The 72,089-nt window shown below is 28.0% G+C and overlaps 4 protein-coding genes and 1 non-coding gene across 13 annotated transcripts; 1 reads left to right on the top strand and 4 right to left on the bottom strand.

Annotated features, from left to right (window-relative positions):
• Positions 1-13,202: 13,202 nt before the first annotated feature.
• On the bottom strand, positions 13,203-26,632 carry LOC132920437 (acetylcholine receptor subunit beta-like 2). The gene is given in 12 exon segments (XM_060982839.1): positions 13,203-14,373; positions 18,505-18,608; positions 18,835-18,941; positions 19,088-19,240; positions 19,325-19,500; positions 20,385-20,512; positions 23,617-23,773; positions 23,870-24,050; positions 24,870-25,024; positions 25,105-25,250; positions 26,393-26,536; positions 26,539-26,632. Coding segments are annotated over 12 exon segments (1,758 nt in total). The 5' UTR covers positions 26,618-26,632; the 3' UTR covers positions 13,203-14,145.
• An 11,577-nt stretch (positions 26,633-38,209) lies between these two features.
• Positions 38,210-41,480, bottom strand: LOC132917302 (eukaryotic translation initiation factor 3 subunit I-like). Its single transcript, XM_060977986.1, has 6 exons — positions 41,325-41,480; positions 40,987-41,233; positions 40,773-40,922; positions 40,261-40,388; positions 38,598-38,798; positions 38,210-38,526 (listed from the first exon to the last, which is right to left on the bottom strand). The coding sequence occupies exons 1-6, from the start codon at positions 41,325-41,327 to the stop codon at positions 38,278-38,280; spliced, it is 978 nt and encodes a 325-aa protein (XP_060833969.1). The 5' UTR covers positions 41,328-41,480; the 3' UTR covers positions 38,210-38,277.
• Positions 41,481-47,024: 5,544 nt separating this feature from the next.
• LOC132918758 (5S ribosomal RNA) lies at positions 47,025-47,143 on the bottom strand. The gene has a single exon (XR_009660555.1). It is a non-coding gene; the product is annotated as a 5S ribosomal RNA (ribosomal RNA).
• Positions 47,144-51,051: 3,908 nt separating this feature from the next.
• On the top strand, positions 51,052-54,825 carry LOC132924470 (transmembrane protein 138). Its single transcript, XM_060988813.1, has 5 exons — positions 51,052-51,575; positions 51,664-51,736; positions 51,903-52,077; positions 53,042-53,180; positions 54,502-54,825. Exons 1-4 carry the CDS (start codon positions 51,445-51,447, stop codon positions 53,167-53,169), a joined length of 507 nt encoding a protein of 168 aa, XP_060844796.1. The 5' UTR covers positions 51,052-51,444; the 3' UTR covers positions 53,170-53,180; positions 54,502-54,825.
• Positions 53,381-71,033, bottom strand: LOC132924423 (nocturnin). Of its 9 annotated transcripts, none has more exons than XM_060988769.1 (9): positions 69,651-69,837; positions 66,015-66,238; positions 65,742-65,890; positions 65,481-65,675; positions 56,037-56,209; positions 55,401-55,460; positions 55,181-55,302; positions 54,910-55,116; positions 53,381-54,847 (listed from the first exon to the last, which is right to left on the bottom strand). In XM_060988769.1, exons 4-9 carry the CDS (start codon positions 65,669-65,671, stop codon positions 54,350-54,352), a joined length of 1,251 nt encoding a protein of 416 aa, XP_060844752.1. In that variant the 5' UTR covers positions 65,672-65,675; positions 65,742-65,890; positions 66,015-66,238; positions 69,651-69,837; the 3' UTR covers positions 53,381-54,349. The 9 variants fall into 9 exon arrangements, with proteins under 9 accessions (XP_060844752.1, XP_060844744.1, XP_060844734.1 ...); XM_060988761.1 differs by having other exon boundaries at positions 66,024-66,238; XM_060988751.1 differs by lacking the exon at positions 69,651-69,837 and adding an exon at positions 70,916-71,033 and having other exon boundaries at positions 65,742-66,238.
• Between the last annotated feature and the right edge of the window lie 1,056 nt (positions 71,034-72,089).

Here is a 72,089-nt window from a genome sequence, read left to right as displayed (position 1 = left end):
CATCATCACTTCGACTCGCTACACGGATTGTCATATAGCATTGAAGAATTCACGTCTAAGAGACTCTCGTAATGACGTATACAGTCTACTTTTTACTATATGTTTTTGACTTAAACAACGTCAATATCGTACGACATAAGCTTTGACTCGAGGGCTGCAGGGGGGTCTGTCGTCGCACCAACACAACAAAATGTTATTAGTGTTATTACCTAATTTTTATTACTCCGTGTGGTATTGTGTTATAATTTTATTAAGTTTTTCAATGATTTTTAATCTGTTTCAAATTAATTATTTGTAATAAATTATGTTCATTGAATATATTATGTTCAAATAAATAAAAAAAATTCATAAAAATATCAGCGAGTGCCCTCCCTACCCCGTGAAAACAAGAGGCTCGAATTCGCTAATATGTCTTACGGTCGTGTTGTCAACGTCCAAACATATATGACTGCGAGTATGCGCATATTGTACAAAGACAAACGCCTATAATAGATGACAAATGCGCGATCGAACATTATTATCTGTAATAATAATGAATTAATATTGAGTATGCGCATGCCACGACCGCGATGGACCGGTTTCGAGACGGATCTGCGTCCGAGTGAAAGTGAAACGACGACAACGGTGGAACCCGCCCGAAAAAAACCCATCTGACTCACCGGCGGTTTCCGTTTAACCGCGGTTGTACGCACGCACGCGTTCTGTTTGAAGTCGGTCGGTTTTTTCCCGTTCTTTTTCATTCGGGTTTTTTCAACAACGCTTGCGAAAACCTCGTCGGGCCAATACGGCGATATTTACCAGGGTAAAATTATAATATTGTGATCATGTATTCATGTCACACTATACATAATATACGCGGCTCGTATTGTGTTTACGTCGCAGACTCGATTGGCGGGGGAGTGCCATGTGCCACGGCGATATTATTATCGTTATTATGTCAAACGCCGCCGCCGCCGCCGCCGACGACTACACGTCATGCGAGTACCGAGTTGATATGTATTCAGAATAGTTGTCGCATCGCGGTATTCAGTTTTTGAGCACCCACATCTCAATCTTCCTATCTCCTTAAATTTTTGACGATAAAAATTAATTTTATACATTATGCGTCAATAAAATATAACTGAGAAAACAAAATCAGTTAAAAAAAACACACACACATTTTATTACACAAGGAACATAATAATATGATTACGTACAAATTACGTATTATTACGTTAACATTCTACAGACCTCAAGGCATAGTACTTGAACATTTTTTGGTCAAATTTTTAAACATGCTTACATTTTTTAAATTCTGAAAACATCCAAACATTCATAGCCATTAGAAAATTAAACATCCGAAACTTATATAGGTACCGATAAACCTAAATGATTTTTTTCCACAACACCCGAATTAACCAAAATTGGAATAAAATATTCTGGTGAATGCGAAAATCAAATATTTTTTTCTTATTTTACAAATTTTATAATAATTTGAAATTAATAATAATTATTCAGAATAATAATTTTAATAAATAGATATTAATTATTAAATGTAATATCATTGACATAAATATACTCAACAATTTTTTTTAATTGAGGGGTACTTTTGTTGATATCCATAAAATGTCTTTGTAGTGCGTGATACCTACCTATATAATATCAACATCGTGTATCTAATAAATCTTTTATTTTTTCTAGATTTTTAACCTAACCACTAAATATCCATTAAACCCATATTAACTCGATAAATAACAGTTATTACCCCCCAAATGTTTTGTTAAATGTTTTATTTTAGTGTTTAAATAGTTTAAACACCCAAACACATCGGCCGCAATACTCAAAACCCAAATAAATGTTTCCAATACCTGAATTTGAAGTGTTATATTGTGGATAGTAGATTATTATTGCCCTAGTTTGTTATTATTTAAGCTTGTAAAATCCAAATTAAGCTTTAGTGAAATAGTAGCATAATATGCGTTCTCCATCGATTTTAAATAAGACTATAAAATATAATTTAATTAAAATTAATAAGTATAATTTAAGAATAAATAATTACATTTTTTCTTCAAAAATCACTGCATGTATTGAAAAAATAATCATCATTATAACCTTGGTAGGTTAAAAAACACATATTTACTTCCAGTAACCGCAATTTTCATAAAAAAAACCCTATAAATAATTCCCAATGCCAATGTTCAACATAATCTTATATAAGTATAAAATCACTGCTAAAATACTAAGTACATATTCTAAGCTATTGCCATCTATCCTAATTAAATAATGTTGATTTTTAACACAGGGTCCCGGGATTATTATCCCGGTTTCCGTGATAATTGAAATTATAAATTTCAATGGATTATGTGTATTACATTGTTTATATTTGTATAATAAGCTACCTCAATTCTCTACTTTATAATGGCTTTTATAATACATGGAAAATATATTAAGTCTATTTAATCTCTCTGATTCTTATGAATAATTAAGTGTATTTAAAACGACTAGTACTTACAATAATATACATATAACATCGTCGAGGTGTAAAATTGTGAACAATTAATTTATGAATATATAGAAATATAGCATTGCAGTTATAAGATCTGCCCACAAAAATGAAAAACAATATTAAAATTCAAAATGAAAACAAATTATTAAGCAAACAGACCGAAAAAAAAATATTAATAATCATATAGTTACATATATTTTACATAATATACATAGTTATATACGCAATATTCAAATTTCCTACAGCCCTATATTATACTATGTATAAACATTGTACATAGATATTATTTAATTTACGAATAAAACAAACACTTTCCTATAATATTGCTTTATTATGTACATTATATTGTATTTATAGTATATACGGATACAAGGGGTAGACTATGTGGGCGAATGGCTGAATTATGAATACAGATTGACTAACACTAATATTACGCAGACGGAAAATATATGCAAATTATATATTATTATTTATTCATATGTTATATGATTTTTAATTCCTGAAAAACTGGCCAAAAGTGCACAATATATATAATCTATATTAAATGTTATAACTTAAAAATATATTTTTTTAATCAAGTTATTGCATAAAGTACATTTATTTCACGTTTTTCCAGTTGTACAATACGTGTTGATATATTTTCAACGTAATTGCATTATTTAGGTTGCTAAGATATTAATTCATGAATCATGATTACAAGAACAAGATTGTCCTCAGTTAATTTTTTTCAATCAAGTTTTAACACCTTTTTTAATGAACGCTTTTGTATTTAAAATATTACTCGACAATATGGATATCCGTACGATTTGTTTCTATAATATAAAATAAGATTCAAAACTTGTGTTAAAAGTTAAAACAAACAATAAGGATACAGTTTCAAGTTTGGTGAATAAATTATTTTGCTCTATCCCTAGTTTTTTATACAGTTTTGTCTCTGTCTGGGTGAAAAATATTTTTATTATCATTCATTTAATGGTTTTAATTTCCAATTTATTCTTCTCTTCAGTGAGAAAATGTTCCCAACATTTACATCTGGTCATTAAAAACTTTAAGAATTCGACTATTATATAAAAATTTATGAAATTTACATCATTGTCAATGTTTCTCACATTTTAAACAAAAAAAATGTACCCATGTATCTGATCAAGTCTTAAACATTTTAGCTAATAATCAAAAATGAAACATAGATATCGATGGTGAGTTTCTATAAACAATTGATTTAAATCCGATTATACGTTTGTTTACAATAATTGTTTCGCCGGAATGTCGTCGAAATACTCAACACTTCAAATGTTAAGTATTTGCGAATGTCGAGTGTTGACGTGCTAACGGTTTAATTGAAAATCATATTATGGTGGCGAGACGAAGGTAGAGAATTTTTGTTGCTAGTTACATTTTTCTAATATATTATAACTTATAATTAACCAACGGAAAATATCGCGGTTACCCGTTCCGAGAAACATAAACTATATGGAGACGACCGTGGTACAAATCGTATCTCTCCTCCACTGTTTCCATCCGTCCGTCGTGGTTGATTCTCGATCAAACATTTTTCGCGTGGTCGTCCACTATTAAGTATTGTGCACTTTGTAGTCGTCGTGTGACAAAATTCAAACCGAACGAGCTGTGTACATTACTTCCCAAGGGCGGCACATCAAAGTAAGACAAAACCGTGTCACCAATATTATTCATGTCATGTTTCTTATAGGGGTCGACACGTTTGATATTTTTTATACGCTCCGCCGATCATTATTGACGTTATTTTAGAAATTACCCTAGAAATAATAAATATATTCACTGATGTATTTTATTATATTACTATGTATTTTATATTTACCTAGCTAAATATGTAAAATTAAACTTAGACCTTGGTGATATATAATCAGTAGTCAGTATAGTCACGTTATGTAGAATTGCAATTTGGAGTATGAGTATCAAAAAATGTTATAATAAAGTTATTCTTTTAAAATTAGTATTCGTTTACTATAAATAGAATAAATATTGAAAATTACTAAACAGGTGATATGATTTGTTAATATACTTGAATGTTTTAAAAACATGAAAGTTTTTAACCATAATATATTAAAAATATAAACTGGGCTCAAAATTGTGTTTTGAATGTAATTTATACACATGTGACATGGTCATCGCAGTTATATAGTTATGTCTTGTTGTTCATATATTTTTTTTAATTTTCATCGACTATATCTCATATTTATATATATATAATATATATTATGAATTATAATTACAAATAAACAAAAATATTGTATGGCAGGTATTCTGCGACTATATACTAAACACCAATCTTATATACTTATACTCGTATGAGTTATATTATAGGTCGAATTATAAAATGTATGGCATATACCTAACACTATTGAAATAATTACCAATTTATTATGGAAACTTATAATATTAATACATTTTTATAATTGAAAAAATATTTCCACTAGTTACATATTGCCAGTGAGTTTCGGTACATTATTAATTGAAACTTGAAGTGTGCATTATCAATGTGCCATTGAGTTATTTATTTTAGAAACTATACAGATACGTAGATAGTTAATATCCAAATATAAAATAATAGTATATAATATAAGGATTGATAAATTAATTAATCAGAACAAATAAATAGTTTTAAGTTATTTACATTTAAAATGTATTTTCGTGGAAAAAATTGGACATGTACAGGAAACTGACAAAATGTCATTGTACTATTGTCTATTGTTATATATATATATAACCAAATAACCCAAAATGTAATCTGTGGCAGTCGTGTCTAGTTGTACACTAGGTAAGTATATCTATTAAGGCAATATATTTTTAATGCCTAATCTCTACTACACATGGCCGCTTTTTTAGAATTTAATAGTTTCTAAGAAATCAGACATGTTTTTGTTTACTTTTTTATGTACAGCGTCAAAAAAGATTAGATTACAGTGGTTTATCAACTTCTTAAACACGTCTAAAACGTTATCGGCGTAAATGCCGCCGCTGCAGTATCGCTGCCATACACTGAATTCACGTTTACCTTTACCGCTCAGCGTAGCCACTTAGGTATATACATTAATTTAATAATTACTTATAATATACAGTTTTTACTCACTTTTGGATTTCTGTGGTTTGAAAATTTTATTAAAATCGTTCACTGTCTGAAATATTAACTAAATATTATATTATTGATGTTTGTGGGTACTGGGTAATCTAAAATGCGTGAACTAAAAAACTACGAAAAATAAATATAAAATAATTTTTTTTTCCCAGAGCCCGACGAATAATGGATAATATTATTCGTTTATAATAATTTATTTTAAAGTTGCTTATAGTTAAATATCATTTATATTATTATGTTTAATATTTGTATATTTATCTCGTCTCTCCAGTTCGCACACGACGTCATGCCGACATTAGTCGGAAACATTTTGTAAATCGTCTGTACGCGCGATTACTACTTATGATAACTATTTACGACAGCGTACAATTTGTATACGACCGGTGATTAGGTGATTTAATGAATCGTGAACGCGTCCATATAGGCACTATTATAGGTTCTTAAAATATATTTTTAGGTTGAAATTATTGCTTTTGAATCCTACCTGTCATACTTGAAAACTGAACCCCGATTCAAATCTTTCCATAGGAACTGCGGCCGTGGACCCCCCTTCCCCCCAATGCACTTGGTACCATAGTCTAGTTATTGGTTCGATATTGAATCGTCAAACTGCATATTTCATGTAAATATGTACACATAAATATATCATATATACGCACAAGATTGATTTCCATTTTCGCGAATAAATGGTAAATGACAAATGTGTATTATAAATAATTCATTGGAAATCGCGTTCGTTTTTATACGTTATTATGTATATGTAACAATATATTATATAGTGGCATTAACCTCACGAAATGGCGGGTGCAGGCACATTAAATAAGTCTTGGGGAGGGTCGTGTATACTAACGTTCCATTGATTTTATGAGGGTGGAAATAAATAGAATATTTACCCTACATGTCGATATCTCAAACAAGTTATTATAAAAAAAGGGAATTTATAATTTTATACATTTGTATGTTAATTAATATATTCATAAAATTAATTTCACGAACATTTGCGATAAATTTGTATTTTCGACATGTGCAGTAGTTAAACTTGTATACATTACTATATAGTGCTATAGTTGAATTGCTTCTGAAATGCTTCGGAATTAATGAACAATTATTCACGGGCGTCCTATTATTTAACGGTAAATTATAATATAAATGTATTAATATATAATATTAAATATTATATATAATTATCAATTATAGATATTGATAATTTTGTCATGCTAAAATCTAAAAAGGAATATGTTTTTAAAAATACATACAGTAATAATGTAATATACCTATAATCTATACTTAACTCTATATAACCGATTTAAAAAGAATGTATATAAACTTACTTTTAATTATTATAAATGTTTTTATTTTGCCTAGCCCTAAGTCCACGGAGATAATTTGTATTTAATTTTATAAAATGTGTTCAAGTAGGTACGTTCTGTAAAATAATAATGTACAATAGATTAGGCTATATAATGTTTATGAATTTAAAAAATAATGTATAGTAAAAATAATTTTCAATCACAAGTTTTTGCAAAAACGAATAGGATTTTAGATTAATAATAATTCTATTTAGCAAACACTCTCAACTCTCAAGAACAAGATGTTTAATGGCGTTTAGAGATGAATTTATGCTGTGAAACTCATTGTTAATGCGTATATTTGATCCACATGGGCGCGTATATTAATGTATTAATTATTATACTGCGCCTGCACAGACGTCTATAAAAAATGTCTCATTAGCTGTTTAACATTTGATACGGTTCAAAAAACCATGCACATGTGTTGTTTAACACATTCAGTACATCACATGTTATTTTTGTGCAAAGAAAAAAAATGATTTGACATCAACTAATACGTATATATATTAATTTAAACCGTGTATAGTATATACGAAGACAATTTTTTAAGAACTGTACGTGTATCGTGTGTGTGTGTGTGTTGTATAGTATCATTTAATCCAATTTATACTTAATCCCATTTTTCTTGCATCGTAGTTTTTACAATAATGATATATAAAAATGAATTTCTCCTATTGCCACACTCGTCTCTTTAATTGTTATGACCCTTCGGAGATAAACTTGCGTGTGGCTAGAGGGTCATTTGTTTAGATACTGTACCAGCTTGTATATCACCACCATTAGTCATACTGTTGGACTATACAATGATGCACATGAAATATATTATTGTCGTAACATTAAAATTAAATTAAATTAAATTAAATTTCGTAATAATTATCTGCTACAGTGGTATAGTAAGTACGTATACCTGTGTATATTATTTATTCTACTAAAAACCATTTTTTTTTAACGGAATATTGCCTCAAATAAAAAAATATTTGTTTTTAAATACTTACGAGGATATACATTTATTCCATAGTTATGATATTTATTATATTGAGGTTGCAGATTGCGTTTGATTTAAAATGCGTATATTATTATTATCGATTAAATTGAATATTAAAAGAAAAAAAACTATTGTTCTACCTACAATAATAGAATAATATAATATAACATATATAGTATACATTATAGTACCTACATAGTATATATTATATATAAACATATTGCATTTTAACTATTAGAACTCTTATCAAACAGTAAATTCGCTAAACGATCACGTTCGCGTACAATATAATATTAAAATATTATTATATTTTTCATAAACCACGATACAATTTTCCCGACACCCATACGGCGAACGTATTATTTTTTAATCGGAAGTGTTTGTTATTCTTTATTCTATAATAATTGTAGAATAATAACAATGCTAATGCAAATATGTTTTATTTTATTTTATTTTTCTCTACAAACAAACGTACTCAGATAACGAAAGAAATGCGTTTCTGCCTAGGCGATAAAACGCCATATCGTTCACGGTTTATCTGCTTGCATCCATTATAAGTAAGTCAATGAATAATACACAAATCGACATTATTACCTGTAGCCTGTAGAGTGTAGATTAATTAATATAATTTAATAATTTTAAATATTAGTTACTGTAATAGTGGTATAATTTACAGCTATAAAGATGGTTCGCCAAACACGCTCGCCCTCTTTTTCTTCTTCTATATCAGTGGTGCGCAACCTTTTTTGATCCACGACCCCCAAAATTATTTATTTTGATAATACAACTCTCCCCCTTCCTACCAACAACATTATGTAAGTGTATAATATACATTTATTTAATAGTCATAGTATGCATAGAATATATTTTTTTCAATTGGTGTAAAATTATTGGCGACCCCCTAATAACATTTCGAGTCTCGAGACCCCTAGGGGTCGCCACACCCAGGTTGCGCACCACTGTTCTATATAATGCATTTGATCAAAATCTGAGTTTTGGAATTTTTCGTACCATTTAAAGAGTGCTCTGGACTCTGGAGAGTAATATGTCTGTGGAGGAAACCTCTATTTTTCAGGACATACACGTGGATTCTCTTTTTCTAGTGTATATAATTAAGCTAATATTTTTTTCTGTAAAATAAAAATATAAATGTAGTTTTTGAAATATTTAACTTTGTATTCTAAGCATAAAAGGTCCATGATAATTTACTAACTATGAGTATAGAAGATGTAAAAGGCTACGGTGATTTAAAGTTGTTTGTAATTAGTATTAAATTATTAATCTATCAACAGATAAAATTTGTAAAAAATATTCCAAGCATAATTATTAACACTATAGCTTTATTAATATTATATTTAATTAAAATTTTTGTGAAACCATTTTTAACGACTATTATAATTTTATTATATATATTTTAATAACTGATAATTAACTGACTATTCGTTTAAATTTTAAATTAAGTTCATCAACATTTCGAGAAAAAAAATAATCTGTTTAATAATTTACAGTAGAAAAGGTTCCTACGATAGTAATTTATAATATATTGGTTGGTCAGTAAATTATGCGATGAGTTCTACATTACAGATATTTGAAGCACTTTAATCGCATACACTCATTCATCATATAATACAATTATTTCTCATCTGCTTATATATGTAGAGTTTATTAAAATATATTTACATAATACATTGATATTATAACATACAATATAATTAACTATAGTTTTTAATTTTACTACAACACTTAAGCAAACCTTACAAACTATACATTATAATTTTATAAGTATACAATAATAAAGTTAAAGTAAATTTTGTAATAATAACAATAATAATTAAGGTATTTAGTAAAACATCTTTCAAAAATAATTTAAAAGACATTTGTATACAAAAAAGGAATTAGCAGGTTAAATGCCTAATTTATATTATTTTGTACTCTGCAGAGCGCAGACAACTTAATGTGATTTTATAAATTCATTGAAAATGTTAAAATAATATAATATGCTTGAAATTCTTAAACGAGTGTAATTATAATAATATACTTATAATATTATATAGGAAATATATTATATATTATTATTCCGTATTTATCGTTATTATTAAATTTCACAAATAAAATACTACAACATCAATTTTGAAACTATATAGAATATATACCTACTATTTTAATACCGGTCCACACTTGCATGCAAATTTATAAGAAATTCAATTTATTTTAAGTGTATCAATTCACTAAATTAATTTTCTTACGAGGTACAGTTAGAATCATGAAAATTAAACGATAATTTTAAGTTATTTTACATTGCCTAATCCAAATGTATTTGTATTGGACTGTAATCGTTTATTTGCAGGTAACAACAAGAATTATTTTACGTTTTGATGACATATAGTTTTCAACCTGTGCGTCGTGGCTCCCAGGGGTGGCGTTGGTTATTATTAAAGGAGCCGCGTCCGTAGTATAAACTAATAATAAAATTGTAAACAATATGTTTTTATTATTATCATAATTCGTATGGGAGCCATATATTCGATTCCAAAATCAAAAGGAGCCGTGGACCTATAAAGGTTGAAAACCACTGACATATACGATATACTCGTAAAATAAATTATTTGAATGCATTGATTTTTTTAGAACGATTTGGGCTTACTATTCATTTAAAAAGTATGGAAATAAATCGAGTATATTCAATAAATTGTAATAATATAACGAAGAACACACACATAAATATAGATAGACTTTGGACATATTATATAAAAAAGGGTTTCGAAGACTTAGCACTAATATACAACATTAATCATCCGATTCAACAGAAATTTGTAGACATTGAGCAGGGGATCCATCCACATATCTATTATATACAGGCATGACACTTCGATTTATTTCTGCCACTAGGATCACGTGGTATACCGGAAGACTAACGATAAAGTCCATCATAATGCCTACTTTGTTCGCGATTTTTGTCTCTATATATTTATTTATAGTTTATTTTAATTTTTTAATTTTTGTTTTTATTTTCTATGCTTTCTATGGTTTTCTGCGTTTGGCGGCCGATTGCCAAATATCATATTTTAAGACCTAATACCTAGTCAGTATTATTTATATGAGAACGAAAACAAATGTTCCGCGGAAATTAAAAATTCTGGTGATAATAATATCATCAATAATAAAAAAAACGTACAAAAACGCATAAAAAGTAAACAACGAAACACGCGCATTAGCGGAATATGGATAGATGTATTTTATAAGCACGATCGATTGACAGACGTCACGCGCGTAGTTACTAGTTATAGCTATCATTCTTTATGCTATTTACTATATTTACATTTTACATACACTCGTCGAAGCATTATTAAATATATACCTAAAAATAATAAATGTATAGTCTTTTGATAGATTGTTTGAGCAAACTTCAAAGTTTCGTTTTTGAATATGATGATGCATAACATGCTTTTTAAAATAGGAATAATAATATTAATCTAATAATAATATGTGTATATTGATGTATGTATACTTTTAGAAAGTTGGCGTCCAAGGGGATAATAAAAATACATCAATATAATATTATACATGTACATGATTTACTATGCACATAATTAGATAATAGTTTTAATAATTATTATGTAGGTACTATAAAGGTTGCGGTAGGACATAAACTTGTAGAGTTTTAATGTACCTACCCAAAATGAATGTCACACGATTCCGATGTCGGTATATAAGTGTCCACGCTAAAATAAATTACTCGAAAACACAATTTTTTACCACCTGTACTGACCGTTTTAAACAAACAGTATTTTTTACTTAATTTTTTTTCACCGAATAAGTTAATATACTCGTGTATCCAACTATCAATTAGTAATGATAAAAAATCTGTACGACTGCAGCCATCGTCTCCGTTCTGAGTAAGTATATTATAACTACAGTGCATCATGCAACGTATACAAATACGAAAAATACAAGCATAATATATATATATAAATATAAATTTATATATTATATTATTATGTATATAAAACGCACTTCGACCTCGAAACACAATCCCACTGTTCGTATAAGAAGCATATACATATTATATTCGTGCTCTGTGTGATGTTTTGAATGTTTATTATTATTATAACCATTAACCAGCAATAGACGGTTATATCGAAACTTCGGGTAGAGGGGGTTTATCTGCCTTAAAAGGTCCTCTCGACGCAAAATAATAATGATATATTTTGTTTGAGTGAAATATTGTAACATATTATTATATATTATATATATGGGCAAGCATAGAGTATTAATCGGATGTTGATCTATATAATTCAGAGATTGCACTAAAGGGGTAAATCAATATGATCAGTTCTAAATTTAAATGGACTGTTATAAATACACATTTAACTATTGCCTTAAATACGTGAAATATTTGTGAAATTGATAAATTAATGTAAACTAAAATTTAAAACCGTTTCACTATAATTGTTTCAAATTTTGTTGTGAGTACCTATTTAACTATAACCATACTCGTATGTTATATTATACAGATTATTGGTTAATATAATAATTTCTATACATCTGCGTATATTCTAAATTTTTAACCATCACCGTACATTTTAGCGATTAACAATCATTTTTCTAATTTCTATTAGACATTCCATTATTATCAAATTAGATATTAATTAAACGTTATAGTTCTGATGTAGAGCGTTCAATTAGTGTAAGTAACTTATTAAAATCACCGTTTTATGCTCAACTAGGATTCTTGAAACAGAAAATCTGTACTCGTGCATAAATTATAATATGTCGCTTTTATACGATTTGGACCCTAAGGATACATAATACATATAGCCCACGGCTCACTACTAATGGTTGTGTAAAAATAAGCGCATAGAATTATTAAAAAACAAATAGCAAACAACGGGAATACGGGATTATTTCAGTGGTATATGTCCTTTAAAACATCAGAAAAATATAAAATTATTGAAAGTTTTGTATATTGATTATTGTCAACCGAAAAGAGCGAGTGGCCAATTTGTTCACCCTCATGCTCAAAACGTGATGGGTAGTTTTCAAAATGCATTAGCTCAAGGTGTTCTATATATTTATACAACATACGATGGCTACTTGAGTTCAAATGCGTTTATAATATCGTATCGTTGGAAACGTATTTATTGATTAGGTACTCGAATAATATAATATGATCACGTGTATTATCGCAACGCTATCCATACATAGGATATTTTGGTAGTTTTGGTAAATATGTGATTTAAACATTTAAAAATTAAAAAAAAATACTGATTTCTATAAAATATCACACGATCAGCTTTTTTATTGCTCGTATATATATAATATAGAACACACATTATACAATATAAATATTTTTCATACGACGACGAAATTTGTTAGGATTTGCTATACCTATTCAGTTTTACCGCGTAACAATACCACACATAAACACAATAGTTGTATACACACTATCATACAGACCAAACACTCATAATAATATGATTATCGTTATACCTCTATAAGCATTATGTGTATATACGACGTGCGATTCTGTACTCCGCAGATTCCGCTCATTTATTATAATATATTATAATACGCACGTGTGCCTACACGGGTTTTTTGGAGTGTCTGATTGGCAACGAATTACGTACGTCAAAAAAAAAAAACGTGTCCACGACGCGTGCGCAACCTAAAAATGTTTAAAGATACCACGTCCACGGGGCTAAGAATAGGAAATGAAATTTTATTTTTTCACACGTAATAATTATTGTATTTTGTTAAATGCGTTCAGATAACATTTAATGTATAATAATTAATAACGGATAGGACATGTAGCGTTCGCGATAAACGAAAATATATATTAAATGGAGACGTTGTTATATTTCGTCAAAACGATGTTATAGTATTAATTTTCATCCATATTATTCGTGTAAGGTTTCCGCCACGACAGTTCAAAAAATCGAAATTGTTTGTGGTTGGAGACTTGGAGGAGAGGTGCTAATTTTTTAAATCTTTCCATCCACTCCTCTCATTTTTATGAGATGTGCCACTGCAGTCGTCGCGTTCGAGAATGAATTATATTCGCGAGTGCGACGGATGTGAATCACGTATTATATATTTATATCGTTTATTCGGTTTACCTATAAATTACTTGTGTATTGTCTACGTATAATATTATGTACAATAAATAATGAGCCTGCAGAGGGATTTCAACGGATATCTATAAAATAATACTCTAGTCGGCACCGTACGTGCGTTCGTAAAAGTCGATTTCGTGTGGCAGCGCCAGGTTGCTACGACGCCGGGGTATGCTAGACAGCTGGAAGTCGATGGGTTGCCGTTGGTCGTACAGCGAGGGTGCCTGGAATATTATGGCGCACGTTCCTACTATGCAAGCCAAAGTGAACACCCACAGGAAGAACCGGTCGAACACCATCGAAACGTACTTCCAGTCCTCGATCACCTGGAGTATTCATAAGTATTACAGTGCATAAGGTTATGTATAAATAAAAATAGTAATAATATTATATATTCGCTAACTATATGTTTTGCCCCTGCCTAGAAAACACGATACGCAAATATTAAAAATTATACGCGAGCTTGCAATGTATACAGTAGTGAGTAGGTTAATATACTTGTGGTACTTTGCAAGATGCAAAGTAAAATCGACAGATGTACGAGATTTTACCCCACTTGTGACTTGTTATATCACATCTACTATTATTTTCATATAAACCGAAGTAGTTCCGGATTCCTACTTATCTAGCTTTTGTTTAACATAACATTTACAAAAGTAGTTGATGTTTTTAGTCAGCTTTGTAGTTAAGGTAAAGTAAAATTTTAGTTATAAGTTATTATTAGAATATAAAATCACGTTATTAATCATTAGCATATTAAATAAATATATTTATTTGAGTTGCAACTAAAATGCCAAACACATATCTATATTATTATACATTGTATTAAACTCTGCGATATAAATGATTATTATTGCCATTGACACTTAAAAAAAAAATTAAGTACGGGATAAAATTAGATAATATAAAAACGGTGACGATACGATGTGCCTTCGTTAGTTTTTAATATCAACACCACTTCGAACTACGTCTGTAATCTATATATATATATGGTATATTTAAAAAAAAAAATATTATAATAATTGAATAATATGTAGTTTAAAATAATGTATATGATTGGAAATATATGTAGACATAGAGGTGTTAATGAGTCATTAACTGCTGTGTGATCATTGTTTTTTCTTCCTCTATATTACCGTTAATTATTATACAATTTTCTAGCATGCGTTAATATTATAGATTATAACTAGATCCCAGATTTGTATGTAAATAAGTATTTTTCAACACTGAAATTTAGAATAAATTTGATTAAATGCGTAGATTCTGTAAAGTTATTGTTATTATTATTTTTGTATATTCAAGTAAAAATAAATATAAGTTACATACTTCATGATAGTAGAATACAGGTATATATCTTAAATAAAATAATTTTAATTTCATTCAAAGAAATTTATTAGTTTATTACATTTTTAACTGTTATGGACTATCGAACTATTTTGAATATATAATAATCGAACAATCAGTTGGAAAAACCTATAACTTTCTGAATTTTTTCATGTAATAGGTAGGTACTATATTTATTGTTTGTTATTAATTTAATTGCAATTGTTTTATAATAAATCTATAAAAAAAATGAATAAAAATGCTTTACTTTTCGTAAATCTTTGATAAACTTTTCACTATTTTTTAAGTATTTTTATTTACCTATGAACATGTGTTTTTTTCATATGTTTATAAGTTTTTTTTTTATAATTATACATTTTGATGCATATGCTTTGCATACTATTAGCATAATGTGTATTTATTCTAAAATACTTTTTGCATAAAAACCCGGGGTTTAGTTATAAACTTATTACTAATAATGTTGTACAGTTATATTGTATATTTGCATTTAACGACTTTCAAACAAACTTTACATTTATAACGATGTGTATTTTTTTAGCTTTCTCTGGTAGATAGCTTTTTTTTTTAGTCTAAATAGGTATTAAGTTATAAAAAATGTGTTGTTTTTGAATTATATAATTTATCATTTTATATTTTAAGATTTGAACATTGAATACAACGTTAATAATATGATAAGCTAATCGTAATTCAAAATTTTTTATGAAGATATTTAATAATTTCATAATTATGAGTATAAGCAATTGTATGTATTATCTATATTTTTTTATTTGATTAAAATGTGGAATTTTGGCTTGAAATTGACATTTTAATACGAATTAAATACTGTATATTCAATATACAGAGTGATATTCATCACACACTACCCCTATTTTTCTTTTAATAATAAGTTTATCCAAATTCTAATTTTTAGAAATTTTAAGCATATCATATTTTATATAAGGTCAAATAGTTGAAAAAATCAAATACTATTTTTAAATACCGTCCACGGAGTGTCTATAGCGATATCAACTTTTTTTTTCAACTGAGAATCACTCTTTATTCTCATAAATTGTTAAGTAGATGACTTTTTGAAAATATTGTGGTATCTAAATAGAAATCCAAACGAGTAGTCTTTAAATTTTTTTACTTTGTGTACTAACGATAAGATAAGAAATCTATGATAATAGATTTGGATGATATATAATGAAGGCTATGATAATTTGAAATGTATATTAATTGATTAATTACTATATTAAAATTTTAAAATTTGTAAGAACTATATGAGTGATATATTATACGATTATGTTATTATATTATATTTTTAAACCCATTTATAAAGAATAACACTTATTTTTATCCTTATTCCTTATTATATACCTTTAAAAAACTTAGAACTACTCGTTTGCATTTTGATATAGATGCATCAACATTTAAAATAAAATTATTAACTTCACAACGTACTGAAAAAATAGGTTTTTATTGGAAGAAAAGAAGTTTATTATTATGTCCAGAAAATACGCTTTAAATTGTAGAAAAATCTAAGCACAATAGATTCCGCTTAATAAAGATATCCATTAATTAGAAAAACCACTTAATTGGGGAAATTTTACATACAATTACCATAATAAATGAATGGTTGTAATGTAAATATTCACCGATGGGTCGTGAAACTAGATACACTTTTATCGAAAATATTTTATTAATTAGATCAATAATCTGATAATATTCGTTAAATGTTATAGAATAAACATGGATAACATCAATTATTTTTATTAAATGGCTATAGCGTTGGGATCGGGAATTGGATAAATGTACCTATTTGTATGCGATGTATACCTACGAATTGCGCTTGTATTTGAAAACATGGGCTCCTTAAATACATTTTAAAATAATATCAAAAATCAGAAATGAAATAAATGTACTATTTAATAGAAAAATGGAGGCGATGAAGCGATGGTAAGTCGCCCTGTTTCTTGAAAATATAAAAGGTTTATAAAACATCAAACGTAATTACCTACGTAAAAAATACACGAATAACCCATCAAATTATCAACATTATCAACATTTCATAATATGCTTTTTCATGTATTTATGTTTAGTCATATCACATATTATAATTACTTACATGATTTTTGTAAGTAATAGATTAACAGATACATATATAAAATAAAGTTAAAAATAAAAACAACTACAAAATCAGCACAAAATTTGACAAATTGAATTTATTCCTAATTTCTTTCAAATGTATAAGTGGTTATCACTAATAATATAATTGCTTTAGTTAGATAATGAAAGTAATACGAGTGCCTTTTAGTTTTAGTTAACCTCAGTTCCAAAACATTTTTTTGTGCATATGTCATGTCATAATATTATACATCATATATACGTGATCTATATAACTAACACAAATTTAAATTATAAACGTGTTATTATTGTAACTACATAATAAGTAGATCAATTTATTTTATAATTGATTTGTTTTTTACATTTAAAAACAGGAAATTAAAATTAAGTATGAATTGGAAATAATACTAGGTGTTATTTATAATTTATTATTTATTATAACCGAATAAATTTATCAAAAAATGTCGACGTATACTTTATACATTTTATAATGGTTAATATAATAAAAGTACTCTATATTTCTTATAAAAGTTTCTCTTTATATTTAAGACAATGTATGAATAACGTTTAAATTAAGATTAATAATTGTATTTGAAATAATAAATTAATGATAGGCGAAGGAGAACCGGAATGCGATCAACTGTAAAACTTATTTATAATCATATTTTTAATCACTGAAATGTTCTGCACTTCTATGAATATTATGTTTTGAGGGTTTAATAATTATAGGTTTATATTATAATTTTTATTATGATGGTACAATGAAGATTTATAAAGTATTAAAGTATATAATATATATATATTGATTAAAAAATTGTTTTTTTTTTTAATGTGTACCTACATAGTATATTTGCATTTCTATATTATAAATATTATTATTCAATTCACGCGTTTATATTATATGAAGGAACATTAAACAATTTGAAACTAATAAAAACCATTAACCTATTTGAATATTGTATAATGTATAATTAAATTAATATTTGATTATTGTATTCTATTCAATTTACCTCTTTATCTTTGTCCGCGTCTTTGATATGTTGAGCAATATAACAGACCCCTTGTAAAGCCTTGAGTAGATCAGGGGACATTGTCTTTGGCATTACATTCTCCGCTAGAGAAGTATAATAATTATTTTTTATTAGTCGTTGTGCGAGTATTACATTTCATATTATATGCATACTACGCATTTATAAAAGACTTAACAAATATTAAATATTATATATGTTATATTGTAGTATTTATAAATAATTTTCCATCAATAGTGAGAAAATAAATAAATAAACTAGAGGTAGTTATATACCATTAAATATTCATTAAATTATTATATAATGACTTACGATAATTGTGAGGCTGTACTGACTGAATTTTTTTGAAGGACCAGTGTCTCTGGGTCAAAGATGGAGGTTTCTGTTCTGTTCCACCACTATCGCTTATACTGTCTCGACTGTGGATTATAATAATATTATAAGTTATTATATAAGCAATAACTATACTAAGCACGGAACTGCGCATCCGTCAAAATCAAGACATTCACGTGTTCAATGATTGTTAAAAATATTTTAAAATTAAGCATGTAGCTGAACCAGATACCTGTAGTCCAGTTCGTTGAAGTAACCGGGTGAGCTTTGGAATCCGTCGTTGGTCATCAGCGAATATGGTGGTCTGCGCATCATAAGTATCTGTGGCATCATGTGCAGAAACACGGTCCTCACCCAAGGTGACAGGGTGTGGGTTGATGGTGACCTTTGGGCGATTCGGTTTTATTAAAAGACGCCAGAAGTAATATTATATATAGAAATAAGATCTGCATGATAAACGCACACTTACCGGAAATGGATGTTTAACACGACCACGGTCATACCGATCGACATTGACACTAGGACCATGGTAAACAATAAGTACTTGCCAAGGAGTGGAACGGCCAGAGATGTCGGGGGGATGATCTCGGCTAGCAGCAAGAAGAACACTGTCAATGACACTAGTATATTACTGCACAAAGTCACCTGAAGTATATAATAAAAGAACGAAATAGTATCACAGTGATCATTTGTGGTATTATAAATAGGTAAATTATATTTTTTTAAATATTTATCTAAATTTCCATAACAGTTAGTTCGTTACAAAATACATTTCTTCGTGTTCTAGATATTGTTTATAATAAATTAATAATAAGTTAGCAAGTTATATTTGTTAGTGTTCCAAAAATCAATTGCTCGTTTAGTACGTTTTATATTTTTATTCAATATACCTGCTTAGTATATAAACGCACGATATGTTTTAACTTATTTAATTTGGTTTGCTAGAAATCTAAATATACACAAAGACCTCGAAATTCCAAATCTTCAAGACCACATCAAAACCTTGGCCGAAAGTTTCTTCACGTATCACGTATATCCACAAGTGACAAGTCAACAGATCCACTGCACTACCATCACAACATAAGACCACCACTTCAACGCCGCCTCACACGTAGACGTCCTCATAGCTTAATTACTTAAGGACCATTGTAGCGTTTAACATTAATTCACTAACCATTTAGTCATACTGTCCCATAATAATTAAAAATTAATTTACTAATCGCGCTTAGTAAACTAAAATATGTATATTTATTTATTACTTTTATAAATAAATAGCGCAAGTTATGAATATTTTATTTTCAATATTAAGAAAAACTTATTTAATTTGTACTCAATAATTAATTTATGTATTATCATATCAATTGGTCAAAAAAAAAATAATTTCGCGACTTACAAAACAGTTTCCGGTGTATTTTTTATAGCTAGTCGATGTATTGTATAAATTGTATGTATAATAGATATAGCGCTTTTGATTTAAATAAGTGTTTTCTTAAATTGTTTCAAATACATCTATATAATTGTTATAGTACCTTTTCACCAGAGTCAGATGGCAAATAGAACACCAACACAGTCATGAACGTCAGTCCTACGCACGGAATGATCAGATTAACTGTGTAAAACAAAGTCTTACGCCGCATTTTTATGTTGAACGTTATGTCTGAAAAAATACACCTGAAAAAAGAGATTCAGAAAATAAATCTTTATTAACAATTACATTCGATTAATATATCACTTTATTATATTAATATATTCTAATGAAATTTCTGAACTAGTCTTAAAAGATGTAGTATACTATGCATTTTATGTTGTCTTACCTTATTTGGGATTTTTTTTCATTTGGTTTTTTGGTCGAATCCCATTTTTATCAGAAATTATTTTAAAAAAAAAACACAATATGTATTAGTATGGACAAATTTAATTATTAAAAAATATAGATAATATATAAATATTATAATAATATGTATAAAATGTATGTAAATCAATTTTTGTTTTTAAACTAAACAACAAAATCCTAAAAAATATTTTATTTCTATACACAAGTTATATACAAACCATTTAGCTAAACGTTTATTGGGGTTTATAATGTTTATATTAAACTATTAATTTGTGTAATTAAAAAAGACTAGATTAAATTCTAACATTTATAAGGGACATGAGGGTTTACAAGTTTAATAAATGTAATTTTGTTAATTCGGATTGAACTCTGATGTATTATGTTCTTTTTACGTTTCTAAACACCCTTTTTAGTTTTTACATTATAAATATGGTGTGTGCTGTCTGATATTTTTATATAAATTTCTATGGTCATAGTTTTTAAGCTTGAAAATTTAATAGGTTCGAGGTTCCTTATAAGTTTTTCTTACTAGAAATAAAATAAAAGTTTAGTGTTAATTCACATTCATTTTTATGAGTATTTCAAGTTATAATTCTGGCGTAAATCATCAAAATCACGAATATTTTTTAGTTAAAAACGGATTCATTCTAAGACTTGACAATTTAAGACAAGATTCCTTTTACAATAAGTTAAATTTAAAGCCACATTATTTTTTTTTGTTAATGTTTGAAGTTCAAATTACGATGAAATAAAATACTCAATATACAAAAGTAGGTAATTAAAATAACGAATAGAGACTTGAAACTTTTTACCATTGTGTTTATATTTATTTACTATACGTCTATACATAATAATATTTTCAACATTTTAGATAATTTTTAAATAGTTTATACAACAAACATATTAAAAATATTCTACGGTAAATCGGTATTGACTTATACGTTAATGACAACTTGTAATTTTATGATACTTATTATATTATGTAGATATGCATTTTGTTATTGACAAAAATTAATTTAACCTATACTCCATTACAATAGAAAAATAAATTAATAATATAAATATAATAATATAACCCAATAACTATATTATATGGGCGGAAAGACCGTCTTCACTTAGAATAGTTTTTCTTTTGCAATGATTTATCATTTCATTCAAATGTGCGTTACGCATCCATTAACGTGACTAAGTTCACTTGACACTTCTTTACTATATGTGTAAATATAGCAGAGCGACTTCCCATTTTAATTTATCTTGAGTATATTAAATAAGCCCGTAAAATAAAAATACATTTTACTATTATAATAAAGGTATTGCCTTATTTGAAGATTATTATTTTGAAATTTGAAAATTACTTCATCGTAGTGTCACTATATGATATCAAGATTTATAGACATCCAATCGATACAACAGTGTCTCCAATAATTACACAATGCATTTTCGTTGTTTATCTATATTCTATACAGTTAGCTATACAATAATACTTAAAGAGGTTTTGCGTCTAATAATATTTTTTATCTCATACATAAATAATATTTGAAAATTAGTCCATCTCTATTTTCAAGTGTGTAAATAATTTGATACCCTTGGAAATAACATTTTTTTTTTAAATATCAATGGTCTTATTATGGTTGTTGAGTACACACATTTATCAACAATAAGCAGCATATACTATAGTATTAGTACTCAATATTACTAAATGGCAATTGATGGTAAATAACCAAAAAATGAAATAGGTATTTAAATGTTGAAAATAATATTATACTACCTACCTAATATAGTATATTATTTTGTTTCTCGCTAATATTTTTTTCAAATAATATGTGATTATTAAAAAAAAAAAAAAAAAAAAAAAAAAAACAAAATTTAAGTTTATCAATAATCTCCCACACAACTAAACATCTACATTTACCCACAATATATAAAAAAAGTCACATTATCACAATGACGCATTTGTACATAATAATCAAGTATTGACGAAAAATTAGGACGTCATAAAATATAATTTACGATAATGAATAGAGATTTTTTTTATCGTACTAAAATATTAAATATATAATTTTAAGGTTTTTATATTTGTCGAATATATTATACATTATCCTGTGCACACAGAATTATTATTAATTCGATTAATGCGGAAACGATTATGATATAGGTATTTTATTTTCTACATATACCTTTGTTACTCTACGTCAATAAAATGCTGTGATCTTTTATACATCTTTCTTTCTGTTGACGTTTTCATAATGCTAATAAAAAATCACAATGCGTAAATGCTGTTATTGATTACACAATATCAGTTTATAAAATTAAATGTATTCTATCCATTTGAGGTTGATTGACCAATGTTCAAAAATCATAAGATCGCCACAATAACGACAACAGTTAGACGTTAGTACTTTTGTTTAGACAGCGAAAGTTGCTCTTAAGGTTGGATATTTAATCACTTATTATTCCATATATGATGTATAACATAATATTATTTATTATATACAATACCCATTTATAATAAGTCTATTTAGCATTTCTGTTTTAAGACAATGATATTATTGTACATGCAAAAATCTACTAAAATTGATGTCTCTCAAATATAGGTAGACCTTGTTGTCTTGATGCAATCGCTGAGTACAATATAAAATGTTATCGCGTAGATAGGTACCTATATAACTGTATTAGGTGCTATTCATTTATACAACGATTTGCCATATTATACCTGTTGGCTGTCATATAATTATAACTTATAAAGTCCGAATAATTGTACCAATGTAAACATACATCTAGCACGCATATATGTTGATACAGCTAGTACACCAAAATATGGGTGTGGTATGCATAACACTTAAATAATAAAATATACTGGCTTCGTATATTGGACTATATTTACATGATTTGTAAAAAGAATTCAATAATAGTGTGCTTCAACTCACCTGTATATGACTCGGAGCAACAGGAATAGAATTCTTCGTTCCTGATCGCAGGGACTTCGAGTAAATCCCATTCGACGGATAGATAGAATTCGCTTAGATCGATTCCAACGTCCACACGGTTTCTGCCCTGCGATTGATCGATATGCCTCAAATCTACCTGTACGTTTTAGTAAAAGGGTATGATTAGTCTGATTTATCCATCACTATTTTAATATATCTATCAAAAATGTTTATTGCATTATTGAGTACCTACCTGATTTCCGTTGTAAGTCCACGAACCGAACATCATGTAACAGTTTTGTTCGTCAAACGGAAAGTATAAAACGTTTATCTCGCAGTACGATTTGTAGATAGCTGGAGGTGACCATAATACTTCGCCGGTATACTTGAGCACCGCTTTTGTCATTAGGGTAACTTCGTAATTCCCGTCAGCACTACACAGAATATATATAAATGTATAAAACATCTAATTTTATTAGTTCTCAAATTTGCTGGGTTCATAAGTGAAATCATCAAAATTATTATACGGTATAGGTGCCACATTTTTGCATTTCCTTTCTAACTGGGGTAGTCATTGTTATTAGAAAAAGTTGCTATCTGTAGGTCGGACGGTTAGTTATTAAAAAATATAAGTTCTAACCGTATTACACTTGGTATAATAATAATTATTTATAGCATTATAAAATTGTTGTTTGGGATCAAATTTAGTTACGTTAAAATTGATTAAAATTTTATTCATAATTTACATAGGTACCTGCAATTTACTTAAATACAGCTCTACGAAAACAAACCCAAGGCCAAACGAACATTCCGTAACAAATAAACAATATAAAATATAAATACATATTATACGATACTACATAATGTATATGGATCAATATATATATATATATATATATATATATATATATTATATTATATATATTTTAAGTATTCCTCTATTATACAGTTTATAAATGTATTTCGATTGGAATTTTCACTATAAATATTTTGTAGATATTACACAACAAATGTCAAAGAAATGTTATCCACCCACAATTGGTTTTTCGTTAAGCAGCTAAACTCCTCTGTGTGGTCGTTGGCAACAATTACAGCTTGTTTGCGTAATAAATCAAAAATCATGAAACTAAAAATTATGTGTGAAGATTTATGGACGACGATAAAAAGTGTAGTTATTTTTAGCACATCCTTATAAATAATATAATTATTTTGGAGTTCACGAATTATGTAGCAATGTTAAGTAAACGATTTACTTGTTAAACAAAACTATGTCTGGCAACCAAATATGATCCGAAGGTACGTATAACTTGTCTAAGCCACCATATTCTTTGGGATCCCATTTCAAATTGCAGTCAAACCATTTCTGAATCAGCCACACACTCGTTGTCATCACTTGACTTTTAAGATTCTAAAATAAAAATAAAAATGTGTTGAAAGACATATTAAACTTAAATTAACTAGTAATATCCGTCGTCAAATCCATATTACCATTTCGGTTAGCTGAGTGAGTTTTAAGCCCATCCAAACAGTCAAGTTCTCCGAATGATTTTGAACTGGTCTAATCAGCCGATTGTAGTTGCTCAAAAGGTCATCAAACAGATGTTTTTTGTAAGGGTTTCCTTCAAACTTCGTATCTAATTACATTTTAAATGAATTAATAATACAGATCAATTAATAACATCTATAATTAATCGAAAATTAATTACATTATTTCAACAAATAAAAATAAAATAATTGTCAAACACATCGTTTTAATTAATGCCATTTATCAAGAACAATATTTACAAAAAAAAAAAAAATGTTATGCCTACCTATAACTTATATAATATATATTATGGAAACTAAAAAGTATGAAATACCTCTAGGTAGGAGGTACCTACAATCACGAAACCGGTAATAATTACTATGATATTTTATTTTAATAATACAGGTCCATTTAATATTATATTATCAAATAATGTATTAACTCCTAGAGTCATAAGTATAATATTTTGGGGAGAGAAATTTTGAAGAACCTTCAATAATCAGTTTATATCGTCTAAAAATTCTATGTATATTTTTTAGAGGGTATAGATCTGGGGGTAAAGCGTTCACGGGTCTATCTAGATAGAATAAAATGTCTAGTTTCTATAGTCAACGATTTAAATTACATCGATACTTGGATTACAGTATTAACAGTACATTTTCTGATAGTGATAAGTTTATAGATAAGGTTTCACTATCCCTTCAACATAACAAACGACAATCGATTTTTGTTTATACCTAGATATTATTATTAGCTGTAATATGTTATCCACATTATGGCATTACGCAACAATAAAAAATTATTGTCTTAACGTTATCAATTTATCATCAAACTCGTATATACATACAAATTTGTGTAGACATAGCACGTCTGTGCCTACTTTCTGACGAGTCCAACTCTTAAATTACAATAAAACGAATTAATATATAAACTAGACTAGATACTACACACGTGAAATTAATAGAATTCCAATGGACGAGTTGAATACCACAAATAAATAACATGCATACATAGTGCATACCTACTCTTGAGTTATAAAACATAATTTTAAAAGTTAAATAATCAAAGTGGTAGATTCAAATATTTTTTAAATTTTAAATTTAATTGATTTAATTTAAAATTCTTTTCAACACGGTAGTACCTATTACTTGGCGTTTTGTTTTGCGCATATAATTTATGTCTACACATCAAGTATAATAGAATACAGGTCTCGTTTGTTATACATATAGATAATATCAATGTTTTACTTACTGTTTGACGTGAAATCACAATAGCTGAGAGGTAATAGTAACGGAAGGATAATTAATAAAATTTTCATTTCGACGCTGTTAAAAACTAAAACACTGCACAGGAAATTCACAAAACGTAAAGAGTGGAAGACTAACTTACATTTCACGTCAGCTGCTTGCACTTTTCGCGCAATGCTAGAAAATCAATAACCACGCCCTCGCGTCTCCAGCTTCCACCCCGTTCCATGGAAAATTCGAATAGACCCGCACGGCCGCACTGAAGCCCGCAATGTCATTTAATTTCTTTCGTTTACTTACACATTATTGTGCTGTAAAAATGCAATCCAAATTCCAACAGACCACAATATAATATTGTAATATTGAAAATAAAAATAAAATCTATACAGCATATATAGAACGAATATAATTCGTTTTAAATCATATATATTACATAATTACTATAGTCGCTATATTTCGTGGTTCATAAAAGCCGAATGTCCATAATATTATTCAAATATATAATAATATTAACAATTAACTCAATTTATATACTATTATTGCAGGTTATATAAAATATAGGTACCTATATTCTTGTTTAATGTCTTAAAAATACCAATTACCCTAAATAATAGTTAAATTGCAGTATTATTATATATTATGGTAATATTATATTATGCAATCTTCGTTGATAATGTTGAAAGTTAAATATTTTAAACTTAATTATAATTGTAGACAATATAGTTACTTTTATATTATACGTGTGCAGGATATTTTTTTAGTCGCAAAATATGTTACTATTTGTTATTAATAACAAATAGTTTTAAGATAAATTACTATTTAAATAAAAATAAAATAGATTGGATACAATACTTCATTTATATAATATTCTTATAAATATATTGAATGTGTTCCAGTTATTGTAGTGCAATACTCTTACCATGGCCGCAGTGCGCACACATTGGAAATGTCCACGTTAATTTTAGAAAACCTGATATACCTGAAATACCGGTGCAATGAAAAATTGAAAATTCTAGATAAATGTTCAAGTTTCAAAATGTGTTATCGACGTTACCGCATCACATGTGTACAAGTTAGAATCTCGTTTTTATAATAGTCGGCTCAAAGCACTTAATAAACCAAACTTTCAATGCCTTGCTGTCACCTTCGTGATTATTTACGATTAATTGTGTTCATGTCATATATCTGTAAAGACACGGTGTATTATAGTATATTCATATGTTCATACATTCAACGCATGTAAAAAAAGTAATTTTACATTATTGTAATTATAATTAATTATTAACAATAACTTAAAGTTATTTTATGTAAATATTAAAAAATTCAAAACACGCACTTGATTATACTGTATAGTGTATACTGAGAACTGACACGTAAGTAGGTACATGGTACATAATATATTATAATTCAAAAAAGGTAAAATAAAAAACTATATACATATATAAATTTAAATATCTAAGAAAATACAATTGTTGAATCAAGCCACATATAGGTATAAATAAATAATACACAATAGTATAATCATGGCAAAAATGTAAAAGTGGTATCGGTGTATGCGTGACAGTGATTTACAATTTGGCAAAAACTATAAACCTATAGATCAAGGTTGGAAACCTACGGCTCCTTTAGTATGCAATTCACAGCTCCTTGGATTATGAATCAATATCGAGACCCATAAAATATAATTTAAAATTCAATTATATTTTATTTTAGTTTTATTATAATGAACAGGTTTGAAACTCTTTTGAAAAAGTTTACAAATAATAATATAAATACAGTAACTAGGTAGAATAATACTCATAAAAGATAAGTCCCCCTTCAATCAAGCCGTCCAGTCCTGTAATCAACTATCTTTATTACGTATTATATAAATTAATACATATGTGTATATTCTTGTTGTCCTTAAAAAAAAAAGATTAGTTAATTCTACTAAACATTTTTAAAAATGATGATAAACAAGATAGATAAATTATTGGCTATTATTATTAAGCATCTAATAGGCTAATTTTTCATATAATTATTCGAATATATAGGGACATAAAAGGAAAAGTAGAACGGAATTGACGAGGAAGGGCAATAAATTGATGAAGGATAGTAAATTGCATGAATCAACTTAACCAGACAGCAATCCCTTTAGAAACTTGACGCAAAGCATACGCCTGCGTTCGGCTAAAGATGAAAGTCCTAATTTAGTAGCAACAGGAGAATAGTCGTGTTGAGGCTATTCGATGCTTAAGAAGAAACCAGCGATGGACTCTATCAAGTTGAAGAGAGTCGTTAGCAGTATACGAACACCTAATAACTACGCCATGTAACTAAGGTACAATATTATAAGGAAATAAAGTTTTTTTTTAATTTAAGACTTATTATTGATTTTAATGCTTACCAATTCCCGATAAGATTGTTTAGTGAAATAAACAGTCATGTATTGTAATATGGCATGTTTTTTTAAGTAGGTACTTACTGCACTTTGAAAATTATGATTTTTCAATTATTTGAAAAATAGTATACACTAAAAGTTTCCGGACCCCTGCTATAGATAATATTGAAATATTAAACGTCCTAGTAAAAATATACAGGGCTATTTACCAATAATTATACTCACTGCCCTTGTGGTTTTTTTATTTTTTAATAATGTATTTATTTAGATTCTGATTTTTGGACATTTGAAGTCACTTAAAAGCCATATTTTCAATCAAATGTTTTTTTCAGTTCATCGATAGATTGCCAAATAATTGATTTTGTAAAATTGATTAATGCGAAAAATGTATTATGTTAGTCATGAATATTGTTGTAATGTTTTCGTCCTTGGTAAATCATCATGAAGACAATTATAATATAATTCCAAATATCCATAGAAAATAATGGTAATCGGCGATTACTTCTTATATGTCCAAATTTCCAGTCCACGTTGTTTCTAAGTAATTTACAAGTAGAGATAATATTATTATTTCATTTTTGACGTAATACTCGCTGTGACGCTGTACGCCTTCTATATTATGGGTCGCAGTAAATTCTGTCTCAATATTCATTTTTATGTAAAGTGTGGCCCGGGTATCTTTTGTGGGAATGGGACTTTTCGGCGCTGCCATTTCGGCGCTGCCGTTTCGACGCTGCCGTATCGGCGATAGATATTTTCGGCGCTGCCGTTTCGGCGACGCCGATTCGGCGATAATGACAAAATACATGTTATAGTGAAAATTTCTTTTAGTACAATATTATGTGTAATAAAAAAAAATATTAAGTTATTTTAATAAGTACTAAATTTATAAAATTCAAATTCAACGACATTCATGGCTATAAAAATAGTATAATAATAGTATAATAAAATATAAAATTTTTTTTCCAATTTTTTAGTTATTATAATAAATATAATTTAAATGCAATTTTATAGTAAATTTTTTTATTTTTTTATTCTTATACTTTATTTTCATTATAACATGTATTTTGTCATTATCGCCGAATCGGCGTCGCCGAAACGGCAGCGCCGAAAATATCTATCGCCGATACGGCAGCGTTGAAACGGCAGCGCCGAAATGGCAGCGCCGAAAAGTCCTAGACCCATCTTTTGTATATACGTGTATGTAAACCAAAGCCTATATAATTTTTATTCATACGCAATAGGTACGCACTTGTATATTATTTTTAAAAAATCAATAATATATTCTTATCCATATATAATCTTATAGATTTAAGACTAAATAATTCACTTGGTTCACAAAGCGACCAAACCTTCCGGTTTTTCGACCGGATTTGGTGTAGAACTATCTTACTTTTATTGTTATTATTCTTCTTAGATCTAGCAACTGAACTGCTGCATCTGAACATTCTGAACTGCGCCAGGGTATTTATTAATATTTGTGGTCGATGAAGTCAGAATGTATATAGGTAGGTACACGATATTGTATAATATTTCTATATAACATATATATGATTTCATGTGTATAAAATACAGAACTTATTTGTATACAGAATTATCTCAGATTTGTATATTTGCCAATTTTTTTTCTGAAAAATAAACAACACAAAAACTAACAATGGATTAGAGTAGATGGCTTTTTATAAATGTCATATAATATTATGTAACGGTAGAAAATATAACAATGACTATTTATATACTGACTGTCTAAGTACAGGGTTTTAGAGGAAACTTCTCTCCGTCGTGCACTTATAATATAGACTGTTGATTATTATACTTCTAAACTTTTATAACTAATGTAAATAATAAGCATAATTATAATATAGACACACATTAATACCTTTATATCAACCTGTATAATATAAAAATGTATAAATGTTATTTAGTTGTCTTACAATTTTACTTTGCATTACACTATCTGGCAAACTATTGCGAACATTTTTTGTTATGTGCGTATTGGCCCGTATTGCATTTATATTTATAATATGTAGATAGCTATTCAATTTTGAGCGAACGGACGCAATCGTTTAACTTGTAATTCTAAATTATATTATAATACGAGTATAGCATTTTTGTAAAAATACTTTTTTTCGATATTTTTAATCGTTTCCGTCAGTTAAAACTTTTTGCAAACAGTTGATGAATTATTTCAAAATAACCAGGAAAAAAAAAAAAAAATAAATTAGGAAAAACTGGAATTTTTACGTAAAAGAGAGCGATAACCACTTGACTACATTTTTTAATACATGCAAGTTTTATTTGACATTTTTAGTTGACTATTACCACATGTCATAGTTTGCCAATAATATAATATTAATATGATAATATTATTTTTGTTGACTGTTTTCGGCGTCAGTCACCAGTCGTTTTTGAAAATTCATAAAATAATTTTCATTTTCTTGTACTTAATACTAAAAATCATAATATAATACCTATATTGTATCTCACGTAAGATCTTACTAAATATAGTTCTTGAATCTGGATTTTTATTCTCAACCCAAGAAAAGTTTTCAACGAGCATGGGTGTAGGTACACTCTCAGCTGCAGAATCAGGGCTTGCTATAGTTATAATACGAATTACGAAAATCGATAACACATGATTAATTAAATATATTAAGTGTGTAATTCAGTACTTTTTTGATACCCACGTACATAATACAATATTATAATAATAACCTTTACGTGTTCAGGAATAAGTATCGTTCATGATAATTTACCTAATATATTGTAATATTATATCCCGTTGTCTATATTGAAAAATAAATTTATTATTATTCATCATCATCAATGTACGATGAACCTATAGGTACCTATAACACATACTCACTGCTATAACGGGAGTTTATGCACTATGCATATTGCATAATAAATCACTCATTGCGTGTATGCATTTCAATCATTTTTACCATCACACAGAACCAATTTGATGTTTTACACCTGGTAAAATAATAATAATGCGTTAGGTAAAATATTTACAAGAAATAATAATGATCTTAATCTATCTACACATTGTTTTAAATGTATAATATAATATATTATAGGTATACTCTATAGTCTATATTGTATAACCGTTGTGACTGTATGTCTGTATAATAGTATACATATTCAGATATTCCATATTATTGTTAAAAAAATGGTTTTAAAAATGTTAATACATCGTTCTACTTGACATTTTAGTCGAGCATTTAGTCCAAACGAAATATTTTCATACGGTCGTTGATAATGGCAACTTTATATAATATGTCAAACCAGTGAAAACGAAAGACAGATGATTTACTGCGGATTTATCGGTTTTTGATAGATCGACACTGTATAATGTGTAGAACAATAAAATATGCAGTCGATTGATTTTGTCGACACTGCAGCTGCATCACGATGACAAAACGGTTCCTAATAGTAATAATATCAAAATAAAATGATCAACAATTTTAAACGCGTATAGCTATTCCTTTTTATTGACGGCAAATAAAATGAACAATACACACCTCATAACTTTTCAAAATTTACGCGGTGATTTCTTTACGACATCATTACATATTATCAAAATATGCGAATCAGTGCATAATTATTGTGTTTGTCGTAAGTAAATAGGTATGTAATTCAGTCGTCTGCGGTCTGTCAATATAATAATGATTTATGCATTTCTACTATCTTGTTTGTTTCACGCGATATTTTTACACTTTTCGTATAAAACTTAAAGTGATGTCATCCGTTTATTAAAAAAAACGTGAAATAACACTATAATTTTGTTTAAAACAAAGCGAACATTACTACATGTTTTCATGTCCATTAAGTCTATTTGTTATTTAGGTATGTTTGAAGAGCAATGACATCTGTTTCGCGGACAGAATAATTTTATATCGCTCGTGGATAATATTATGGATAACATATACATAATAATATATAATGTATAGCCACTAGCCACATAGGTGCCTCGATACGTGCACATGCACATGTGGTATCACATTATATACTTATGTATAATAGGCGACGACGACAAGTAATTTATTGTTATTTTGATGGGTGTTTTTAAATTTTAAACTTTGATCTACGCTACATAAAGAAGAATAATAACAATGTGCGCGCTATGTGATCCATAAAAATTAGGTTCAAATAACCACGACTCGATTATATCCCGATATCGAGTACTAGTTTGATTTGATTTTACATTATGTAGCGATTGAAATTATATAATATTATGCTCGTCAAATATAATTTTAGAAATAATAAATAATAATAACATTAAAAACATCATGTGTTTTTTCTATTGATAATAATAATAATAACAACCTATAGTAGTTATTGTTTTTTGCATCACTGAACCTATGTTATGTCAATTACAAATTTCATTGACCATGACCTATACCTACATAATATATGCCTACATTATTAATTATTGGTTATATTAGTCATTACTCATTACATATACCTACGTTATTCTGTTTAAATTTAATACTGTTTAGTGTTCGATGGTTCTGCAGTACACAAAAATTCGTATTTCCCTAACCCTGGCCAGACACGACTGCAGCGACGACACGTCATAATACATCATTTTGTTGTTGTTATTATTATTTATATAATGTCTGGACTCGAAGTAGGTATGTAGGAACATAGATGCATGTGTGCACTGTGTACGGTATACGGTTGTAATGTAAAAATATTGCTAATCTCTACGATAAGACAATAATATAATGCATAATTTATTATAAATCATACGTTCGTGGTTTGTAGATTTCACCTAATAGCTTTCTCCGTCATCGAGTATTCTTATTCTTCGGCTGTAGGAACGCGTGCCGCGTGGGTTCAGCCGATTAGCATTACATTACGTGGTTAATCGTTATAAATTTATAATACATTATTATTATTGAACGTCGGACCTTATTGCAGCGCAGTTAAGTGTAATATAACCGTACACGCTGCAGTTATAGTTCGCGCAATCCGTATCGGAAACTGTGATCTATATTCGAATTGATCTCGTTTCATATCGGTCGATCGTATACGCGTCACAAATGTAGAGGCATAAAAGTTCTAAGGTCTTATAGGGACCACTGCGCTGAACCGATATAAGAATGTGTGAACGCATGGCTATACATACCTAATATATGCAGATTACAAGGTCATTTTTAGACGTTAGACACTCATTATTTCGAAAACTATAGACATTTTTTTTTACATAATTTTAAATCATAAAAATTACAATTAAAAAAAAAATTATATGTCTTATCTTTTATCATTTTAAAATGTTTACTTAATATTACGTTTTACATTTTGCATATTAATATTTTTCAGAGTACTTCAATGTATAAAAATCGAATTTTGAATTAATAATTAATAAGTTATAAACTTTATAAGTATTTAAAGGTTTAGTTTGATTGTGCAGTATAGAATAGCATAAAACATAAGGAAATATTCCTTCACTTTAACTAATTAACTACTCCTCCAAAATTTTAAACGTATACTATCATATTCAAAAAAGTAAAATCGTAAAAAACATAGCAATAAAAATAGAAAAATGTTATTTTTAATAATTTAAAAATGTAAAAAAAATTTACTTTTATAATATTATACATATATAATGGTCATATAGTGAATGATAATCACTTGTGAGACAACTTGTGCTTGCCCGAAAATACGACCACCGTGGTAACATTTACTTATGTTGAAGTCGTAAACCAAGCCAGGTGACCGCAATCATCCAGGGTGGTCGATTTTTCATGAGAATCTCATACCGCCGACGTCGTGGTTTTGTCGTTTGATACGCATTTAATGTACAAACTGTACATAGGGAAAAAAATATTGAACGTATACGCGACTCGCCAAAAATATAATATACTTACTACGATAATAATAATAAAAATAATGAAATAACATCAGATGCAATTGTTGTTTTTTTTTTTTAATTATTGTTTTGTAGCAGTAATTCTGTTTGTCGCTATACATTATGAATATAACCAAACCGGACGTCACGCGTCGTTGTTTATATTCCGTTTCTTTGATTAAGCTAAGTACCAAACTATCAAAGTAGGAGACAATTGGATAGAGGTGATAGAGTTAAAAAAATGTTCATAACCGGGTATTTCTAATACATAAAAATCTTAAAAAGTGTGTTTGATGAACACTTAGCACTTAAAATATACTCTAAAAAAATGTATTCGATGTTCATAATTTGAAACAGAAATATGACAAATGATAATATATTTAAATAAGTAGGTACATAAAAAAATGTTATTATTAAAAAGTTAATTAAATAAAAACTATAGGTTTTTTTTTTGTAGTACACTATACGAAAATACTGCACGAATATGAACGATAATCTTTTGACAATTTATCACGAACAACTATAGTTAATTACTTACACGTGTTGTGCATAATATACGTGTGCTCGCAGTGTTATAGGTAGTTTTGTCAAGCCCGGAAACGATCTTCGTGGAATGGTGAAATTGTTATTTTTCTATCGACAATTTCCAAGTGTTTTTATTTGTTAAACTCTTCAACACTAACTTTTCTAAATAAAATAATTGCAAAATACGTTCTAAATATTTGTTCTAATATAGGTACCTATTAAAAATACATTTATATCACGCAGTAATGACAAAATATGCAAAATATAATTTGATATGTACCCAATTTTTCAAGTGTTATAAAACATAATAAGATTAACCACATTGTTCTGCTATACCTTCCTAGACAAACATAAAAAAATAGAATTCCTCAGCTCAAATAATAACTATAATAACTCAGTACTAAGTAAAATATAGCAGTAAAATACAAGTAGTTGCCTTGAAATTTTCATAAATACAATACTCTATACAGCAGTGTACTTGTTGAAAAGATACAACGGTAGTTAGGGAGTATTGAAATATAAATAAATTTTAATAACTAGGCGATATAAGAAATATAACAATACAATTAATCTAAATATGATTAAACTGATCATTTTTTTTCCTGTCTTAACAACGCATACGGCATACTTAGTAAAAACTTGAAATAAAGTATTACAATTTTATGTTGATGAAAATACCTATAATAGAAGACTGCAGTTAATATAGTTGGCAATTTGATACTATTATTAATAATAGTTTTGGACAGCGTACATCAGTGTACTAGGAAATTTTTTTAAAAATTCATTTGTAAAATTAATCGCGTTCTAGTTTAACCAACTTCGACACGGCGTAACTGACCTGCGTACATAACGCGCAGGAGGATTTGTACCCGACTGTGCCATATTTAAAAACGCGCACCCGAGGCTTGTAAGTACTTACCCAACACACTCTGCTAGGTACACGATACATTTATCACTAGCTGTGTCGGTAACTGCAGCTTAAAATTGGAACAGCCAACCTCGCTGCAGTGCGTCTCTTTGATAACGCTAGCTAATATAGGTTGAATTTTGGTACCGACGTAATCAATAATTAATTATATATGCACGCTGGAAATCTATTAATACAAAAAGTCTTTGGTAATCAACTCACCTGCACACCGTCCAAGTAACACAATACAGTGGAACATAGGTAGTATTCAACTTGTGGAATGTAGACGTAGACAGGTATTATGAGTATAACATATTATAAGTAATATAATATATTATTATTAACAGCGTTTTGTTATCTAAATGTACTATTGAAAAATAATAAAAAAGTAGACCAGTTGTAGACGAAACTGTCACTCTGAGCAAAAACTAAAAATGCGCGAAAAATGGCACTAGAACCGCGTAACCAATAGCCGCACGAATGACTTGCAGAATATTATGAATTTATGATACGTGTAAACATCCAATACCGACAGACGACAATGAAAAGGTGTTCGGTGTGTAGGTATATTACTTACATCGGCTAATCGCGGACTTCGGTTACTTTTCTTCATTTTTCTTCGTTTGCACATCAATTACAGCTAATCAAGAATTAATACTGCATTACTGCAAACATCGTCATATCACCAAAACTATTGCCTATAAATTATAATTTCAACACAATCATACAGTTAGTAATATAAAACATTTATTTTATACATCATTTGTTATTCATGAAGTGATCGCGACTGCCGACTTTTTACTTTCCCCGTTTAGTTCGTATACCTACCAGCACGGCGCCGGGTCGGGCGGGTCCAGTTTCTTTTGGTATCTATTGTAATTTGTAATGCTATTAATTATGATATTATTTCGCCAATACAGTTCAATCTTCAATCTTTAATAATAACAATGTTTTTCATGAGCCATGAATATTAAGATAATAAGCAATTTAAGAATTTCAAAAATGTATTTGAACTATTATGTTTATCGATATTAGTTCAACATTTATACATTTTGAGCTATTTATATAATTTATCTATTTAAGTATTTTATAGAATAATTTTAAATCAAGAGACATGTTGCTCACACGTCCCACACATACATAACACATAGGTATATTATATTATAGTATATACAATTCACAATGTTTGATACTTGTGCATAAAATAACACAAAATGATGTTAATCGATGACAATTTTAAATTAAATACTAATTAGTAATTAGCATAGTATTTAAAAAAATGCCATTAAATGGTGATTAAAAACCAAAATTTGTATTATGAATAATTTTTCTAAATTAAGAAATATATAGAAATGTCAAACTTCAAAGTAGTTAAAATCTGATAAATCGTTTTTCAACATTACTTGTTAAATAAACATAGTGGATATTATGTAATAAATTGCAATACATAAAAGAATTTAAAAAAATAAATTATATCCTGTGTGGTTCATGTTAAGAGTACACCAAGTTGCTACACCCAATGCAAATTTATAACATAATAAATTTATGTTCAGCATTCAGCTTTCAGCAATTCACTTTAACAAATTGTTTTCTCTATTTCACATATGTAAAACATAGCAAAATTACTTTCAGTATTGTTGGTATTACTTTAAACTGACCTATACGTAAACTTAAAAATAACAACATTGTTGTTGTTATTATTTATTTATTTATTCATTGGTACTAAATTTAAAATGAATGATAAATGAGTGAAATGCTAGTTTAAAAATGCTCATAACTTGCTTTAAATATTAAAAAAGTATCTTCAACAAAATAAATTCTATAATGTTACTTTAAATTTCATAATAGGTCATTTCATCCAAATATTAAAATTTAAAACTAAACAAGATAAAGTAAATTACTGAATATAAAATTGCTATATTATAAACTTGTTAGTCAGAAATAACAAATGCAAGTATGGTGTCCTGTTGACATTTAAATAATACATTTTTCATAGTAAGCTAACTTTAAAATTAGAAATTTATATGTATGGTGAAATGCAACAAAAATTGGGTAATTAAAGGAATTAAAAAGAATACAAGGCTAACTTATTGATAAAATCAAACTACATATTAGATGGGTTGTAATAAAATAATGACCCGAACAATTGATGTTCAATATTTTTTAGAAATTTTTTATTTTTTTTTTTTTTTTAATTATTGACAACAGTAAAATAAATAATCAATAATCAAATCTAAATTCTTTGTAAGATGGATCAAATGATTGTACCCTAATGAAACCATCCTCTCCGCCAGTACTGAAACTCTCACCATCGGGATGGAATGCTAATGAATTTATTGGACCGAAATGACCTTTAACTCTTGCAAATTCTTCTTCGAAAATTACATGGAAGAATCTGGCATCAAACTTTCCTGCTTGTGCAGCTGTTGTTGTTACATCCATAGCATCTTGACCACCACCCAATACAACCTTAAAAATAATAACACAATATTTAGATTTAAATATAATATATAGACAAATTTTATAAAATGTATACTAACATGATCGTATATGGGTGAAAGCGAAGCACTATTGACAGGACGTTCAGTCACATAAACTTTGTGGACTGATAAATCGTCAACATCAAACAATTTTGCGGTTTTGTCTTTTGATGCAGTAACGAACATAGTACCTTGTCGGTTCTTTTGCATGTCGTTGATTGATCCTTGGTGATCTTTTACAGTTTCTATGCTTTTACCAGTCTATAATAATATACATAAATATTATATTTACATATTTTGTATACACAGGCAAGTCTAAATAATTCAAAAACCTCAAAACCTCAATATTTTTCATGTCTTTTGAAGTTAAATAAGTTATAATATAGTTTTATAAGTACAGTGAAAACTCTATAACGATTTTGAAGGGACCAAGAGATTTCTTACGTTATAAAGAGTTCTTGTAATAGAGAGAGTATAAGAATTATTTAATAGGTTATACAGTGAAACCTGACTTAACGGACACCTCTTTTAACGGACAAAATGACCAGGTCCCGGCAAAAAAATAGGCATTCTAATGTATTTTGATCTGTCTATAACGGACTCCTTCTATTACGGACACGGACACTAATATTTAATCCAACAATTTCATAACGGACAAAAATACATACATACACACACACACACACAGTTGAGGTAATGCACCACGGATAATAATATAATATATTATATTATCCGTGTTAATGCACGACATGCGGTTATCTATATATTATATCGATAAAACGTTTTTAGGAACGCAATTAGGTAATTCAGTGAAAACACGACCAATTACATTATCGCCGATTACGATAACGCTAATTGCGAGTACCTATTGAATTTATAAAGTTCAAGATATCCAAATAACAATCACAAATTGTTTCAAAAAAGCAGATTTTCCGTCCAGTGAACCTCCAGAAATCGAAAATGAAGTGAATGGGAATGAGTTGATTGAATTAATGGAGCTTCTTCCATTGCCTAGAAACGACGATTTTGCCACAATAGACAGTAATTTGTTTACAGAATGTAGCTCAGATGATATAGCTACAATTTTAGATGACATTCGAACTGAATTAAATCCCGTGGAATCCGATGATAAGCAACAAGCTGATGACCAACTAAAAAATTCTGAGATTAAGACGTTTGCAAATTATTCAGAAGCTCTTGAACAACTTATTCGTCTGAAAGAATTTTATTTAAATAAAGGTGATGAAAAGGGATTTTCATATGTGAGCGAATTAATTATCCATCACGAGTTGGAAATGACCAAATCGAAGTTCAAAAAACAAACATCAATAGAATCATTTTTTAAGAAATAATTAATAAATTTATACAAATACATACATAATAGTACATATAATTAAAATTAAATTCATAATGTATGTGTATAATACATATTAATAAAGATTATACCTATTTAATACATGTCTACAACGGACACCTGTCTATAACGGACAATTATTTTGGTCCCGTGACTGTCCGTTATATACAGGTTTCACTGTAAATCAAACTAACCATTATAATGTAATATTTACATTACATAGAGTTTTTCGTTATAACGAGTTTCATTATAAAAAGTTTTTACTGTATAATACTATAATGTATTGTTACCCCCCTTAGAATTCAAGTTATTGAGACCTGATTGTACAATATATTTAATAAAAATGTATTTCTTATAGATTATACATACTCTCAAATCCCATTGAGTAATGGCACCATCTTCATGTCCAGTAATGATTGTATGGTCCAATGTACCCCAAATTAAAGAAGTTACTTTGGAATCTGGTACAGTCATTCTCAAAATCGGAGCACTACTTTCTATAATATAACAATTAATGATTTAATATGCATACATGTTTATTTAATAAATACGTTTAAATAAGTAAAACACAATATTTAGATGATATAATAAACTTTCATACTATTTGTTTTTAATTTACATGAAAAACAATATATTTAATTGATATGATTTGGAAATATTTAAAACAAAAATAACCTCATATTTTACATCATACTGTTTGTTGTAAATTATAAACCATCTGAAATAATACATTATTATATTGATCTATCTATATTTTACTTATATTCTTACATGTTATATAAACACCTATAATTGTTTTATAATGTTAAAATAAAATATTGAATTATTTATTATATGTTGTCAGTATAGTTCAAATGTTATATCTTTGATTGGTAACTTACTAAAAGATTCGTCATCTCGAGCATCCACTATAAAAATTTCACAATCTTGTTTCATAGCCTGATCTGTTGAGTAGCTGGCGAGATCAGCTGAGTAACTGAACGAGCATGTACGTACAGCAGAATTACTACTAATATTACCAATTTCCACACCTGAAAATACATTTTAAAATAATGTAATTTTAAACTATTAAATGAAAGTTTTAATATCCATTACCAGTAGCAACATCCCATAGTCTTAAGGTGTTGTCAGCAGCTCCAGACAAAAATTTTGTGGTCTTCCAATCAACGTCAATACACCATACAGCTCCAGTATGGCCAATGTATGTACCAAGACGCTCACCATTCAATGAATACCAAACATTTGGTGTTACGTCCTTAGCAGACGAGAACAATAAATCACCCTCTCTGTTGTATTTAATTTGAGTAATGGCACGCTCATGCCCTTGTAACATTAAAGGTTTCTGTAAAAAAAAATCAAAAAGACAAATATTTAAAATAAATGACTATGAAGACAGTGTATGTAGAAACAATGAACGCCAAACGGCAACTTACCATAATGAATTTGTGAGAAGGTAATTTTTACTTAAAAGTTAAATTTAAAAAAGGGCTTTATCTTTTTAATCGTAGTTAAACCCTATTCGGATTTCGGACCGTGTGTTCACAATTGTTATCAGTTATCACGTTTCACGTTTGTGGTGGGCTGTGAAAGCGCTTTTAATAAACAACATTTTTATTATATTAAATTTTGAACTGAATTGTTTTCAAAGAGAATAAAGAAAAGTAGTCGTATGCCTTAGATAATGCCAATAGTCCAGTGTTGCCAGTCAACGTTTCATACATTTTGATTTTTTATTATCGCCAGATTATTGTTTGAAACTCATTGGCGCGATCTGGTAGTTTGTTGAGACAAGCGTTACTTTAAATTAAAATAATTAAATATTAAAATTTTTAGACACAATTATATAGAATAAATATTAATATTGAATATCTATGATAAATATTTTATTTATTTTATATATCTGTGTATTTAAACAAAGAATTATGAATTCGTGGACTTCGTTGAGACTAGAAATGTTTACGTATGTGGTATATTATAATATTTTACTATTTACGCAATGGTATTTAAAAAATATTTATATTAGTTTTAAACTGTTGTCTGTTTAGTGTTTATAGTTTATACCGTATTATTAATACTAAAATAAATTGCTAAAATAATTAATTGCAATGTAAATCACTAAATAGGCAAGATATTAGCATTGATTAAATATATTGTATCTATAGGTATTTTAATCAATGATATTATTATACTAATAAAATAGGCTAACAGCCTGTCTCCGCTCAAAATTGTTTTTTGTATGCGAGATACTTCTTGAAGTTGAGCTACTTAACTACTTAAGCATACAACTAACATAAGTAAATAAAAATATTTAAAATCGTGAACTAATTAAATATATTAAAATAATAAAAAAGAAATGCAATATATACACACAGAAGAGATCATCTAATCTATTCTGTGATAGATAATACAATCTTCTGCGTTTAGTAATATATATTATATTATAACATTTGCTTTGGCGCGCTTTACCGATGATTTATTGAAACAGAACATTCAGGATTTTAATTTTTTTTTTTTTGGTGTGAAATTGGGAAGTATATATTCTCTTGCCCTATAAAAAGTTTAAAATGCAAGTCCAATAAAAAATAAATTATGTAATAATAAAGGTTATAAAAGATGATGAATCTTAGAAAACCAATTCTTATTGTAAAATGTACTCTAAATAATTGTAATTTTTGACATTAAATTAAAAAATAGTCTTTTACTATTTGTATTCTTTCAAAAAATTTCTTTGTATTATAACTTTACTTTTATAAATATATAACTATGCGAGTATTGAAATATTTATTTCAAATTAAATAGTGAAAAAATTTTTACTTTTATTTTTTTATTGGTTTTTTCATGAGCTTTAGCCTATACACTCTACAGGCACACAATTTAAAGTGTGGCAGGATATAGACTTTGATACCTTTATTTTTTCTACGTCTTATTGGCCTCTGTTTAATATTTACAAAAGTTCCGATGGCCAATTCATAAAAGTTTAAATATATTATGAAAACCATAAAGCGTATATTATTTATAGCTTATAGATGTATATAAATGTTATGAGAGCATGATCAAAACAATTTCCAACTTCCAATTTTCCAATGTTATATTTATATTAATTTATTAAAATATGTATTAAGTATAAAACTTCAATGTAAATAATATATTCATTATACTTGTAAGTTATAGTACTTATCATATATTTATTATTATGAAGAAAAAGTAAAATGAAAACATTGAAAACAAATTGGTCTGCTTAAACTTTAAAACCTCAAATGACGTCACTATATGTAAAGTGATTTAGTGATGTCATTTGAGATTTTTATGGACTTAAAGTATCAGAAATTATCGAACTGCATCACTTCTTAATTAAATCAGTGTTCGAATTGTATTTGGGCTCAAAATGCGTAAACAGGTTATGTTCGAATTCCATCACTGGATCTGATCATTCCATTTCCATATATCAATATATGTATATAGAACTTGTAAATTTTGTTGACATGTATTTATTTATTACAGTTATATACGACTTAAGTTCTAATTTATAAATAAATATAATTCGTACATGATTACATAATTTTGTATTTTGTCGATAATTTTTTCCAATAATATATATTATATGTGATATGATAAAAATATATATAAGGTTTTTTTTAGACTTATAAGTGTGTAATATTTTAATATAGTTACTCTTTTTAAATTTCTGAGTGATCATGTAAAATAATTTAGTTATTTACATAGGTATACAAATCGGGTAGAACACGATTGAGAACGGTCCTTATCGGCCGTACCTTTTTTAATAGCACGATTGAGAACGTTCTTACCTGCTAACTTTTATGCAACATTGCCACATTAATTAAAAATAAAAATAATAAAAATACAATATACAATATATATAAGATATCAATCACTTTATTTTGGTTACAAAATAAACTTACCTGGAATCTATATTTTATATAATATAACGTACGGATCGGCCGTGGCGTGTAAGACGCGTTCCGTTCAAATCAGACGAGGAAAAATAATTGGTTATTAAAATCAAATGCGTTATAATAATTATATTATTATTATTAAAGGAATAACGACGTTTGCCCGCGGTAGCTGAGTGATATGCCTATGATGATAGTATATTAATAGTTAATTTACATTGTAATACGTCGACTGCAACAGCTTGGTACAGCAGGCTACTGACGTTTCGTAATTATAACGGCCGAAAGCGGCGAACAGGAGCAGAACAGAACAAATCGTTTTCGAAATATTATTATATCTCACTACAATCAGTGTAATCTATTATAATATAGGTAAGTACCTAAGCGTAGGTGATTCTTTAGTCTATAATACGGGCGTAATACGTTTCCACCAAAAGTGAACCTTTCCCTTTTCCACCAAATGAGATCCACCTAACTTAACAACGTTTTCACCAAAACAATTGTTATACTACTCTTGTATTAAAACCTTTAATACAGTAATAAGTTTATTTAATATACTTTATATACTAATACTGGGTTTAAAAATATGATATATTATGGTATATATACTTTAGCTGTTATGTATAAGTGTACTCATATATTATGTAATTGGATGATATATTTTGTTTTTAATTGTAGAATATACTTTTTGTGAGTTTTTCGGATTGATGTAAAAAGTATAAATACACATACTAACATACTAACAATGTACCTATATTTTTGTAACGTTTATGGTATTTGATTGTATGTTAAACCGTTGCCGTGTTTATTACCTTTTATATGCTGATTAACCAAGATTATATTATAACGGGACAATATTTGATAAACAAGTGAAAAAGTTGCACAATTTAAATTGTGCATTACAACTGTGTGTTAAAATAAAATGTGTTATAGCTTTTAATATAAGCGTACCTAGTATACAATTGTTTTAGTAAAAACGTGATATATTATCTTATTTGGCGGAAACGGATATTGATGGAAAAAGGAAAGACACACATTTGGTAGAAACGGGTATCGCATGTCTATACAATAATTGTTAAAATAATAGATTTATGTAACGTCATAAATATATACTAAATGCCTAGGAGGTACTTACCTATATAAACTACTTACGCTTATATTACGCTTATAATATGGCAAATTAAAGAAATATAACATTAAATGTACATTTGACCAATGGTTTTCGTGCTGTATAATGTCATGTAACGTTTATAAGGTATACAAAGGTATACAAAGGTAGACACAAGTCTATAAGCGATCACTGTTTTTTTTAACAGCAACAGTTCGCTAACCAAAATATGTTGTCGATTTTAAAGTTTTTTAATAAAATTATTTTATTTTTATATTTCATTTTCATATTATGTTATTACTTAATACTTATCTATATAGTAATTATTGCTAATTAAGAATCTATACTTATCTACATATTATTATGATTTTTTTTGGGTTGAGGAATTCTAGTTATTTTCTCTAGTTTTAGTTTTTCTAGAAAGGTCGCAGAACAATGTGAGTGATCGTGATGCATTTATTTTATATAACACTGAATTAGGAAGTTATATTTTAAAAAACGTTTGTATGTTATTTTATCATTATTGCATATACAAATTAGACAAATTAAGAGCATAATATTATAGAGTACACATCATAATTTAGAACGTTTTGGTATTTGATATAATTGTACAACATAATATAAAGAGCTGTTTAAGTATAATTTTGGTGTAATGAACATTTTTACTGTTTGTATTAATGACCCACAAAAGTACTTATAATAAGTGATCTATAGCTAAATGTTGCTCTAAATTTAACCATGTGAGATTTCCTATCTTGTTTTTAATTCATTATTTAGTAGAATTGTTTTTTAATATTTATTTAAATTTACATCTGATATAAAAACATTAAAAACTATAATCATGTATTGCTGGCTGCTAATATTTTTAATTATAATAATATGTTTAATGTTGAAATACCTACATAATAATAATATTATTTATTTAAGTCGCACAGTTTATTGTTACAGTGTTATTATTACAAAGAATACCTACGCAAATAACTTATTATTCAGTTCTGAGTGTATATTGTTATAACGTAAATTTTTCGTAAAATATATTAACGTATATTATTATCATAAACTATCTAATAAATAATAAAGCAAAATAATATTACCGATCACCGTGACTGCTGCGGCCGGCCCAGCGATGCTGTCGAATTCAGCCAAATCACTTGATTCACTTGCAAATGATGAGCCCCAAAAAGTAGACAGTGATGTCGTCGATTCGATATCAAAACAAAATGGATCGGTTCCCAATATTGCACTGATATCGGGTGCAGGTGATGCGTTGGAGATCCAATCATCGTCATCGGTACCAACGCTAGTATCTACGGACTCGGCCAAACCGGACGCCGAAAAGGGTGACTTCACTCGTTTACCGAAGAAACCCTGGAGTTCGACGCCGAACCTTCACATAACGTTTGGTGAAACCGAAGCAACCGACATTGAGTGCATTTCTATGAAAGTTTTAGACTCGACCAAACCGGACGCCACAAAGGATGACTTCACTCGTCTACAGAAAAAACCCTGGAGTTCGATGCCGAACATTCACATAACGTTTGGTGAAACCGAAGCAATCGAAGTTGAGAGCATTCCTATGAAAGTTTTAGCCGAGATTAAAAATTAAACGAAACCGGCCTATGATGAGCACGTTTATTCAGATCCAATAACCAACACCAGTCATGGAACCACCACTGGACGTAGACGCCGTTCGTGGTGGAAACGTACTAAAAAATTCGTACGTCGAATGTTTTGTTGTGGTGCGTAATATACTAATATAGCCTATAGTTTGAAATATAATACAGTGTGATTATTTTAACTTGTACGCAGTTATAAGTTAAGTATATTATATATTTGAACCTAGAAAAGTTCCTTATAGCTTTTAGGGTTAGGTTAGGTAAAAATATTTATTTTTTTTTTTTTTTTTTTTTTATTAATCGAAAAAGACATAAATACATTAATTATTATTGAGTAACATTTTCGATTATCTTTCTCCTTTAAGCGAAGCTTGTGTTGGAGAAAGAGAGTTATTACAGTCTAAACATTTTAAAAAAACTTGACAAAGATAAAAATATCTTAATATTTTTAAGTTAAAATTGGAAATAAATATTGAATTTATTAAAAAAATCAAAAAGTGCCAACGGCACGTAGTGTTCCCAAGCGGTCACCCATCCAAGTACTAACTACGCCCGACGTTGCTTAACTTCAGTGATCGGACGAGAACTGGTGTATTGAACGTGGTATGGTCGTTGGCGATGTGTTGGTAGAAAATAATAGTAATTAAATACCGTAATCAAATGTTTAAATTTTTTAGTGGTGGTATAAGATGAAAACTGAATTCAGTTAATTTTAAATATAAATAAATTGGATTAGAACTTATAGTGGTTGAATATTTCGTAATCCGTATCAGGAAATTACCTGTCTATAATATTATGCAACCGCGTTAATATAAAAGCCATGCGTTTGGATGAATAATTAAAAATTGCAATGTGTTTGGACAATTTAGCATAATGTGTTTGGGCATTGGGCGAGTGGTTATAAAACATTGTAATGACGTGTTTAGGCGACCTTTTTTTCTTTTGACGGCAGTTTTATTAGTTTTAATAACACACCAATCACCTGAATTATGATGAGTAGTTGATTCCTGGTTATGTATATTATTATTCGAAAAAGATAGTATTTTATATTTTTATCGATGGTAGAATTTTATAAAACACTTAGGACATTTACTGTTAGTACGAGAAGACCCGTTTTTTAAAGTGGTTAGATTCACGAAAAATATTATTTTCAATTAAAATGCATCGCTTGTTTGATTTTGTATTTAAAATATATTCAATTTTATGATCCATATTTGATATAAACTCGATAATACGATAATATAAGTTCAGTTTGTCTCGCCCAAACACATTATTATTATCGACGTTAATTATAAATCAATTGTCATAATATAATCATTTCGCACAAAAACTATAAATGTTTAATATAGGTACTAATTAGATAATGTATTTAGCGTATTGCTAGTGTATCATTTGAACGTGTACGAAGATGCAGTCTATTAGTTTATTTTATTTTATTAAAATACGTTTAGAAACCTGGGATTTAGAATTTTAGAATGTTCGTAGAGCAGGGCCGTATACAGCTTAGACTATTTAGGCTAAAGCCTAGGGCGGCAAATTTTAACGATCGAAACGAAATAGCTTCTTTTTTTTCTTAGGTGATAAATTTATTTCAGCCTATGGGCGGCAAAAACCTTAATCCGGCCCTGTATATTTATAAATAACATATTTGTCAGCTTAAGATTAAAAATCAATATTTATTTGCCAGTATATACACGTAGTTTGAAAATAAACTCCCAACTTCTAAGTCTGGACATATTGCAATAAGTTGTATAAACGCCTAGCTATGATAAGATTTTTATCGATGATATGCTATGTTATACCTATAATTTATTATTAACCGTCGACAGTATGCCGAATGTCTCTTGTTAATCGCAAGAATTGTCGTACATTTTATAAACAAATTGTGAAAAATCAGTTTACACATTTTAAACTTACAAAACAACGTTTCAAAACACCAAAAAGAGATGCTTTTATTGCTTTTGCATCAAAATCCCAGCCCTAAATATTATTACTAAAAGTTAAGATAAATGGCAACGTCGCTAGAAAAATCGTTCTCAATCGTTTGATTTTAAGGTACAAAATATTGATTCTTTGATCTGCCGACATCGTTCTCAATCGTGTTGCTAAAAAGGTAAAACGTTCTCAATCGTACAACACCGTACAAATCTACAGTTACCTACCTACCTATTTGAATTGTAAAAATAGTTTAAATCAGTGGCGGCTCGAAGGGGGTATATATTTTGAATCACGTGCTTCACAAAAATATTAATGGTTGGGTGGATCTTCTGGTTGGAAAAGGTATAGGCAGGAGGCAAGACCATTTTTAAAGGTTGATAAATAAATTATAAATAATAAATATAATATATATATATAGCCGTACCTATATGTGTACTCAGCGGAAGGTTGTACATTAATAATAAGTAATAACTAATAACTAATAGTAATAAACAAATAGACAACAGTACCTTAGGCAGTTAGGCGTGGTAAAATATTAAATAGAAATATTGAATGAATTTATTAGTTTTATATCCAGGGAAAAATTTATTAGGTCTTTAGGAAGAAATTTGATGAGCAAAAAAAAGGTCCTAAGCTTCAAAGAATAATTATTTAAAAATAACCCACATTATCCGATTTTAGGAGGATGGGGTGGTGGTGTAAAAATATTAAATATGATTCATGCAAAAAAAGTTCAAGTCATCACTGATTTTAATTAACTAAAATTATTTTCGTAACATTTACTCGCATAAAAACCAAACGAAAATTAGCTAAATTGTCTAATATTTTCATTATATAGAATATGGGTACCGGGTTGAAAATATAATGATTAATGAGTTTAATAAAATAATAACCCTAAACGGTTAATAACTAATAGTTTAGTTCGTTTAAAATTATAAACATTGTAAGAATTCATGAAATTGTACTAGGTACGCTGTCTTTGAACAGTTTGAACCATATATGCATACCTACGCATACCTATAGACTACAGACCATTATTAAACTATTTAAACGTAAGCGGCACATAACATTGTTGTGAACATTTCAAAATAATTGTATATAGACAAAAATGATACATCAAAGGTTAGCTATGTATAATAAAATGTATAAATAATTCGGCAATTCGTTATACAACTATTTGAACTATTTTACTTAAGTTTGTGACTTATTATAATAAATACAAAGTGCCTATTAGGACTTAGGAGGTCCCTTTAAACTAATGTAAAATTTACATTCCATATATTATTATAGTAATACATATAGTACATAGTACATACTATATATCAGCAGTTCCACACCTTTTTAATTGTGCGGACCACAAATTTTATATATAGCGTTTTATAATTAATATTTAATAATTGTGCCACGACAAATAAAAATATTTTTTTATAACAGCAATTTAAATATGTAAGTATAAATAAAGGCATTAACTTGGTTAATAAACATCAGCGGAGGTTCGAAAAATACAAGGGACTGACATATTATATTATATTATAAATATTTAATATTTTGAAAGTAAATCATCTTCCCTATAGAAGAATGAGAACTTTTAATTTCATAATATAAAATATTATTTCTCTTCAAATAATTTTTGTGAATCTGTTGTAATTTAAAAACGAATTATTTTCATTAAAATCACGAAAATAAACAAACTACTAACAATAGTATTTTGTATTAAACAAATTATGGCTTGGCGTTTGAAATATTAATACAATTTTGTTAAATGCTAATAATTAATTTACACTGAAACTAAAAATCAAAATTATAAATAAACATAAATATCTACCTAATCATTGTTTGAAGTTAAAATTGTAATGTATAATAAATACAATGTTTTCGACAAAAATGTTATCCTACCGTAATACTAACAGTAAAATAAGTTAATTTAATAGTATAACATAAAAACATATCAATATATCATGAAATGTGCCTACTCAGTAATACAATTTTTATTTAATCTGTGGTAATACACGCTGACTAGCCGTCTCCGTTTTTAATCGTTTTTTATGTATCTACATACAATAATATGTACCTAATTCAATTTAATTTTAACATATTCATTACAATGACCCACTTGATTAGGTACTATATTATACACTATACAGCAGAGCGTTACCCACTGCCAACCTTTTTGTTTTTTCCTATATTTAGAAAAGTATTGGGAAGTTTTACTAAAGGTACCCAAAGCAGATTCAATTTTCTACCAGAAACCACCCCAAAAGTTAAAAATCGAAACATTTTTACTGCCTCAAGAGGTTTATTTGACAGACACAACAAAAAACACTCACACATGATGGTAAAATCAATACATCGATTATTGTTCGGCTCAGAAATTAAAATTCTTAAAATAATACGTTTCCGCCCTGAAATTACATTGTCTGCACTGGGACATCCACGTTACGTTATAACAAATACCCGCCCACCACTTAAGTCCTATCCACGCTAGATGCCATACAAATGCGCTATACAGTGTCATACGATATAGGAATACTCGTTTCTAAGTCGGTACCGACGGTACCTGTCGTTCGTTGTACCTAAAGTAATATCATAATATACCATCACTTTACCACTAGGATCACCCAAGTACACGTTACGCGGTCGATTGTAGGCTTTGTTTTTTAATTAAACACACACACGACTCTGCAGGTCTCGGGTATAACATGTGCCACGATGTTCTCTCAAGCGTGTGTGTAAAACATTATATTATTATTGTTACCTACTGTTGTTGTGCGATGATGTTCACTGGACGGAAACGAATGGCGTGGCGAACCGACGTTGCTATAGGGACCGCTGTGGGTTTTCCGGCTAAACAATAAAAACCGTATAGTGGTCGAGGAGGGGGTCGATTGGTGAGTGGGCTCGCCTGCACTCGAATTTACAGCAGCTCATATTATACTTACCTCTGCTGTCCACCCGCACTCATGGGAGGTCGGTCGAAGGAATGCAACTGTCAGAGTTTAGGTACACCCTGGTGCTGGTCGTCCAGCTGGCGCTGCTCGCCATCGACCTGTTGTTCAACACGTTCATCCACCGGTACCTGGCCAACACGGGCATCTCAATTTTGCTCTTCGTGTGAGGATGACGATGAATATGAGAAACTGGTTTAAAGCCTTATTATTTTAATCAACCGCGATTTTGTGTATTTTATTGCAATAAATAGGCTCCAAGACATCGGTCAGCTGGTCGCCATCGCCGTGTTGCTCATCACGTTCTTCCAGACCAATATATTTCAGGTGAACATTCGAATAATAAAATAATATAGGTATATGTATATTATGTTACCATTGTTACCTATCTACTTGTGGTAATAAAAGTACGTTTCTGTACTTTCCTCAACGAGGAGACTCAATGCGAACACGTTACTATAATATGATTAATATGGCTTTATAATTCCTGCAGGCCGGTTTTATTGTGTTGCTGTTCAACGAGTTCCGGTCGACTATCATTACCGGCGTCGGTTATTTTGTTCTAACCCTGTTCGTGCAGGTGTGGACTCTGACGAACCGTTTCAAGGGACAGGTGTACTTCTACTGGCCAGACGGACTTTACGTATTTTTTGTCTTACACAAGTTCAGTAAGTGTGTTACCTGACCATATAAGAAACGCTATTTGTTTGATGATAATTTATAAATAAAATTTACGCAGTTTTCATTTAAAACCGTCCTATCAGTCATCAGATAATATTTGGTTTAGATCGGTGTTTACTGAATACATCGTAATAAACTGTGTTGTCAGCTTTTTATTTTTGCGAGAATAAAAATGCTTTAGATCACAACTATTTTATAGTTAAGTTCATTTATTAAAAACGCTATAAAAGTATAAATAGGTACATTAACGACCAGTACAGAGGTTTTGGTGGTCGATTGACGGGTTCAAAACGCTAGGTTTTGAAAATGTCATGGGGGGCTCACTATTTTATAAACACATGTACAGTTTTACCTAAATAATTACTAAACATTACTAATCGTTAAACAATAAAATATAGTTATTTATTGTTTTGAATGTTATAACATTTTAATAGTATTAGAAATTTCAATTTTAAGGGATTGAGCTCCACCTTATCGAGCTCATGGGGGGTTGCAGCCCCCGAGTCCCCCTGGACCAGTAAGTATACCTATCTAGTTTTATAATAAATAAATAAATACTTTTTTATTTTTTGATAATGTGAAATAGTTTTGGCTATGGGTACTTAAATAATATAAGATTAGTGATTACCATTTACCATTATTTTTATAATTTAGTAGATGTAAATATTTGATTTCGATATTGTTAGTACCTAATAATACCTAATTCATAATTATGAATATATATTATAATCCTATAGGTAACTTTAAAATTGAATAAGAAAAACAAATAAAAATTGTTCTTTTGATTTAATAATCAATAGAAAACAGTTAAAAGTTAATTGAATAAATAAATAAACATTACTGCCGGATTGTATAAAATATTAATTGATTTAATGTGTCAATTGTGGAATCACTAAAATTTAAAAAATATTATAAATGAATAATAACAATTATTAAACATTTTGATTACAGCTTCATGTTTACATTACTACTTATATAAAAGAACAGCCCTATGTATATCAGATCCTAAATTTTATACTGATGAATGGATTAATCATCGCATAAATCAAGAATCAGAACAAAGAAGTCCTAAGTATTGATGAAATTGGATGTATGTATTACTTATGTTAAGATGAGAAATTAATAATATTATAATAAAATATTTATCATAGTTGGTTGGCAAGTTGTCAATTAATCAAAATTATAAATTTACTCATTGATGATTTACTTTTAATTATAAACTGTATTAAAGCTGCCAATGTCACAGGTTAGATTAGGAAACAAGGGAAAAAGATAACTTTCAAATGAAAATTAATTTTTACAACAAATCTGATATTTATTAAAATACATAAATAAAATAAATAAATAAATAAATAAATAATAATAAATATAGATTTTAAATAAGTCATAATATCTTATAAATAAATATAAATAAAATATTTTGATCTCTTTTTTTTCTTTTAAATAAATATGTTTACTATATTTGTAGTCTTGATTGGTAAACACACTCTTATAATTTATGGTTATTTAGTTCCTTCATTGTGCTCATAAAAAATAGTTGGTAAAATGGTAAAAGAAATAAGTATTCAAACCGAATACATAAAGTACACACATTTTAAGTAAGTACTATTGGACTAACAATACATGGTCAACATTAACAAACTTTAAAATAATTTATAAATAATATTGTCAATACTCAATTCCTTATGAAAATAAAAATTATCTACCTTATAATTTTTAAAAGAAAAAGTGCAGATACAGTAGAACCTTATTAATCCAGACTAATTGGAGCTCTAAGCTGTCCAGATTAAATAAAATAACCCAAAAAATGTGTAATAAACATTTAAAAATATGTATTACAATATACAAGATACATACATAGTATTAGACACTACTAAACCATTACATACATATAATCATTATAATGGTTTGAAGAAACTGCAGATCTTTAGTTGTTTTTCTACTATGAATAGGTTTACTCAACGACATTATAATATGTATGTATAAAAATAATAATGAAAAAATATAAATTTACTAATATGAAATACACGAAACACAACAAACCATAATAGGCAACTGACTGCCGCAATCAAGCATTAGATAATGCGAATGTCAGTATGTAATTGGTATTTAGTCACAATTACAACTGGGAAATTTGTGAAACTTTTATTCTAAAATAAACATGAAAACAGCCTTAAATAGCTAATCGGTCTATTGGGGTCCAGGTTAATGAGGTTCTACTTTAAATACTATAGTTGAAATAAAATCATAAAAATAAAATTATTCACAAACACTTGTATTGCTGTTAAAATAAAAATCACTTATCAAAGAAAAATGATCTGATGGATAAGTCATAGATGGTACTCTATTTTCACCAATATCAATTTCTTTTGGCATGTCTAGTATGTTACTAACAGTTAATTTATGTTTAGTGTAAAACATGTAGTCAATGGTATGCATAACTTCGCCTTCGCCTCCACGAATCTTCCAAGAAGTGTACAGTGGTTCTGAGCCAGACAATTTATATGCACTATCTAGTGGTAAATAAGAACAACTACACATGGTACTGTAAACTGGTTCTGTAGGTTCTGCATTAAAATCACCACAAACAATTGTTGGGCGGCCAGCTGCATGAGAAGATATGAATTGTAGTAAATCTTTCCCCTGTTCGTTTCGCAAGGTTGAAAGCAAGGCTCCTTTACGAGCTTTTAGATGAGTAGTAGAAACACATAATTCTTTTTGTGTACTTTTATCTTTAAGTACTAATAGTAATGACACCTTAAAAATGTATGGTATTAAAAATACTTAAATAGTTACTGTTTTTAAAATTAATGTTTTACCTGATTACTGTGCACTGTCCATACTTGCAATACTTTATCGTGTTTTTCTAGTAGATCAAACTTATCATTTTTGTAAAATATTGCACAACCATCAGGTCCATTATTATCATTTATATACACACATGGGGAATCTGGTTTAGGTACAAATAGACCGCTATAAGATTGCGTGGCTAGAGCTCTGCTGAGGAAATCAAAATGATCAACTTCCTACTCAAAAACAAATAAATAATTAGATTTTTATTAATTAAATGTCTATATTTTTTAATATAACCTGTAAACAAATAACATCAGGATTATGTCTTAGAATTTCTTCAAGCATATGACATCTTCTATGTTTCCATTCTAAAGCTTCCAAAGGGCAACTGTCAAATCTATCATTATTTTGTCCCAATGCTGTAATAAAATATGAACAAAAATTACTGTTGATAATAATTATAATGATAATACAATAGGTAACAAAAAATTACCAAACTACTGATTATATTATTTACCTTGTGACAAAACATTCCACTGAAGTACTCTTACAGGATTTCCGTCAACACTATCTGGGTCTACATAAATAAATTTTTAAATTAAAAAGTAATTATTTGCTAAAAGGTTTTATAAATTTAAATTTAATTTATTAATTATAATATTAAAGGTTTAATTAAATAATTAATCAATTGCATATTTTGAGAAGAAAATAAGTTTATTTTAAGTGTATAAAATAATCTTAGGAATGATAGAATTATAGAATTAGACAATATTATGTCTGTCAAAGTTGTATGCTACTAATTAGGCATTAGAATGCAATTTTTAATTAAAAAATATTCTATATTTATATAAATTTTATTTTATTTTGATAACATTTTTGAACTTCTCTAATAAAATAGTTGCTTTAGAAAATTCATAAAAAATAACAATGTAAATTATTTTAGTTTAACTATTTTTTTTTTACTCATTAACAGTGTTATTAAAAAATAAACTAAAATTAGCTAATAACTATTAATAGGTAATAAAAATAATAATTTAACATACAATTTTACATTTGTAAGCACTAACTCACGATTTGAATGACCAGTATATAATATGATATAGGAATGATAAAAATGGGAAGTATAATTCATATTATATAAAATAAAACTAACCATATGGGATTGATGTAAATGTTCTTTTTATGAGTTGTGAGTTAGGCCATTGATTATTGTGAGTACGGCAATATTCAAGTAATTGTTGATAGGTTACAAGATTTTCAAACGTTAAATCCTTGTCTTGGGAATCTTCATTGTCAATTTTCACAGTAGATGTAAAACTTCCCATCCTGTAATAATTCATTAATGAATAGGTATGTGAATTTAGTAATTGTCTATTTATTTATAAATTTTAATATATAAAAAAAAAAAAATGGTTAACAGGTTTATTCAATTGTTTCTATGGAATCAATATACCTATACCTACTACAATATTAATAAACAACAGGGGTCATGACATTTTTAATGAAAAGGTATAGCCTACGCACTAGGAATAATTAATATATTTTGTGACTAAACACATCCAAACTATAAACAGAAAGTATTTACAAAAAAAAAATATCTAATTTTCTGAGCAAGACAAAATAAAAAGTTAGCAAATATATTATGAAAGGATCCTTGTAGTTACGCCACAGTTCCTGAACAGTGTACACATACTCAACTAATATTAATTGACGTCAGTCGTTTAATCGTTACTTGTCTGAGGGCATAAGCATCTGCATAGCGGACTCTTACCAAATATATTTTAACATAGTCGCTGCTCTCGTCTTGACAGACGCTTTAGGCCCATCATCGTTAACGTTAGAGGAATAGAATTTCTTTGGCCCCAGTTTTCGTGGTGCCGCTAAGGCTGTGGTGCGCACAATTGGTCTAATCATCATGTACGGATTCACAAGCGTGAAAATTTACAAATTATGGTTTTTACCTACCTACGATTACTGAGCCAGCAACATGGCAGAAAAATGAAAAATGTAACGTTTACGTTTCGAACCCAAGGTCGGGGGACCGTAAATACCGAATACGTACAATGTTTCTTGTGTGAAATTCTCTGCGCACCGCAAGTAGTACATTATTGTCGAACGGAAACGGCCAAATAATCCGCTATTCGGTAGAACAACAGTTTCCCCCTAGAGGGGGATTGTGCGCGCGCGCACAGTGTCGAGTGTGTCAAGAATATAAAAACGAAATAATATAATGCAATAACGTGTTATGTGGTAACGACGATTGCGAACGAGCGAAAATGTGCAAAAACAACCGAAACAAACAAACGGCAACAGCCAACAACAACATGCAAAACCGTCCGCATCAAATGTCAGTGAAATAAAATAGGGGAAACAACGAGACGGCTTTATCACACACGCGCGAGCGCCGCGGTGATAACGTCGTCGTCGGATGGCGCGCCAACTGCGGGACAGCCTACAACGTACTATAAATATATATATATGTATTATGTATACAAAATAATAATAATAATAATATGTATATTATACGTCGGGTTATTAACTCCGCGGGGCGTGCGCGGCAAACGGTACCGCGGTAATCGTTAACAAATACATTATTGTCGCGCCCGTTACCGCGACCTATCCCACGCGTCACACGACCGCACACAACAGCCATCAGCCGGACAGGACGTGTGCCGCAGTACAGCTGCACCTGCGCTGGCTGTTGCCAAGCCGGGATTACCGATTAAGATTTTTGACCACTGCCAAGGCCAAGTTTTCTAGAGAGGCTCCGATATGCGATAATATAATACTGATAAATTATGATATAATAAAAATAAAAAAAGTGTCAATAATATTGTGTTTTTATTTTTATATAAAACATTACATACGACTCGCGTAATGACTACCTATTCAATTTAAAATTTTAAAAGAAAATGTCTGGCTTTTGTTGACTCAAAATTTTGTATCATATCGTATAACATATTTCTCGTTATACACTGATAATAATATTAAATCCTAAGGAGGAAATTAAGGAGTAGGTATCAAGTGTCTTATTTTCAAAATATAAATCTATTTTTTTTTTTTTTAATTAATATTTGTATTTATATCATATTAAGGATTAAACCATTTAAAGCTACGAGTATTAGGTATTTTTCTTGTACACACAACATTTAATAAGTTGACATTAATACCTAATAATATTATAGAGTACATAAAACTATAAAAGTAAGTAATAATGTACAATTTAGGTATTAATGTACAAAAACTTCAAGTTTTTGGCCTGGGAGCAGCGGAAGCCATGACCCTATATGACTGAGGGAAAATTCCTAATATCATACATATATAGACTATATTATTTAAATATATTTCAGTATGAAAGTTTATTTTGCATAAAATATTTTTTCATAACACGCGTTGCTTTCAATAGCCGTACTTATTGCCTACCTATATACATAATAGTGAAATTATTTCATTAATTAAGTTTGCTTTACATAATTTCACAAATTTTAGAAGTTTTAGTGCATAATTAGGTATGGTCATTTTTATATGTTTATGACATATGTAGTATGAAATTATTAACCGTTTAACAAGTAATGACCAATTTGTGACATTATTTTAATTAGGTAATATAACAAATAATACTACTTTCCTTCAACTTTGTAACTGATAACAAAGAATATTTGTTAAGATTTGATGTTTTTTCGACGAACTGTGACAATAATTTATCAATTATGTCTGAATAAAGGAGGACATGGTCTAGAAGACCACCAAAGCTAATTTTTTCTACAAAATTATTTTTTCATTACACCCATTTGAAAACAATTTTAAAAAATAAAATGAAAAATGTTCATGTCACGAAAAAAAAGGTAATGAATGATATATTTTTAGTAAATATATATTTAATAACAACATGGTATTATGATAACGTATGTAAATATTAAAGCAAAAAAAGGAATTCAAAACTACAGTGTACAGTTGAATGTATTTTTGTATTTGTAGTAGATACTAGAAAAATGAGAAAAATGTTATTGCCATGGGCCATGGCCCATGTGTTAATATATTAATTAAATATTTAATTATTATTTATTGATATTATTGGCATTTTAAACCTCTTAGCACGAAATAACAATAATTTATAATAGCGTCCAACCCTTAAAATAAATGTTGATATTGCTTTTTAGTTGTGGTAAATATATATTTAAAATGTTTAAATAATATATAAAAATTGTGTATAATACTATAATATTATAATGCTACATCTAATTAATGTAACATACTAACATCTTACTAACCTTTTGTTTTTTTAATTATTTCATTTTAAATGGTATTACAAGGTTATAAAATTATATTAAACTGTTAAATGTACCTAGTAAATAATTTATTACAAATGTTTTTAAATAAGAAGAGTATTTGATACTCTACTGCTGTTCTATGGCCAAATGTATCTTTAATCCAGATGAACCAATTATTATATACTATTATTATTAAGACTACGGATATGCCCTGATTATCTTCAAGTGCTCAAAATATTTAATATTTTCTTAAATTCAATAAATTCATAAGCCCAATCCTATTACCTATAATTATCGCATAGTTCTTTACCTAATTATCGATAGTCTCTTCTGGTGACGTGTGCTCATCTTAAAGATGTCGGAATATTTTGGCGATTCCATGTCCGGACTGTGGTCTATGTCTATGGTTGCAGCGTTTTCTGACATGGCGCGTGTAATACAATTTATAAATCGGAAAACGTGTAAGTTGATGGTGTGTATATGTATGTGTGTAAAAGTAGATTCAGAGTGTTGACGATAAACAAAAAACGAGTATTTTGCTTTTTAAAAATGCTGACTCGGACGTGCGCCCGAACCATTCGGTATGACGTAGTTTTACGAAAGCTGAAAACGCCGTGGAAGACTCGCATTCTCCGCCCGCGCCGTCTTCTTATTTATACAAGCGCCATGGATTCGCCACAGTTATGCAAATAAGTGGCTTAAAGCGACTTTTTACTATTCATTTTTTTCTCGTCCATTCTAGTCACGTGATGTTTTTTTGTTCACGTTTTCTCTTCTCTTCCCGTACACCCGCACACAAGTCATAGCGCGTGTACCTATTATATTGTACGCGCTTACAAAATTATATTATCGTTCACGCACACCGCAACGTTGGTTTGAACCTATTTACGTCACGCGGTCTGTACCGATATTTATCCGTAAACTGTATACATACATATAATATAATACTGTAAAGGTTTACATTGCGCTGTAAATACATGTATATTGAGATATTCTCATCATAAACAGGGTGATCCACTGAGCATGTTTGCCTATTTTTTCTTCAATAATATGCAATTATTCAAAGTCCGATTTTTAAATATACCTCAAGAAAGTTTTCAAATTATCAAGTTTTTTTTGTACTAAAGTAGTTTTGTGAGGAGATACGAACTTTTATTTTTCAAATGACAACCCTCGTTTTTTACACTAAATTATTTAGTAGATAATTTTTCTAAAAATTTTAATGTATCAAAATCGAATTTCAAACGAATAGTTTTTGAATTATTTAACTTTGCGTAATAGAAATAATAGGCGATATAGGTCTATACTCTATGATATAATGGGTTTGGAAGATAGTGGCGATTTAAAAATTTCATTAATTATTATTAAAAATTTAAAATTTAAATGTTTTAATTTTAATTTTATTATTTAACATCCAAAATTTATAAAAATGGTCCAAGAGTATAATAAATAATATATTTATTAATATTTTTATATAACCATTTTTAAGGGCTATTATCCTTGTTATATAAATTTTAAAAACTGAGAAATTATTCGTTTAAATTTTGAATTAAGTTTATCAACATTTCAAAAAAAATTATCGACTAAATAATTTACAGTAAAGAAATGGAGGGATTTCATTTGAAAAACAGAAGTTCGTATTACTACGACACACTCCTTAAGTAATAAAAAAAAAAACGGGAGTGAGCATACTCGGTGAATCACCCTGTATTTTAATAATAATAATAATAAGACGTGTTAAATAATTTAATATATGCGGCATGTACACGCGCGAGAAAAGTGTACGCAGCCTCCTCGTCGTTGTATCAAAGTTGTCAATCTCCTCTCCGTCCAGAGACAAACAACGACTGTACAATGGGGTTATTACTCATTATAATAATATTATGTTACTGGTCGCGCGTGTAGCGGATTACGCGCCCCCGCCTCCGTCGGAGAGTTGCGGTTCATATTCTCATTGTGCGCGAGTCCTGCGGTGACCGAGTCGTTATCGGATTTCTGCCCACCTAGCTGGTGCTTAACGCCACCGCACGTAATTATAATAATACGATAATATTAATATATTAACGCCATAAGTGGTACACGTGTACAAGTATTGAACTGTAAATCTATTATTATAATTTATAGTATTATTTATCATGTAGGTATATATTCAATATTGTACCTATAATAAATCTACTAAATCCGTTATCGACGTTATTAAATGTGTTGGAACAACTATTTATGTGAAGCGAGGTTATGGGGCTTAGCTCCCCAAACATAGATTAAAGTCTCTCCACGACTATTTTTTTCTATAGCTGTAAAGGCTTGTTGGGATGTTTGTTTTGTACACAATTTGAAGTTTATTGTTTTATTTTGTCAAAAATATTCTTGGCCAAGAAGTATTATCAGTGGCGATGTGGCGTAAATAGGAAAAATATTCGGGAGGTGCTCAAGCTAAGTATCTGAACATTATATAGTAAGCAATAAGTGTACCTACATGAAAGTTCAGAAAAATCAGAAGCATACTTGGCAAATTCCGTTTCGCTGATCTTTAAATTTCATCATATTGCTATTGTTATTTTTATAATTTATAAACACTATATATACCTACCCAAACCTATATTTATTATTCACCTAATTAGGCTATATTTACAGACCTACCTACAGAAGTTGAGACTCATTTTAATTTTTATTTCGGCTTATATGTTCAATGCATTAAATAAATCCTTTAATAATCATTAAAAACGAAAATTAATTAATAAGTGTATTGAAAAACTTATTTATTCCGTTTATTACTGCTTAGGAATACATTATTACTTTTTTAATACATAGAATATAGATAGAATTATTTTGTTTAAAAGTACAGTCTAAAATATTCGAAAAGTTTATCGATTACGAGTATAAAGTCATTTTTATTATATAATAATTAACATATTATCACATTAAGTAGGTATGTACTAGAATGATAAAGAATATGTGCAAATATTAATAATTTATAATACATGATGTAACATTTAAAATAAATATTAAATAATATAATTCCTAACTTTATAGCGCGGATACAAATTTTCAAATCAATAATTCATTTTTATTTCGAAATCTCGCGTTGTGTTCAAAACGTATGCAGTTTATGTATATATTTGAATAATTAATCAACTATTAACACATAAAGTTATATAATAATAGGGTATGTACAACCTCTTAGTATATAATTTAGAGAAGACCAAATATTTAACACGCTATTGATAATAGTTAATATTATACTATATATTTATGTTAGTTAAGAGTCTTATTTACTAGAGACTAGAGAGTATAGAGATCAATAAAAACATATATATTATACTATAATTAAAACTGGTATACATATTTTGTATTTATAATTTAAAATAATTGTATGGATTTTCTTTCACTATTTCAATGTTAACTTCTCTTTGAAGATTATGCATAAGATAATAAAGATAAACCTTGATTTTCGTGAAATTTACAAATATTGACTAGTTTTATTTTTGGCGTTTAACGCCAAATTTAACACGATAAACTAATTCTGACTACTCAGTATCAAGGCAAAACGTTTTACTATTTTAGTATTATGTCTTTAACTTTTTTAATTGTTTTGTCTTATATTTGGTTATATCAAGGTCTACTGTTTTTGTTTCGTATGAAAATGTGAAATAATAACTATGTACATCTTAAGTGCTTACACTTACCTATTTATGTAAACATACAACAATTTACCAATAGGGAAGTAACTATAAGCTGTCTATAATAATTAACAATAATTGTACCTAATTAAGAATTCCTTTCACTTTTTCGTTTTATAAATTAATAAAATTAAATTAAATATGACTTTTTTAAACAAATCATTTAAGATATTGTAAGTTTCAATATGATAAATTAACTCTAAATTTTTCACCCGGAGTTGATTTTAAAATGTATTAAATGTACAAATAAATAAATAATTTCCACATAGTAGCAAACGCATTGATACATGGTAAAATATGTATAAATAGTATGCGATATATTTAATCACATGAAATGAAAAATGTATTATAGTTTAACATGATTATAGCAAAATTATTTAGTTTTTCTACTGTAGGTACATACTAAATAAAACAAATTATAATGTATTAATGTTTAATAATAACAAACTTACTCAATTTTTAGTTTATAAATAGTACTTGCCAAAGGATTTAAATAATATAGTTCAACACTTGAACAGGATTATATATTTATTTCCATTAATAAAATAATATGCACTCGTTTATCACCAATAGTTAATAGGTAGGTACTTAAATAAACTGGATACAATATTTTATCAACGATGGTTAAAAAGTAACTGATTTTGACTCTTTGTAACTGATGTACAACTATTTCTATTGTCTATGTGTTAACTAACAAGTCAATTTTCACGAGGGTCAGAGTAATTGTGTAAGGTTTCAACAAAATTAATTATTTTATTTTCTATAAACATATTATAATATAGTAGAAATGGAGTGAAACTATTCAAACATAAATTATTCATATTGTCATTTGTATTATAATATATTAGCATCATATACCGATTTACATCATTTGATACCTGCAATATTTAAAAAATAAATAGATACTTTTAGTAATAAAATATTTGAAAAAGATATTCTTTTATTTAATAAATTACTCTTTGAAGTCATTATACTCATAATAAATAATAATACTTCTAACTGAATACAACATTTTTATAGTATATTTTATGATTTAAATTGAATTAAAATATTTATTTATTTTAAATTAATGTTCTTATTTTTTATCACTTTATTGAAGTGTGCTAATTTTCTAATGTATTAATTTAAAAATTATAGTTTAATCATAATATAATAGGTATAAGAAATTAAATTTTTAGAAAAGTATAGCGAGATTTATTTTTATTGACCTTGAAATAAGTACTGTGAATATCGTACATTTGAAAAAATTTACCATTTGAGAAATGTATACCTATACATAGGCATAATTTTAATAGATAATCATTAATTATTTATCAGTAATGGACATACATAGGTATTTTAAAAATATTATGATAATACTGCTTATATATTTTTGATTCATAAATCTTACGATAAACTTTATTAGGTACAGAACTACAGACCATAAAAATTAGAAGTTACACATACTATGAGTTTAAAAACAAAAAATAAAAATTGTGAAGAAATATTACCAGTTATATAATTTATTAATTTATCTGGAAACAAATTATAATTTGTATTTGAGGTCATTAAATGTCGTTTCAATAATATATTTTTGTTCACAAAAGTTGTAACTAAAGATTTATTTAAATACAACCAATTACATATCTATTTTTACAATAATTCACAAAGGCTACCCCCCCCAGTATAATTTACGTAATAATAAAAATCATTCTGTTTGATAAGTCTTTTCTATGCGATTATCACAATATTAACATACTCAATTTTTAATTTTTTATATACCAAAATACCGTTTATTTCACATAATAAAGAATGATAATACATATCTATAGTATGGCTATATACTCATATTATATTATAAGAATAAATACAAATTTATATAGCACGATGATAATATGTAGATGTTTGTGAATTTCAAACTTATAATATTGTGGTTTATGATTCGTTAAGTATTTAATTATGAAATATTTAGAAATTTTAAAACATTATAGTATAAAGTGCTAAAAAATTTAATTTTAATTTGACGAGAATAATTATTTTAAAATATTAACAAATTTTTCCTTTATAAGGAATGTTTAGTTACGAAGATTTACTAATCTGAAGTGGTGAGATAATTGAGTTGTCTTATACAATATTGTTATCACTATTAAACAATAATTCTGCATGGGATGAGACACAATAAGTACCTATTTAATGATTTTCGTAGTAGTTATGATAATTTGTAGTATGCATTATGCAATAGTTATATTATTTTGAAAAATTAATATTTTTCTATTGTGTAACAAAAAATACGTGCTGTTTACAGCAGTGGCTAAACCTAAAATAATGTTATTGTTCATTAGATATTTATATTGAAACATAGATAGGTGCTCAACAAATATTTTAAATAGTTTATTATTACATAGCACCTATACTACCTATATAACTATATAGTATAAATAGTTTCACCATAAAATGTAGGTATATTATTTATGTTCAATGAATCATAAATTAAATATTATATTATATTAAATATTCTCTAAACGGAATAATTGAGTATTAAATAATACATGCGATTAAAATGGTATATTAATTTTAATACCATATAGATATCGATTAATATTATATTTACGTGAAAGTAAACTATAGGTATGGCAAATAAACATGACAATTTTTTTCAAGACTTACCTAACCAAGTACAAAAGTAATTCTCTGGGTGGTTCATACGGTTGGCCTGGTCTTAGTCCTAGTTCGACACTTCTTGCTTGTAAACGTCGTCTTGCAGCTGGCGATGTCATTAAGCTAACACTGGCAAGAGTTTCAGCCAACTCCAGTGATCTTTTAATCGCGGATAAGTCATACCGACAAGGCTTTTCCATTTTTCTTATTCAAATATAAAAGGATATTTTTCAAAAATAAAATTTTAAAAACCAAATTATAATTACTCACAAAGTGTATAATATCACAGTGAAGAACAAAAGCAATTATGAACCGGTGGGTGCGGTAGTGAGAACAACAACTGTGCGGTTTTCGGGCGCGAGTAAACACTATACTTCTATACTTGATAGATAGTTAATTCAGTGATAAATAATAATCATCTAAAAATTATAATTAAAGGGTAAAATAAATTAGCATTCTATTGCCGTGGGAAATCTTAAGTTGCAAAATAGTTGCCCGGTCAAAAAACATAAATAAATAAATAATAAAACAATTCAATTTTACTCGTATTACTTAAACAACGCGGCTATTTTTCCATCAGTCAGGAAGTCGAACACACGATAACTGTTGAACGACGTTGTCTCGGCGAAGAGACTTCAATGCCGAGGTCACTACCTGTGGCCGGCCTTCCAATACGCAGCTCGCTAGTACTTTGTGTAACATTCACCGGTATCACGTGACCGATAGTTTTCACTGATATAATTTCGTTTTTTTACCCACTTGAGTACCTGTACATGAAAAAAAAAATCATTAGACAAGAGAATTTTAACTCTCGGTGGCAATAACTGAGTAAATTGAATCGGATCCGAAAAGCATCATGTTGTACTTAAAAAAACTTCTTTAAAATAATATTACTCTATCAACCTGTTTGAAATTCCTAATCTCAGGCCATAGAATAATTTTCTAATTGTTTAACATATTAATCTATTATTACGCGTAAATAAAATCAAAATTGAGTTAACACATTAAACTGAATAAATTCAAAAGAATTAATATCATAAGTTAATGTTACGATAATAAATGGTTTACTCGAAAAAACTAGTCAAATTTTTTATGATTGAGTATTATTGCTTATCAAATTTTCTTAGAAATTGTGTCCTAGGGTATAAATCGTATATTATATATTTTTTAATAAAAAGTCTTGTGTTATAGACGTAAAGAAGTAATTGAATTGTTTTTGCAGTCTTAATATATCATGTATATTATATGGCGGGTGTTTAAAATTGTAATTTCGTAATCAAAATAATTATTATGAATAATAGTATATAATTGTATTATATATGATTTAAAATACTATGAAAATTAGATAAAAAAAAATCAAACGATTATAATTTATAATCCATACACCTACCTATTTATGCTATATAATAGTCTATGTGTTCTAGACTCATACAATTAAAAATTAAAATGGTTTACCATTACAATTCACAGATAAAATATAGTCTATTAATATAAATACTAATTAGAATCAATAAAAAATACTGCTCAATATTTTGTATTGGAAAATTATTTTTATATTAATTAAAAAAAGAAAATTGTAATTTAATATATTAATAGAACTATATTTATATTTAGTTTAATTTTTTTAATTTATAAATAAAAAATATAGGTTATTTTTTACATTATCGATTTAATAAATTTATTAAAATTGTAAGAAAACGTCATACATATGCATGTGTGTGATTCAGTATAAGGTTGAACAAAGATTGAAATACCAGATTATCCCTAAAAATTATAATAAACCATATTATATTTAAAGATTTAACTTAGAGAAATTCAATAAAAATGTTTTACAGTGTTCAAAAAATTATAATTCATTATTTATTCACAGTTGTATCGTATTAATCATATTAGGACGTTGCACAAAAACAAGTATACGTACAGCATAGCTATGAAAATAAGGTCACCATACCCAATGAAAATAATGACTGAACATAGGTAAATTATTTATAGTTAAAGTTTTTAAATATATTTTGTGATTGCAGCGATTATGAAAATAATATTCATTTGTTTATAGTGTTTATATTATATTTAGTTCTTAGATATAGACAAAAAAAAAGTATGAACATTTATTGATTTAGAAAATGTATAATATATTACAATACGCTATAAAACTAAATATTTAATTATACTTTAAATATTATAATTTATAAGTTTATTTTTATATTCTCATTTGATTTGAATAAATATTTTTTGACTTAAAAATAATAGTTTAAATATGAGAACTTGTGAATTTGTAGACATTCAAGTACCTCGTAAATATAGATTAACTAATGAAGTGATAAACAATAAATCTAAAGATAAAAATTTAAAAAAAAATCTATACCTATGAATTTAAGTCATATGCAGTTATAATCTAACCTCAAATTTTAATAATCGGTTATCTATTATTATGCCCTTAACATAAGAAGACGATTCACATAGGTATACTCAATACTGTATATCCAATAAAAATTAATTTATGACAAGACATTGGTTTCATGGCACGATCTTGATTAAAGTGATTGTCTCATGGTCGGTTAGTGCATACAAGTCATTATACTTTTAATATCATGATCATGTATTGAGTATGTATATTGAGATACAAAAGAAATTGTAAAAGAAAGATCATATAGATATACCTACTGGAGAATCGATTGTGCTTAATAGACATGACGTATTTGAATAAATCATAAATATTCAAAAGTAGAGCACAATAATATCTGTAGGCGCACAACTATCTTTTTATAACAACAACAAAATAGTAAAGTTATTCGATTATATCCTGTAAAGTGTAGTAGACTGTATGTAGAACAGTCAAGAAACGTTAAAACTGATGATGAAATATTGATATTATATTTTAGATTTCGAGTGAAGCATTTGATTTTTTAATAAAGTGTTCGGCATGTTTGTTTATTAATATTTAATGTTATTTTTTTTTTAAACCACGTTTTTGGGTAGTTACTGTTTAAAAAGGGTGTCAAAGACAAACATTTTATTTTATTATAATATTGGATCATTCTAAATTGAACATATAAATTTGCAAAATTAACAATAAATTGCGAATTAAAAACGATATCATTCATTTAAACAATTCTGTTTGAGCGCAATCGGTTTCAAATAAAAAATAGTAATTTATTGCTGAATAGTGAATATCTATTGGATATTTTTTTTCAACTGTAATATTTTTTCTTAAAAATTATTGTTTCAAACATGTCAACAAAAACGCTAAATTAAAAAAATTATTATATGTAATCTTACTAATCTTACATGTTATTGTGGACTGTTATGATCATAAAATTAGAGTAAGTAAAATACCAATATAAGTTGTTTATTGTATTTTTAAAAAAAAACATCATAATCTTTTCCACATAAACGATTGGTTTTTTTCATGTCGTCATCGCTATTATTAATTATAGGTATTTACAATTTATATATAATATAATTATTAAACAACCAAAAGTTGTGTATTGAGAAAAAACATGTTTCCCTTCTTGTCTTGTAATTTTTGCAAGATACATCAATGACGTTTAACGATAATAAATGTTTTCTTAGAATTTAGTTTTATTATAAAATACCTATACAAATACATACTTCAGATGCTTTGAACTATTGCGGTGGCTTTTTTCTCGTTGAATTAACTTATTGAGGGTATGTGTAACCTCAGTAAATATTTTATGGAAAACGAATTAAAATTTTATTTTTTTATGCATACAATATTAATAATTTTTTGATGATAAATTATTTTATTTATTTCACACAATGAATCTATATATTGTATATACTTGTATATACGCAAAATACAATAGAAAGAATGGGTTTAAACTTTTAAGTCTTAAAAGCCACACAATATTTGAGAATTGTAAACATAATTATTAACTGCGAAATTGTGTATTTTTTAATGAAATTTGATTTTAAAATAATCGATTTAACACAAAACATAATATATACCTAACTGCGTCTGAGTGTAGTATAATAATGAAATGCTAGGATTTTTTAATTCCACCATCGATTATTATACCACTTAATATTTTTTTATAGATTAAAAACCGTTCTGACGTCTTCGACGTAAGTCTAATCAAAATTAGTATTAAATCGCAGTTACATATAATTATTATATTAATTGTATAATTAATGTGTAATAATTGTGTGTTGACGTACTTTTTATAAATCAAATCAGTGATTAATGGTCGACAGTAGTTTACTGGTTTGCTTATCAAACGCAGAAATCTTACGATCAACGTTTGTTATAGATAGCCGACGGTATAATACGCTAGATTATTCCAACTAAAAAGTGCGAGTAATGAAGTTGATCGTTTGACAAACATAGGAAACTGTGTTACTGCAGCTCTAACGATAAAATAAAAAATAAATATTTAAAACAGGTTCATACAATTTTAATAACAGATTATCTATGGTGGTCCATATTATTACTCGTATTATAATATAACTATTAACTATATAATGATTATAATATTGATTATTGATAAATGTATATTATTAGGATGTCAACGCACCATTTGTTTTCTTTATCTACGGACCCACGTGCGACATAGCACGTTTTCGTTCAGCAGAACCAATCTTGTGTTGTTAAAGCTCCAATAAGTTATTTTGATCATTACCTTGGCTTTCTTACGATTGCTATTCAAATTATGTGAAACACTAAACTTTAACACTAAAGTCCATCATAATATACCACAACATTTTTAAATATTATTAAAAATTCAACGTATACAAACACTAATTAAGTTCTTAACTTTAAGTTTTATAATACACCGATATAATCTAACAAGTTATAACACAGGATTGGTTCTGCGGCTGAACGAACATTTGCGCGAAGCGGATTAGAGAAAGAAAATAAACAGCACAAAACTTTAATAATTTTAAATAATAAATAGTAGTCTAGACGAAAAATAATGTGCTATATTATAATTGATATTAGATATTAAGTTAATAATTAACGTGGTTTGAACGATAGTTACTGCAAAAAACTAACAACCGAAAACAGGATATAATGTGTGATCACCGATGGCGGGCTGATAATGTGCGTGCGTAGTGTTTTTGAAGAAAATTCATAATATTATTATATATATTAGTTCAACTATTATATATACTGCAATATACGCAGTACGCACTGCAGTCAATTATACGATAAATGTTATAACAATAACACCATGTCTTATGTATTTAGTAAACACACTAAACAACATATCAACCGTGGTAGATGGTAAATAATAATATACCTCCTAATATATATATATATACATGTACAGTTGTATACCTACGCCCAGTACGCACTATATAAAACTGCAGTTATTATGGCGAAATATTATCGCGGAAAAACATAAACAATGCGAAATTTATTGTATGCGATTTCACACACTATATATAATACGCGGACACGCGGTAATAAAATATATACATACCCAAACACGTTTATTGCACTTCAAACACTAGAATTTAATATTTATTATTAAAAATAGCAGCTATATAATATAATATGTGCCCATGTGTCGAACGACGACGACGATGACGGACAGACGGATGACCGAATGTTTCTGGACGGACGTATAATATATAATGTAAATATTATAACGTTTCTTTGGCGGACGAAAGGAAATTATTTTTTGTTCGAATAAAAAACAACAACACATGGAGTAGGCGTCACCTCATCAATATATAGTATATATATATATATTTAATTAATATGCATAAATGTACAGTAAAATAAACTCGTAAACACGCGTTTGCTAACATATGAGTATATTTTTGTTAGCAGTTCGGACTCCGAGAACAAGAGTATATATATATGATGCGTTTATATATATATATATTATATGCGTATGCGTGCGAGTAGTTTTGAAAAATCGCCAAATATATATTTGTTTAGGCTTTTTTTATAATCATATAGATCTTATTATTTATTTTTAAAACTATCAGAAATTTTACGTTGAGTCATACATAATAATTAATATTATTTATATTATGCTGGGCTTTGCACTCTGATACACCATGGACCACGGTAATGCTTAGATGATATTTATACTTCTACTAATTAGTGTTAATTAGTTATTACTTGTTACTAATAACGTGTTTAATACTATTTCAAATGGTCGCACAAAAAATTTTAATTCCCAAAAAATCGTTAAGTAGTGAATAATAATTAGGTATATGTAATTAGATACTAGTAATTAAAATTTGAATACGTTTGCAGATATATCGATTGAAAACTGAATTTTTTCCTGGTCGATTATTAACATTAAGTCTTAACGGGATTGGTATATTAGGTCCTAAATAGAGTCCCGAAAAAATATATATAAATTTAAATTTATGTGGTTTTTATACTATCATGTTTTAAATAAATAATATATGGTATAAATAATTAAAAAATGTTGTTCCTAAAAAATATGTTAGTACGCTAAATATAGTACGTCAAATTTTACAATAAATGGTGCAAATAATTAAAAAAATGAGTTCTGTAAAAAAATATTAGTACGCTAAATATAGAAGTACGTCAAATTGTACAATATATGGTATAAATAATTAAAAAATTGAGTTCTGTAAAAAAATGTTAGTACGCATAAATATTATGTTTTAGGT

This window comes from Rhopalosiphum padi, chromosome 1 (assembly GCF_020882245.1).
Source record: "Rhopalosiphum padi isolate XX-2018 chromosome 1, ASM2088224v1, whole genome shotgun sequence".
Classification (NCBI taxonomy): domain Eukaryota; kingdom Metazoa; phylum Arthropoda; class Insecta; order Hemiptera; family Aphididae; genus Rhopalosiphum; species Rhopalosiphum padi.
The sequence above is the reverse complement of the archived record's forward strand: the minus strand, read 5'-3'. Positions and strand labels throughout refer to the sequence as shown.

Coding starts and splice junctions, on each gene's coding strand:
- LOC132924470 (XM_060988813.1), top strand. CDS start 51,445: ATGCAACTGTCAGAGTTTAGGTACACCCTGGTGCTGGTCGTCCAGCTG. Junction 51,576..51,663: donor ATCTCAATTTTGCTCTTCGT/GTGAGGATGACG, acceptor TGCAATAAATAG/GCTCCAAGACATCGGTCAGC. Junction 51,737..51,902: donor TCCAGACCAATATATTTCAG/GTGAACATTCGA, acceptor TAATTCCTGCAG/GCCGGTTTTATTGTGTTGCT.
- LOC132924423 (XM_060988751.1), bottom strand. CDS start 65,671: ATGGAAAAGCCTTGTCGGTATGACTTATCCGCGATTAAAAGATCACTG. Junction 55,461..56,036: donor ATTTACATCAATCCCATATG/GTTAGTTTTATT, acceptor TTATTTATGTAG/ACCCAGATAGTGTTGACGGA. Junction 55,303..55,400: donor GTGGAATGTTTTGTCACAAG/GTAAATAATATA, acceptor ATTTTATTACAG/CATTGGGACAAAATAATGAT.
- LOC132917302 (XM_060977986.1), bottom strand. Junction 40,923..40,986: donor ACTATGGGATGTTGCTACTG/GTAATGGATATT, acceptor ATGTATTTTCAG/GTGTGGAAATTGGTAATATT. Junction 40,389..40,772: donor TCGAGATGACGAATCTTTTA/GTAAGTTACCAA, acceptor GTTATATTATAG/AAAGTAGTGCTCCGATTTTG.